General features: G+C 42.4%; 2 protein-coding genes across 2 annotated transcripts; both read left to right on the forward strand.

Annotated features, from left to right (window-relative positions):
- Positions 1 to 32465: 32465 nt before the first annotated feature.
- Positions 32466 to 34181, forward strand: LOC308090108 (uncharacterized protein; the record flags this gene model as incomplete). The annotated part of the gene is made up of 4 exons (XM_080435135.1): positions 32466 to 33516; positions 33687 to 33767; positions 33889 to 33942; positions 34087 to 34181. Exons 1-4 carry the CDS (start codon positions 32808 to 32810, stop codon positions 34179 to 34181), a joined length of 939 nt encoding a protein of 312 aa, XP_080291261.1. The 5' UTR covers positions 32466 to 32807.
- A 329-nt stretch (positions 34182 to 34510) lies between these two features.
- On the forward strand, positions 34511 to 39091 carry LOC308090109 (uncharacterized protein; the record flags this gene model as incomplete). Its single annotated transcript, XM_080435136.1, has 8 exons — positions 34511 to 34625; positions 34720 to 34818; positions 34917 to 34973; positions 35115 to 35980; positions 36277 to 36494; positions 36742 to 38072; positions 38195 to 38771; positions 38956 to 39091. The coding sequence occupies exons 1-8, from the start codon at positions 34571 to 34573 to the stop codon at positions 39089 to 39091; spliced, it is 3339 nt and encodes a 1112-aa protein (XP_080291262.1). The 5' UTR covers positions 34511 to 34570.
- Between the last annotated feature and the right edge of the window lie 21857 nt (positions 39092 to 60948).

Raw genomic sequence — 60948 nt, forward strand, 5'->3', positions numbered from 1 at the left:
GATGATCATTACATTCAAAGCTGTTGAGGCACATAGTAGTGGCATGTTGCATGTTAATCAGTCACTTACATTATATAAACTTCAGTTTAAATATAGGTATTACTATTACATGAAAATACGATTGCTTTCACTAGTAAATGTAGGTATTGTTGGACTACTGATTTATATGTTCTTGTTGTACTTGTTCTGGCCAGTGAATTTTCCGTAGGCAAAGTTCTCCCCCTCCCCCATTCACTCACTCACTCTCATTCAACAACCATACTGGCTGGTTGTACCGTTCATGTTGAGAATGTGAGACTGAGAGTCAGGCTCCCTGCTGGTCTGCTTGCATTGTCTTGTACATGTGATAAACATTTGCTGTGGTCTCCCCCCCCCCCCCCAGTGATGGAGAGAAATATAGTCAAATCAGTCATCATAATGTTTTACCACTACTACTGTTTTACTTCTAACTTTAACATTTTTAAATCTTGTATATCTTATTATTATCCACACTGTTGAGGAAGCTTTAAGTGCCCTGTGTGTCTGAGACAATTAACACAATTAAATCATTGTAGGTTTGTCCAAAATCACACTTGATTTGCCTCCTTCCATGCACCCCCCTCCCCCCTTTACATGACCTATCTCACAGCTGGATGAAACATATTTACACATGCATGCTTTTTTGAACACCTTTCAACCTATAGCATTTTGGGCAAAACAATAACAATTAAAAAATGTTCATACATAAAAATACATTTAAAGTTCCCCTTTATTAAGGATATGTATGGCCTGTGTTAACCATATTTTTACATTGTTTATTTTCATTATTGATTCCGTCATTGTCAATCAGGGTTTCTTTGTATATTTCAGTAATATGCTTTGCATATTTAAGTTATTTGCAGGGATTGTCATCATGATCATCAATTTGTCTGTGGCAAATTTGTGTGTTGTTTGTTTTTTACATAACATAACATTATAATATAGTTCTTGTTTTGATCATAAGACCCAATTACTGAGTGTCAGTCTCTGGGTCTTCTTCAGAATATGTATGACACTGATTTACTATGACGCTATGGCACATTAGTTCTCTAACTTTCTCTAACTTTTTATCTTCAAGGACCCCCATAACTCTGAGAGTGCACAAATGGGTTTGGTTCCATTTGTACACTCTCAGAGTTACAGACCTGTAAAGGTAGCTATCTCTGATAGCCCTGGGCATTTACAGAGCGATGAATCACGAGCCATGGCTTGACTCACACACTATATATTTATAATATAATTAAGAATATCAACTTGTTTCAAAATAAATATGTCTAATGTATGAATCTAATACTTTCTCTTCTTCATTTGTGATAGGCAAACATGCACAGAAGAATGTCCTATTTCCCTGGAAGAGTACATGTTATTTTCCGGTCTCAACTGGTCTCAACAAAACAGAGAGTGGAGGCCAAAGCCCAGAGAAAGAGGAAACTCCCAGACACTCAACCTAGCGGACGACTTTGCCGTTTCTGCCGCCAGGGGCTCAAGCAGGGGCCAAATAGTCCGCATATCCATACTGGGTTTCCAGGAGTGACTGGGAAGTATACATTTACTGTCCACCAAAAGTGCTTTTATTGTACAAAGGCATGGCAAAGGAGATGTCATGGAAGGAATTCCAACAATCCTCCTTCTATGCCATGGAGAAGGATAGGTGGACAGCAGAGAGGAAGAAATGAGAGATATGCCAACGTCCAGCCCCCCCCCCCCCCCATTTCCCCCAGCAGCTTTTAGTGCCCTGATCATGGACAAGGTCTGAAAGAACTGAATCTAAACTGTAAAGAATCCTGAGCAGCTATTTGCAAAATGTACGTACTGTACATAGACAAGTGAAATTCCATTCATATTGTATGTTGGCTTCTGCTTCTTGGACATTTTTATATACTGTGAATGATGGCTGCTTCTAGCACATTTTATGTACATGTATGACTTCCGCTTCTTGCACAAAAATATCATATAGGCCTTAAGACAGTGGTTCTCAAACTTTTTCATTTCAAGGACCCCCAAAATGATATGTATTTGGCCCCGGACCCCATGTCAAAATATGTTGTTCCAGGGACCCCCAGAAGCAAAGATTTGAGTTACAAATGTTCGCTTTAAAAAATATTATATTCAAAGATTTGCACAAAGTTTTACAATTTTTCCAAAATAGCAGATCTACAAGCTCATAGCGCAGCACTCGGTGCCGCGCTATGAGCTTGTATATCTGCTATTTTTGAATAGCCAAAGTATAAACGGTTCAAATTATTATGATGCTATATTAACACATTTTGCTGGGGACCCCCTGGAACACCCCCAAGAACCCCACTTTGAGAACCAATGCCTTAAGAGTTCTGTCATACCTGCCGTTCTACCTGTACAATATTTACCTCTGTCTTACCTATAATGTGTATATATATATATATGTTTTTTTGTATTTCATTATATCCAGAATTATTACGTTTTTATTATCTTTTTGTATTGTGTTGTATTAGCAGTCTCTGCAAAACATATGGCATAAACATTTCAATAATGTCAGTATAAGTGACAAAATAAATCCCTCTTGATTCTCTGAAACTATGATTATATTATCTCACAATTGATAGCTGACAAATGACAATTAGCATGATAAGAAAATTGTAAAGCTCTGAGTAAATATCTGGTTCATGTTTTTTTGAAAATAAATTGTTTCAGTGATTCTCAACCTTTTTACTTTCAAGGACCCTTACTTTGATAGGCATTAGACCCATCAGGACTTATACTTAACTGTATATGTCGTAATGAAGGTCTGAACAGGCCGAAACGTTGACAAACTCAATAAATACAAAGCAGAACTTTTTTCGGCATTACCAGTGTGCAGACTCTATTCCATTTTTATTAGACCACGACCCCCATACATTTTAACTCTCTGGAATCACTTCTATATATTGCAATACCATGGACATGCTAAAGCATACTGAAATCACATTGGCTGGCATTCACTACCATGATCGACAGGGATGCCCCTACCACCGCCACGCCCAGAGGCGGCCGTCTCGTCGCGGGGCAGGAGCTGATAGTAACGGTTTACTAGAAAAGCTTTATTGATCTGTTATTACAGTGCAGTGCTGCCACCGTCTGGTAGCCAAGTATACTGTTTTGATGTGTGTTGGCCTCAAAGTGGCCCTACCGCGATATGCTGCCTCCTGTTGACTGGACATTGATACTACAGGGCCTTTGCGTTTGGAAAACCTGATGCGATTCTATTGGCTGTCAGTGAGTGACGACTATCCACGTCTCGCCTGACAGGCGGGGATACTGACCACTATACTAACGAGGACTGACATGGTAATAAAATGGTAATAACCACACACAAAACCTGTGGTGTCTTTAGCATTGTGATGGAGGTTCAAGCATCGGAACGGAACACACAGCATCTCATTAAACAGGAGGACAATAAAGACTGTCGTCCCCGCACGGGAATTGAGCATCAGTCTCCTAGGTGAGAGGCTCATATCAAAACTTTACTAACAGTGAAGGACATGCATGTTCCAAGGCCTGGAATCATCAACAAAGCCAGTGGTGGCCTGATCCATGATGAAAGGGCAAGCAATCCACACCACCTGAATACAAATTGTCCAATACAAGTTGGCAAACTTTGGCATACATTGGGGTAAGTAAGCTTGGAGAAACAAGTGCATGGCTCGACCAATGGGCTTGACACACGGCACCGGTTCAGGGAGGTACTTTTTGACGTTGGACACATAAAAGACACTAATGCTCGTGTTCTATGGGACCCATTTCAGCAGGAGAGAGATACGTTCTGTGCCCTCTCCAGTTGATATATTTAAATGGGGAATACTAGTAACCTGAAACCATCCACAAAGTCAGTGGTATCCTGATTACCATGATGAATGGCACAAATATTCCATGAACAATAAAGAGCAGACTCCCTGTCGGGGAATTGAACCCCGGTCTCCCGCGTGACAGGCGGGGATACTGACCACTATACTAACAAGGAATGACATAATACTTATGTGGTAATAACATGGTAATAACATGACCCGCAACCATTCACAAAGCCAGTAGTGTCTTTACCACCGTGACGAAGAACGAGCACCCCGCCCTACACACGCAACGCCTTAATAAGGACAATAAACAGTGTCCTCTTCACTTACTTAAGGGAATGCAATGAATTTCAACCAAGGTTCTATCAAATAATTAAGCCTCAGTCTCAACTAAATGTGTTTCCGCCCGGTTTCGAACCGGGGACCTTTCGCGTGTGAGGCGAACGTGATAACCACTACACTACGGAAACTGTTCCAACAGTCTTTTGGAGGCTCACACTCACCAACATGTAAATGTGCACGGAACTAACGGCAAATCTCCATTTACTCAATGGTATTTCAATGGTGTTTTCTTGGCAAAATTGAACATCCAGTAAAGCACAAGCCAAGTCTTGATCTCCAAGTCCAATTATGACCCTATGCAAGTGCAATGATGGTAAATATGCAATCATGCTTACATCTAGGCTCCTCCCAAACACAGATTACGCTGAATAAACGGCACGCAGGACAGTTGCTGACCAGAGCGCTAGTAAAAGATGTTTCCGCCCGGTCTCGAACCGGGGACCTTTCGCGTGTTAGGCGAACGTGATAACCACTACACTACGGAAACAGATGCATAACCACTGTGACTGACTGCAACTCCGTAGGTGTGTAATAAGCGACTACAAGTACATCTTAATCCTGTACAAGCTTCTTCCGGTCTGGTAATCGAACCCAGGCTCGTGGGCTCCCGCGCTACAGGCAGGGAGGCTCACCACCATACTAACAAAGAAAGTCATGGCTGTCAACTAGGGGTTCTACAGGCCACCAGTTTCTTACTCTCTACATGTAAAGGTGACTCTCCATCAAACAGACTACTCCTGAAACCATCCACTAAGTCAGTGGTATCCTGGTATCACCATGATGAAAGGCACAAACATTCCATGAACAGGACAATAAAGAGCAGCCTCCCCGTCGGGGAATTGAACCCCGGTCTCCCGCGTGACAGGCGGGGATACTGACCACTATACTAACGAGGACTGATATGGTAATAAAATGGTAATAACCACACGCAAAACCTGTGGTGTCTTTAGCATTGTGATGGAGGTTCAAGCATCGGAACGGAACACACAGCATCTCATTAAACAGGAGGACAATAAAGACTGTCGTCCCCGCACGGGAATTGAGCATCAGTCTCCTAGGTGAGAGGCTCATATCAAAACTTTACTAACAGTGAAGGACATGCATGTTCCAAGGCCTGGAATCATCAACAAAGCCAGTGGTGGCCTGATCCATGATGAAAGGGCAAGCAATCCACACCACCTGAATACAAATTGTCCAATACAAGTTGGCAAACTTTGGCATACATTGGGGTAAGTAAGCTTGGAGAAACAAGTGCATGGCTCGACCAATGGGCTTGACACACGGCACCGGTTCAGGGAGGTACTTTTTGACGTTGGACACATAAAAGACACTAATGCTCGTGTTCTATGGGACCCATTTCAGCAGGAGAGAGATACGTTCTGTGCCCTCTCCAGTTGATATATTTAAATGGGGAATACTAGTAACCTGAAACCATCCACAAAGTCAGTGGTATCCTGATTACCATGATGAATGGCACAAATATTCCATGAACAATAAAGAGCAGACTCCCTGTCAGGGAATTGAACCCCGGTCTCCCGCGTGACAGGCGGGGATACTGACCACTATACTAACAAGGAATGACATAATACTTATGTGGTAATAACATGGTAATAACATGACCCGCAACCATTCACAAAGCCAGTAGTGTCTTTACCACCTTTTACCGCCCTACACACGCAACGCCTTAATAAGGACAATAAACAGTGTCCTCTTCACTTACTTAAAGGGGAACTTCGCCGATTTTGCTGCCCATAGCGTCAAATGACGTTTTCCGCGGGTTCTCACCTATGTCCGCACTACATGGTGTCTCAGTAAAACAACCCCACACACACCCCAAGGGGTGTCTCCCAAAGAGTGGGATCAGCCTTCTTTCTCCCTGCTCGCGTCGGTAAACACTCCGTGGGAGGAATACTAACACAACAGATATTTATTTGAACCATAAAACACAGAAGAGCAGCTCCACCGCAGAGGAATTCAACAGGCTGTATGCTGAAATCATGCTGGACACAGCTTGGATTAATTACTTTATAGAGTAAGTAATGATTGCTGTAAACGTTATGCCAATTTGACATAATAATCCAAGTGTAATTGTACTTGATTGCTTTAATGTTAGAGATTAATAAAGTTAGGGTAGTAGTATACAATGTGTAGTTGACTTCTGATAGACGCATGCACGCAGAGCAGTGTTGTTTACATTGTCGTTCCATAGCTAGCCAAATGCAAAGCTAAACCACTTGTGTGACAAGCCAAATTTATGCTTTGTCTCTTGTCAGATTTCAAATATAAAGTGCTTATGCCATGGCCACGGATGTTACAATTTGAATCGGCTGGGTGCAAGTACCCGTATCTTCCGTATTGTTTAAATAAAAGCATTTTAATCTGATCGGTGGTCATTTTCTCATAAACCTCCCAACCGATCGCATAAGGGTCGCATAATAAATGGCCACTGATCGGATTAAAATGCTTTTTTATTAAACAATACGGAAGATACTGGTACTTAGACCCACCCGATTCAAATTGTAACATCCGTGGTCATGGGATAAGCACTTTTTATTTGAAATCCGAACGTTTATGTAGATGTACGGATTGTACATGTAGAAAGTGCAAACACCAGGTTGAAGTTCCCCCATGACAGTCATGTTTCAGGGCTACGTCGCCGGGTCCCGAAAATAGCAGATCTACAAGCTCACAACGCGTCAGACTCGACACTTTGTGAGCTTGTAGGTCTGCTATTTGCGGCTTGCATGCAATATTAGTATAGATTAGGCTTCACGTGGGATGATATCTATTTAATCTACAAGTGTAATCTAATGTGTTCTTTTCAACAGGACAGAATGTTGTTTCGCCTGCCTGCGGAAATGGAGTAACGTTCGGCTGATGAAGACCCCTGGGACTCGCTTTTTGAGATACAACCATATTCTTTTTCTAAATAAAACGATTACATTTACACCCTGCTTGCTCTACTCATTGATCACGGTACATTCTACATTGTATAAGCATTCATAATGACAAAATGTGAACCCCAATTCTATAAGGGTTCTTTTGAACTGTTTCATGATAGGAGATGGTCTTTCATTTGGCAGAATGGTACATAATTGCATTACAGATATAATAGTGAAAAACTCTTGTACATTCTGTTAGTATTTACTTCTACATGTAATCATAATTTTTCTGGGGACCCCAGCACATTGGATTCAACTTTACTGGTCTTAGATACAATAGGCTATAGTAAAACCTAATATTATCCATATACACCAATTGAAAGCATGAAACGGTCTCATTTGAAAAAAGAGAAAAAAAACGATTAGGCTGTGTGTATGACAAGAGTATTTGAACATTAGCATGTCATTCTAAAGTAATGCCCATGTTTTCTATAAGTTTAGTCCAAAGAATATAACTGGAAATGACAGTGAAACATTATGCTCTCAGAAATAAGGAGTCACACATGACATGAGTATGAAACGTTTTGTTTTATTATTATATTGTTGACTACTATGCTGCATCTCCATGGATGTCCCGACTCCCAAGTAGAAGATGGACGTCACGTCACCAGCACCGGACTGTACGGTGGGATGGAATGTAGAAAAAAAAATTATGCACGTGCGCGCGCGCACACAGACACACACGTTTAGTGTTACTATGCTCATTTATACATGATATATTTAGTTTACTATAAGATACAATCAAATCAATACAGAACACAATACAACAGCAGCCAAGACTAATAGTTTCACCTTGGCTTGCTGGCACAACAAAGACACAGTGATGATGGGACTGGCATCCTGGTATAGATATAGCAAACTTGCAATGGGTATTTCACGTGATCCAAGAAAGAACATGGCTTCGATGTCGTGTTTTGTGATCCAAAGGTAGACAAAAAAGTCGGAAAAGTTGGAACGTAACATTCAGTGTTGCCAGATCTTGTGAGAGAAATAAGCAACCAGGTATATGAAAACAAGCCCAAAAGAAAATACCTGTGCCAAGAGCACTTGAAACCTAGACATGGGTTATTTGAAAATTGCCGATCTACAAGCTCACAACGCGTAACGATGTGACGCAGTGTGAGCTTGTAGATCTGCTATTTTCCAAAAAATCTTGAGGGGAAAAAAGTGCAAAATGTGGAATATTTTTTAAACATTTTAACAACACATTTTTGGTAGGGTCTCCCTGGCAAATATGTTGGCGCGCAGTGCATAGATGAGGGTCCGTGGAAAAGTACATGAACATGTTTGAGAACCACTGGTTTAAACAACAATCAAAACATTTGGAAACGAGCCCAAATATCAACTACATTTTAGAAACCAGCCGCTTATAATAAGCAGACATGGCAACACTGGCCAATGCAATGTGCTGTATGTGTTTGTTGATGTTGTTGTAGTGAGAACTGGGAGGGGAAAGTTACAACGTAGACCACGCCCCCACGCAGCCTCCTCCCCACAAGGAAGTGCAGTGCCCCAAAGCATTGTGGTCATTGTAGTAATGCAGCCAAACCCCAGTCATCCAGTCAAAGTCAAGACTTCGATATTTTTCTGGCCATAGGGTGCAAATTTGAAATTTTGCTACTGTTATCTACTATATTATAATAGATCATTAATATATATATGATTAACATTGAGTGACTGCAAGTTCTTCCAGGGGTGTAATGCTCCTTTAAGGGAATGCAATGAATTTCAACCAAGGTTCTATCAAATAATTAAGCCTCAGTCTCAACTAAACGTGTTTCCGCCCGGTTTCGAACCGGGGACCTTTCGCGTGTGAGGCGAACGTGATAACCACTACACTACGCAAACTGTTCCAACAGTCTTTTGGAGGCTCACACTCACCAACATGTAAATGTGCACGGAACTAACGGCAAATCTCCATTTACTCAATGGTATTTCAATGGTGTTTTCTTGGCAAAATTGAACATCCAGTAAAGCACAAGCCAAGTCTTGATCTCCAAGTCCAATTATGACCCTATGCAAGTGCAATGATGGTAAATATGCAATCATGCTTACATCTAGGCTCCTCCCACACACAGATTACGCTGAATAAACGGCACGCAGGACAGTTGCTGACCAGAGCGCTAGTAAAAGATGTTTCCGCCCGGTCTCAAACCGGGGACCTTTCGCGTGTGAGGCGAACGTGATAACCACTACACTACAGAAACTGTTCCAACAGTCTTTTGGAGGCTCACACTCACCAACATGTAAATGTGCACGGAACTAACGGCAAATCTCCATTTACTCAATGGTATTTCAATGGTGTTTTCTTGGCAAAATTGAACATCCAGTAAAGCACAAGCCAAGTCTTGATCTCCAAGTCCAATTATGACCCTATGCAAGTGCAATGATGGTAAATATGCAATCATGCTTACATCTAGGCTCCTCCCACACACAGATTACGCTGAATAAACGGCACGCAGGACAGTTGCTGACCAGAGCGCTAGTAAAAGATGTTTCCGCCCGGTCTCGAACCGGGGACCTTTCGCGTGTTAGGCGAACGTGATAACCACTACACTACGGAAACTGATGCATAACCACTGTGACTGACTGCAACTCCGTAGGTGTGTAATAAGCGACTACAAGTACATCTTAATCCTGTACAAGCTTCTTCCGGTCTGGTAATCGAACCCAGGCTCGTGGGCTCCCGCGCTACAGGCAGGGAGGCTCACCACCATACTAACAAAGAAAGTCATGGCTGTCAACTAGGGGTTCTACAGGCCACCAGTTTCTTACTCTCTACATGTAAAGGTGACTCTCCACCAAACAGACTACTCCTGAAACCATCCACTAAGTCAGTGGTATCCTGGTATCACCATGATGAAAGGCACAAACATTCCATGAACAGGACAATAAAGAGCAGCCTCCCCGTCGGGGAATTGAACCCCGGTCTCCCGCGTGACAGGCGGGGATACTGACCACTATACTAACGAGGACTGACATGGTCATGAAATGGTAATAACCACAAGCAAAACCTGTGGTGTCTTTAGCATTGTGATGGAGGTTCAAGCATCGGAACGGAACACACAGCATCTCATTAAACAGGAGGAAGACTGTCGTCCCCGCACGGGAATTGAGCATCAGTCTCCTAGGTGAGAGGCTCATATCAAAACTTTACTAACAGTGAAGGACATGCATGTTCCAAGGCCTGGAATCATCAACAAAGCCAGTGGTGGCCTTATCCATGATGAAAGGGCAAGCAATCCACACCACCTGAATACAAATTGTCCAATACAAGTTGGCAAACTTTGGCATACATTGGGGTAAGTAAGCTTGGAGAAACAAGTGCATGGCTCGACCAATGGGCTTGACACACGGCACCGGTTCAGGGAGGTACTTTTTGACGTTGGACACATAAAAGACACTAATGCTCGTGTTCTATGGGACCCATTTCAGCAGGAGAGAGATACGTTCTGTGCCCTCTCCAGTTGATATATTTAAATGGGGAATACTAGTAACCTGAAACCATCCACAAAGTCAGTGGTATCCTGATTACCATGATGAATGGCACAAATATTCCATGAACAATAAAGAGCAGACTCCCTGTCGGGGAATTGAACCCCGGTCTCCCGCGTGACAGGCGGGGATACTGACCACTATACTAACAAGGAATGACATAATACTTACGTGGTAATAACATGGTAATAACATGACCCGCAACCATTCACAAAGCCAGTAGTGTCTTTACCACCGTGACGAAGAACGAGCACCCCGCCCTACACACGCAACGCCTTAATAAGGACAATAAACAGTGTCCTCTTCACTTACTTAAGGGAATGCAATGAATTTCAACCAAGTTTCTATCAAATAATTAAGCCTCAGTCTCAACTAAATGTGTTTCCGCCCGGTTTCGAACCGGGGACCTTTCGCGTGTGAGGCGAACGTGATAACCACTACACTACGGAAACTGTTCCAACAATCGTTTGGAGGCTCACAGCCACCAACATGTAAATGTGCACGGAACTAACGGTAAATCTCCATTTACTCAATCGTATTTCAATGGTGTTTTCTTGGCAAAATTGAACATCCAGTAAAGCACAAGCCAAGTCTTGATCTCCAAGTCCAATTATGACCCTATGCAAGTGCAATGATGGTAAATATGCAATCATGCTTACATCTAGGCTCCTCCTACACACAGATTACGCTGAATAAACGGCACGCAGGACAGTTGCTGACCAGAGCGCTAGTAAAAGATGTTTCCGCCCGGTCTCGAACCGGGGACCTTTCGCGTGTTAGGCGAACGTGATAACCACTACACTACGGAAACAGATGCATAACCACTGTGACTGACTGCAACTCCGTAGGTGTGTAATAAGCGACTACAAGTACATCTTAATCCTGTACAAGCTTCTTCCGGTCTGGTAATCGAACCCAGGCTTGTGGGCTCCCGCGCTACAGGCAGGGAGGCTCACCACCATACTAACAAAGAAAGTCATGGCTGTCAACTAGGGGTTCTACAGGCCACCAGTTTCTTACTCTCTACATGTAAAGGTGACTCTCCACCAAACAGACTACTCCTGAAACCATCCAGTAAGTCAGTGGTATCCTGGTATCACCATGATGAAAGGCACAAACATTCCATGAACAGGACAATAAAGAGCAGCCTCCCCGTCGGGGAATTGAACCCCGGTCTCCCGCGTGCGAGCACTGGGAAATGTTAAGCTTAACTCGCCCTTAACTTTTTCAATGCAAAGTCTATGGTAGTCTTAACTCACTACGGATGCAATACCTTGTTTGGCCACCGTTTTATCTCTATGGCAGGTCTGTGGCGCTGTTCCTCACTCTGCCAGCCAATCAAACGGCTAGCTCAGTTTTGCAGGAGCAGCCATCTTGCTTTTAGCTCTAGTGCGGACAGGACAGGACCCATAAGCCAGATTCCATTCCCCAAAGTTCGGTCACTCGCTCACTCTCCTCGCTTCCTCCACTCGCGCCTAAGCCCCGCCCCTGCGAGGAGCCGAGGATTATTTGCGAGGACGAGTGGCCGACCAGCTGGCCTCAAAGGATCGGACTGCACTTAGCGCGTCATTTCAAAGCGACGGCAAATTCCGCGATCACTTATGACGTCTCAAACAGCTGGACCAGAGCCGTGGATGAAAATATACATGCATAGAATAATATGCAGGTATAGAATAATACAGAATAGAATAGACAATTCATCAATGTGGATGGCCACATTGTTATCTTTATAGTTAACATTTTGTGCAAAGCCATTTATTCCTGAAATAGTGAACAAAGCGCCAGGATGAGCAAACTTACATTTATGAATTAAATCCTGACCGTCCCTCTTTTTGCTCGTACAGTCCCCAGACCCCCCACCCCCCGCAGCAGTCCCGCACGGCACTGCTGCATATAACAGCCACCGTATATTACAGAGTATGTCTGACTCTGAATTACATCATTCATGCAGGTTGGCCATACGTCCTCTCTTACCCGGACATATACTCTTTTGGGGGGCTGTCTGGGGGGGTTTTATAATATCCTTCAAATGTCCGGGGTTTTGAGAGTTTGGGTGATATCCTCCCCACTTCTGGGACGAAGAAAAAAGAAAAAAACTCAGACGATTTTCTGATTTTGCTTGATATTGTTTGATAGCGAAATAAATCATGACTGATAGACATGAAAGAAGACCCTTCAGAGCAAATTGAGAATTTTAAAATTTAAGAATCGGTTCAGAATTGAATGAGTATGGCTATAGTTAAATAGCGTAAAGTGTCCTCTTTTTGGGGAATTCAGAATATAGTCACCCTATATTCAGTCTATATATAAATACAATACATTATTTTAAACATAATCTTTGTCACAGTAATTTATAGTAGTCCATGCACTGCATTGAGGCATGCAGGAGAGAAATGAACTATCAGCTTTTGAGACAGTATAAGTGTGCACAATATATTACAATGTATATAATTGTAGGCCTATTATACTTTATATCATACAAAGCAATAAAGCCAGTGGCTTGTTGCGTCTTTTCAGTTAATTTACACTGTGTGTGTGTGTGTGTGTGTGTGTGTGTGTGTGTGTGTGTGTGTGTGTGTGTGTGTGTGTGTGTGTGTGTGTGTGTGTGTGTGTGAGATGGGCAACGAGTGATCGGCGGGGGCGAGGGGGGGGCAGCCGGTGTTTTCGGGGCATGGTTTCGGGTTTCAAGCATTGTTTGTGTGGCCACATGTGGAGGAGGACCATGTATACGTCACGGGAGAAGGGAAAAAAGAAAAAAAACGTCTACACGTGATGCGGAAGTCTGCCGCGGAGGAGCTGTGGAGAGTGGTCGAGCCTACACTTGATGTACACTCGCTAAATGCGGAAGTAGAGAGCCTCCTCGGCTCCTCCACTCGACTCCACTCGCCTCCTCCAAGAAGCAACTGAGTAATTGGAATTTAGCACATCCGGTTTGGAGTCGGAGTGACCGAGTGGGAGTGAGCGAGTGGCCGAGATTTTCGGGTTTGGAATCTGGCTATAGAGTTAAGACTGGCAAATATGTTTGTATTTAACGATAGAACGCAAAAGTACACTACTAAACACGTGCATGACATAGTACCTTTAGTCAGAATGCTGTGTTGGCCATGTTTGATTAAGAAAATGGTCACGGAACGTATATTTTAAATGGGTTCCAACATGACCGTCATATCATGACAGTCATGGCGCTACTTGTTCCTGTTTTTTGAAATGTCTTCATTTACAACCCGTACATCTACATAAACGTTAACATTTCAAATATAAAGTGCTGACCCCACGGCCATGGATGTAACAAGTTAAAACGTCTGGGTCTAAGTACCCGTACCTTCCGTATTGTGTAATAAAGAAGCATTTTAATCCGATTGATGGCCATTTTTTATACAGTTATAATGTATCAGAGTGCAGTACACCTTTCAACCGATGGGGTCGCGGTGTTGAAAGCATATGAAAAAATGACCACCGATTGGATTAAAAGGCTTTGTATTGAAAAATACGGAAGATACGGGTACTTAGACCAAGGCGTTTTAACTTGTTACATCCATGGCCGTAGGGTCAGCACTTTATATTTGAACTTTGAACGTTTATGTAGATGTACGGGTTGTAAATGTAAACATTTCAAAAACCAGGAACAAGTAGCGCCATGACGCTTGTGACAGACGAGCGTCATGTGAACCATGGTACAGCTGTTCAGAGTCGCACACTCCCAACCAGCCCCCCCCCCCTCAGTGGGTGAACGGACGGAACGGTCAGTCAGTCGGTGAGAGAACAGAGAAGATGATCCATGATTATTACTGCATTTGATTTCGTTCCTTACACACAACAAAGGTAAGTCGCTTGTTTTGGATGAATGAAAAGTTGACTGCTGAATACATGTGCATGTTGTTGTCTTGTTATTTGGGGTTGGATAAAATGGCAAAATGCCCAACTTGTAACGTTTGACCCATTTAATCTCCGGTTGTTTGCAGTCATTTGTGCCATAATGATGAATCTAAATTAAATTTAAATAAGCTGATTAATTATTGTCGTTGGGTAATTGAACACAGATAATAATAATAATAATAATAATAATAAACTTTATTTGTATAGCACCTTCCATGACATGAAATGCAGCTCAAAGTACTTTACAGAGCAATAATACAATTACAGAAAAAGTACAACTAATTTAACAATAAAGCAAAAAAGAAAAGCAAAAGTATAAAACAACATTAAAATAATAGCCAAAAAAAGGCAGTGAATTAGGCAAAACAGTGAGGACATGATGGACAGATGGACAATGGTTGGTCATTGTGGTGTTTTGATTGATGTGTAAACACAGATCATTACATTCAAAGCTGTTGAGGCACATAGTAGTGGCATGTTGCATGTTAATCAGTCACCTACATTATATATACTTCAGTTTAAATATAGGTATTACTATTACATGAAAATATGATTGCTTTCACTAGTAAATGTAGGTATTGTTGGACTACTGATTTATATGTTCTGTACACCTGTACTTATTCTGGCCAGTGAATATCCGTAGGCAAAGTTCTCCCCCTCCCCCATTCACTCACTCACTCTCATTCAACAACCATACTGGCTGGTTGTACCGTTCATGTTGAGAATGTGAGACAGAGTCAGGCTCCCTGCTGGTTTGCTTGCATTGTCTTGTACATGTGATAAACATTTGCTGTGGTCTCTCTCTCCCCCCCACCCAGTGATGGAGAGAAATAGTCAAATCAATCATCATAATATTTTACCACTACTACTGTTTAACTTCTATCTTTAACATTTTTAAATCTATAAGTATATCTTATTATTATCCACACTGTTGAGGAAGCTTTAAGTGCCCTGTGTGTCTGAGACAATTAACACAATTAAATCATTGTAGGTTTGGCCAAAATCACACTTGATTTGCCCCACCTCTCCTTCCATGCACCCCCCTCCCCCCTTTACATGACCTATCTCACAGCTGGATGAAACATTTTTACAAATGCATGCTTTTTTGAACACCTTTCAACCTTTTTGGGCGAAACAATATCAATCAATTGTTCATACATAAAAAGGCATTTAAAGTTCCCCTTTATTATAATAATAATAATTAATTGCATTTATATGGCGCTTTTCTAAGTACTCAAAGCGCTTTACAATGGTTCATTCATTCATACAGGGGGGGGGCATTGGGAGGTGGAGTGGCGAACAGTCGACGCCAGCGTCCCCACTTTTCCCACATTCACACACCAATGGTGGAAAGCTAGCACCGACCGAATCATTGGAGGCAATGTAGGGTTCAGTGTCTTGCCCAAGGACACTTCGACATGTGGACAGGAGGAGTTGGGATTCGAACCGCCGACCCACGGATCAATGGACGACCTGCTCTACCTCCTGAGCCACAGACGCCCAATTAAGGATATGTATGGCCTGTGTTAACCATATTTTTACATTGTTTATTTTCATTATTGATTCCGTCATTGTCAATCAGGGTTTCTTTGTATATTTCAGTAATATGCTTTGCATAATTATGTAAGTTATTTGCAGGGATTGTCATGATCGTCAATGTGTCTGCAAGACTTGGCCTTGTCTGTGGCAATTTTTTGTTTTGTTTGTTTTTTTACATAACATAACATTATAATGAAGTTCTTGTTTTGATCATAAGACCAATTACTGAGTATCAGTAATTGGTGTTGCGAATGAAGCCTAAATAAACTATAATGTGGGACACAAGACATCTCTGATAGCCCTGGGCATTTACAGAGCTATGAATCACGAGCCATGGCTTGACTAGCACACTATATATTTATAATATAATTAAGAATATCAACTTGTTTCAAAATAAATATGTCTAATGTATGAATCTAATACTTTCTCTTCTTCATTTGTGATAGGCAAACATGCACAGAAGAATGTCCTATTTCCCTGGAAGAGTACATGTTATTTTCCAGTCTCAACTGGTCTCAACAAAACGGAGAGTGGAGGCCAAAGCCCAGAGAAAGAGGAAACTCCCAGACACTCAACCTAGCGGACGACTTTGCCGTTTCTGCCACCAGGGGCTCAAGCAGGGGCCAAATAGTCCGCATATCCATACTGGGTTTCCAGGAGTGACTGGGAAGTATACATTTACTGTCCACCAAAAGTGCTTTTATTGTACAAAGGCATGGCAAAGGAGATGTCATGGAAGGAATTCCAACAATCCTCCTTCTATACCATGGAGAAGGATAGGTGGACAGCAGAGAGGAAGAAATGAGAGATATGCCAACGTCCCCCCCCCCCCCCATTTTTCCCAGCGGCTTTTAGTGCCCTGATCATGGACAAGGTCTGAAAGAACTGAATCTAAACTGTAAAGAATCCTGAGCAGCTATTTGCAAAATGTACGTACTGTACATAGACAAGTGAAATTCCATTCATATTGTATGTATGGCTTCTGCTTCTTGGACATTTTTATATACTGTGAATGATGGCTGCTTCTAGCACATTTTATGTACATGTATGACTTCTGCTTCTTGCACAACAAAAATCATATATGCCTTAAGACAGTGGTTCTCAAACCTTTTCATGTCAAGGACCCCCAAAATGATATGTATTTGGCCGCGGACCCCATGTCAAAATATGTTGGTCCAGGGACCCCCAGAAGCAAAGATTTGAGTTACAAATGTTCGCTTTAAAAAATATTATATTCAAAGATTTGCACAAAGTTTTACACATTTTCAAAAATAGCAGATCTACAAGCTCATAGCGCAGCACTCGGTGCTATTTTTGAATAGCCAAAGTATAAACGGTTAAAATTATTATGATGCTATATTAACACATTTTGCTGGGGACCCCTGGAGGTCCCCGGACCCCACTTTGAGAACCAATGCCTTAAGAGTTCTGTCATACCTGCCGTTCTACCTGAACAATATTTACCTCTGTCTTACCTATAATGTGTATATATTTTGTATTTCATTATATCCAGAATTATTACGTTTTTATTATCTTTTTGTATTGTGTTGTATTAGCAGTCTCTGCAAAACATATGGCATAAACATTTCAATAATGTCAGTATAAGTGACAAAATAAATCCCTCTTGATTCTCTGAAACTATGATCATATTTTCTCACAATTGAAAGCTGACAAATGACAATTAGCATGATACGAAAATCGTAAAGCTCTGTGTAAATATCTGGTTCATGTTTTTTTTTAAATAAATAGTTTCAGTGATTCTCAACCTTTTTACTTTCAAGGACCCTTACTTTGATAGGCAGACCACGGATGAAAAAGGTAGTGCTCACACATCCGTGAACCAGGTGCAAGACAAACAAAAGTATTATAAAAAAGGAATAAAGTCTGCACACTGGTAATGCTGAAAAAAGCGTTTGTCAACGTTTCGGCCTGTCAGGACATATACTGTATGTCGTAATGAAGGTCAGAACAGGCCGAAACGTTGACAACCTCAATAAATACAAAGCAGAGCTTTTTTCGGCATTACCAGTGTGAAGACTCTATTCCATTTTTATTAGACCACGACCCCCATACATTTTAAATCTCTGGAATCACTTCTATATATTGCAATACCATGGACATGCTAAAGCATACTGAAATCACATTGGCTGGCATTCACTACCATGATCGACAGGGATGCCCCTACCGCCGCCACGCCCAGAGGCGGCCGTCTCGTCGCCGTCGCGGGGCAGGAGCTGATAGTAACGGTTTACTAGAAAAGCTTTATTGATCTGTTATTACAGTGCAGTGCTGCCACCAGCTGGTGGCCAAGTATACTGTTTTGATGTGTGCTGGCCTCAAAGTGGCCCTACCGCGGTATGCTGCCTCCTGTTGACTGGACATTGATACTACAGGGCGTTTGCGTTTGGAAAACCTGATGCGATTCTATTGGCTGTCAGCGAGTGACAACTATACACGTCTCGCCCCCGCGTGACAGGCGGGGATACTGACCACTATACTAACGAGGACTGACATGGTAATAAAATGGTAATAAAATGGTAATAACCACCCACAAAACCTGTGGTGTCTTTATCATCGTGATGGAGGTTCAAGCATCGGAACGGAACACACAGCATCTCATTAAACAGGAGGACAATAAAGACTGTCGTCCCCGCACGGGAATTGAGCATCAGTCTCCTAAGTGACAGGCTCATATCAACACTTTACTAACAGTGAAGGACATGAATGGTCCAAGGCCTGGAATCATCAACAAAGCCAGTGGTACCCTGATCCATGATGAAAGGGCAAGCAATCCACACCACCTGAATAAAAATTGTCCAATACAAGTTGGCAAACTTTGGCATACATTGGGGTAAGTAAGCTTGGAGAAACAAGTGCATGGCTCGACCAATGGGCTTGACACACGGCACTGGTTCAGGGAGGTACTTTTGGACGCTCATACCCACCAACATGTAAATGTGCACGGAACTGACGGCAAGTCTCCATTTACTCAATGGTATTTCAATGGTGTTTTCTTGGCAAAATTGAACATCCAGTAAAACACAAGCCAAATCTTGATCTCCAAGTCCAATGATGACCCCATGCAGGCCCATTGAAGGTAAATAAAGCTTACATTTACGCTATTCCCAGACACAGACTACGCTACATGAACAGCACGCAGGACAGTTGCTGACCAGAGCGCTAGTAAAAGATGTTTCCGCCCGGTCTCGAACCGGGGACCTTTCGCGTGTTAGGCGAACGTGATAACCACTACACTACGGAAACAGATGCATAACAACTGCGACTGACTGCAACTGCGTAGGTGTGTAATAAGCGACTACAAGTACATCTTAATCCTGTACAAGCTTCTTCCGGTCTGGTAATCGAACCCAGGCTCGTGGGCTCCCGCGCTACAGGCAGGGAGGCTCACCACCATACTAACAAAGAAAGTCATGGCTGTCAACTAGGGGTTCTACAGGCCACCAGTTTCTTACTCTCTACATGTAAAGGTGACTCTCCACCAAACAGACTACTCCTGAAACCATCCACTAAGTCAGTGGTATCCTGGTATCACCATGATGAAAGGCACAAACATTCCATGAACAGGACAATAAAGAGCAGCCTCCCCGTCGGGGAATTGAACCCCGGTCTCCCGCGTGACAGGCGGGGATACTGACCACTATACTAACGAGGACTGACATGGTAATAAAATGGTAATAACCACCCACAAAACCTGTGGTGTCTTTATCATTGTGATGGAGGTTCAAGCATCGGAACGGAACACACAGCATCTCATTAAACAGGAGGACAATAAAGACTGTTGTCCCCGCACGGGAATTGAGCATCAGTCTCCTAGGTGAGAGGCTCATATCAAAACTTTACTAAAAGTGAAGGACATGAATAGTCCAAGGCCTGGAATCATCAACAAAGCCAGTGGTGCCCTGATCCATGATGAAAGGGCAAGCAATCCACACCACCTGAATAAAAATTGGCAAGTTGGCAAACTTTGGCATACATTGGGGTAAGTAAGCTTGGAGAAACAAGTGCATGGCTCGACCAATGGGCTTGACACACGGCACCGGTTCAGGGAGGTACTTTTTGACGTTGGACACATAAAAGACACTAATGCTCGTGTTCTATGGGACCCATTTCAGCAGGAGAGATACGTTCTGTGCCCTCTCCAGTTGATATATTTAAATGGGGAATACTAGTAACCTGAAACCATCCACAAAGTCAGTGGTATCCTGATTACCATGATGAATGGCACAAATATTCCATGAACGATAAAGAGCAGACTCCCTGTCGGGGAATTGAACCCCGGTCTCCCGCGTGACAGGCGGGGATACTGACCACTATACTAACAAGGAATGACATAATACTTATGTGGTAATAACATGGTAATAACATGACCCGCAACCATTCACAAAGCCAGTAGTGTCTTTACCACCGTGACGAAGAACGAGCACCCCGCCCTACACACGCAACGCCTTAATAAGGACAATAAACAGTGTCCTCTTCACTTACTTAAGGGAATGCAATGAATTTCAACCAAGGATCTATCAAATAATTAAGCCTCAGTCTCAACTAAATGTGTTTCCGCCCGGTTTCGAACCGGGGACCTTTCGCGTGTGAGGCGAACGTGATAACCAGGGGTGCACATAACTGGTGCGCAGGTGCGCATGCGCACCCAAAATAAATAATGCGTGGCACATCAGACGACGCGAGGCGCTTTTGCGTACCAACAGCTGGGACAGGAATTTCCAAGCTTTTATTTTTTAGCAAAACTAAAAAATAAAAGCCTGGAGATCGAGGCTAGGAATTTACTTCCTGAAGCCACTCGCATCTCAGCCACTCGTGTCTCGCATCGCCTCGCATTGCCTCGCTGCGTGCACGCAGGCAGCAGCGACTGTTAGAGGCACTCGTCACCGATGATGAACGCACCGTAATGGTGCAAAAATATGCCGTGAACGTCCCAATCGGACGGAAAAAAACAGCGCAGCACAGGGCACCAACCTTGGGGGCTTCACCAAACGGCGTGAGAGAAAAAGAAACGGCGAAAATCGGCGGAATTTGGAAGCAGAGCGTCCTTTTCTCTCGTGCAGCACCCCCCCCGTTGACAAAACTGTCCGGTGGGCACCGTGCTGAATCCCCCCCCCCGACAAAATGGCACGGGACCATTTATTTTGTGCGCACCAAGTCACATCTCCAGGTGCTCTTCTGAGTACTAGACCTAAAAAGTTATGTGCACCCCTGGTGATAACCACTACACTACGGAAACTGTTCCAACAGTCTTTTGGAGGCTCACACCCACCAACATGTAAATGTGCACGGAACTAACGGCAAATCTCCATTTACTCAATGGTATTTCAATGGTGTTTTCTTGGCAAAATTGAACATCCAGTAAAGCACAAGCCAAGTCTTGATCTCCAAGTCCAATTATGACCCTATGCAAGTGCAATGATGGTAAATATGCAATCATGCTTACATCTAGGCTCCTCCCACACACAGATTACGCTGAATAAACGGCACGCAGGACAGTTGCTGACCAGAGCGCTAGTAAAAGATGTTTCCGCCCGGTCTCGAACCGGGGACCTTTCGCGTGTTAGGCGAACGTGATAACCACTACACTACTGAAACAGATGCATAACCACTGTGACTGACTGCAACTCCGTAGGTGTGTAATAAGCGACTACAAGTACATCTTAATCCTGTACAAGCTTCTTCCGGTCTGGTAATCGAACCCAGGCTCGTGGGCTCCCGCGCTACAGGCAGGGAGGCTCACCACCATACTAACAAAGAAAGTCATGGCTGTCAACTAGGGGTTCTACAGGCCACCAGTTTCTTACTCTCTACATGTAAAGGTGACTCTCCACCAAACAGACTACTCCTGAAACCATCCACTAAGTCAGTGGTATCCTGGTATCACCATGATGAAAGGCACAAACATTCCATGAACAGGACAATAAATAGCAGCCTCCCCGTCGGGGAATTGAACCCCGGTCTCCCGCGTGACAGGCGGGGATACTGATCACTATACTAACGAGGACTGACATGGTAATAAAATGGTAATAACCACCCACAAAACCTGTGGTGTCTTTATCATCGTGATGGAGGTTCAAGCATCGGAACGGAACACACAGCATCTCATTAAACAGGAGGACAATAAAGACTGTCGTCCCCGCACGGGAATTGAGCATCAGTCTCCTAAGTGACAGGCTCATATCAAAACTTTACTAACAGTGAAGGACATGAATGGTCCAAGGCCTGGAATCATTAACAAAGCCAGTGGTACCCTGATCCATGATGAAAGGGCAAGCAATCCACACCACCTGAATAAAAATGGTCCAATACAAGTTGGCAAACTTTGGCATACATTGGGGTAAGTAAGCTTGGAGAAACAAGTGCATGGCTCGACCAATGGGCTTGACACACGGCACCGGTTCAGGGAGGTACTTTTGGACGCTCATACCCACCAACATGTAAATGTGCACGGAACTGACGGCAAGTCTCCATTTACTCAATGGTATTTCAATGGTGTTTTCTTGGCAAAATTGAACATCCAGTAAAACACAAGCCAAAACTTGATCTCCAAGTCCAATGATGACCCCATGCAGGCCCATTGAAGGTAAATAAAGCTTACATTTACGCTCTTCCCAGACACAGACTACGCTACATGAACAGCACGCAGGACAGTTGCTGACCAGAGCGCTAGTAAAAGATGTTTCCACCCGGTCTCGAACCGGGGACCTTTCGCGTGTTAGGCGAACGTGATAACCACTACACTACGGAAACAGATGAATAACAATTGCGACTGACTGCAACTGCTTAGGTGTGTAATAAGCGACTACAAGTACATCTTAATCCTGTACAAGCTTCTTCCGGTCTGGTAATCGAACCCAGGCTCCTGGGCTCCAGCGCGACAGGCAGGGAGGCTCACCACCATACTAACAAAGACAGTCATGGCTGTCAACTAGGGGTTCTACAGGCCAGCAGTTTCTTACTCTCTACATGTAAAGGTGACTCTCCACCAAACAGACTACTCCTGAAAACATCCACTAAGTCAGTGGTATCCTGGTATCACCATGATGAAAGGCACAAACATTCCATGAACAGGACAATAAAGAGCAGCCTCCCCGTCGGGGAATTGAACCCCGGTCTCCCGCGTGACAGGCGGGGATACTGACCACTATACTAACGAGGACTGACATGGTAATTAAATGGTAATAACCACCCACAAAACCTGTGGTGTCTTTATCATCGTGATGGAGGTTTGTAATGGCAGCTTTTACATGTTACTTTATGTAAATTAAACAGATCAGGAAGATGCAGGACTCAGTTGTCAGGAACCAAACTCCATGTTTATTGTAGATCTCATCTTAGCAGAGAGAGACTAGTGTCTCCCTCCAGGGCTTCCCCCATCACTTCCCTAACACCAATCTCTTACACATATTTATACAATCAGGAGAAGTACACAAGAGGTAACAACAGATGGTCACTCCTTACATAGGCTCTATTCTATAACTGACTCACCCAGAGTCAGTATGTTTGAAATAGGTTTGCATGAGTCGACTGTTTGTAAGGGAGAGGAGTTTAACAAGTAAGAACAGGTGATGATTGTTGCATCTACTAATACATTCTTACTAATACAATTAATCAATACCACAATGACTGTTATATGAATTTTATCCACTACATTTCAGCCCTTAGGGCATAAATATAAAGTATTTATGTCCTATAAAAATAGAGAAAATTCATAGAATGACAGGACATTATGCTAATTCAATGGGATGCAATCATGTACAAATATTCAAAACAAAACTGTATTGTTAGATACACGTGTGATGGCAGTGACAAGCAAGCATTGCGCATATGCTACTGGTCACGTATCCTCAAACAGTGTATTCAACAATTCTACAGTAATGGTTACAGAGAAAGTCAACACCAATAACCATTTTTTCCCCACACTTCACTTCTTATGTATTTAAAAATCATAGGACCTTTTGGCATACTGTATCTTTGATAATGCTATGCTCTTTGACATTTGTTAAACAACTGATCTGCAGTTTGTACATTTATACAATTTTTTGAAATGTTATATCTGATTTGCAGCTTGTAGATCTGCCATTTTTGGGAAAGATTGCCATTGCTTCTTTTAAATACTATTATGGTGGTGTAGTTCCACACTACAAACCTCCTAGCTTTATTGTATTACCTATTTAGTAGCTAGTTAAGACCTAAATGTACCCATCAGTTCAGGTAATTGATCCTTTGAAAAATAGAACTATCTCGGCCTGTCACCGGTCTCTGTTTTAGACATAATTATGATAATCAAAACAAAAATTGATTGAATACAATTTTAATAAAAATGTTCCCTTACCCCCCAAAGTTTGTGAGTAACTTTCACGGAATAATGGACTGACCGTTGACCAATGGTCGGAAATAATGGACGGAAATAAATGTTCCCTTACCCCCCATAGTTTGTGAATAACTTTCAGGGAATAATGGACTGACCAATGGTTCTGCAGAAACCATCGGCCGGACCCATGATCCGGAAAGCTGCACACAAACTTTTTGCTATACAGTAAAATGTAATACTCAACCGAGGTACAGTTTATCTTTATTCTTTATACTATCTCCATCAATCACTCAAAAATTGCTGTAACAATTTGCTTGATAACCCCTAAAGTTCTAGCCTACGGATTATTCTTTTAGTTCTTTTATTTTAAATTATATCAACACGTGGAATTTGCAACCGAATGGATTTTTCATCACAGTATGGCACTATCAACACACCATGGAATTTTCATCACTCTGGCATTTCGCTACATGGAATAAAAAATATAGAATTCTGTGTCTACACGTGGTGTGTTTATTTTAATCCGAGTTTTACTTAACATGTATCTTAGCAAGAGCAGAATAAGTTGACTGGAGACAAATAAAATATGTTTTAAATTACCCGTTTCACATTATTGATTGAGCGCCTTGAAACACTACATTTTTTATAATTACTTTGATATATTTTAAAACTCAAATGTATTCCTGTTTCAGTGTTTGGTCTATCTCACTCACACACAGACACACACGGCCCCTATCACCTGCCACCCCCCTTCCCCCCTGTCAGCTATTCTGGGGAGAGGAAAGAAAGTGGGGGAACCAGACTGATGAGTGAACTATATCATGTGTGTGGAAATAGATTACAATACTGACTTACTCAAGTTCTAAGACATTATTGTCTTTTCTTTTAGGCATATTACCTGCACCATTAAACAATATTGTTCTTACATTAATCAGTAGAATATAATTCTCAATTTTGGATCGGACTGTACTGCAATTTTTTAAGGAGGTTATCTCAAACGAATTCATTTTATCACTCTCACCCTATTTTTAGTATGACAATGAATAGAACTTGCAAAGTAAATTAAACCGTTTTAACTCAGGACATGAACCTTTTATGTGTGTGGCCTGCTCCGCATGTAGTAGATTGGTGCCTGTTGTATTAACATTGTCACCTGGTCCATCTTGCCAAGGAGTCCGCGGAGCCCGACGTGGGGCAAGGCAGTGGATGTGGTCCACCCCGTTCTGGATAGTTGGCCACAGCATTTCCACCTGGCCCATAGTTGCATGGAACAGACCCTGCACCATATTGTTCGTGATCCTGGTCTGGGTGCTGCTGGTGCAGCCATGCCCTCCTTTCGACAGGACACTCCCTCTCCATGTGGTCATCTGAGGCACAGTAATGACATAAGACCGCTATGTCATATGGCTCACTGTTTCCTCCTCTTCTTTGCCTCCATTCACGGCTCCTTTTCTTCCTATGTGACTCCTGATTTGGTTGCTGCTGCTGTTGTTGTTCCTGTGGTGGCTGCCGGTGGTTCTCATAGAACATCAACTGTGCTCTTTCCAATTTCTTCTTCCTCCCGTCTTCTTGTGAGAGCATGTGCCTCTCAGCGTACAGTGCATGTCCCCACACCTCAGTGAGGTTCTGACTTTCCCATCCAATACAGGAAGTCATAACCCGGTTATGGATGGACGGGCGCAAGCCATTGATCACGGCAGTTTTTAACAAGTCACTGTAAGCCGGGTTGTCTAGTGTCACACCACAATGCTTCTGAAAGCAGTCCTCCATTCTATTTCTGTAGGTGTCACAGGTTTCATCAGCCCATTGCTTAGTGCTGTGAATTTTCGGCCAATCAGTGTGTGCTGGAAAAGCTGCTTTCACCCTGTCAAAAAGACCATCTCGATTCTGCAGCTGTCCAGTGATGATGTCATCTCTTTCTCCAGTCACATCAAAGTTTCCCCTGAGACGTAGCCACCTTAATCCAAAAACTTTGCGAAATACTGATTCCAGCTCTCTTGTCGATGGCCCATACATCTCGATCAAATCTAACACAGCCGTACACCAACGTACCGCGTCAATTATGGGGTCTGGAAGGTCCTTCACAATGTCATTGAATTCATCAGGTGTCCAGTTTCGCTGAACATGTACTGTTGCAGAGTACGCATCTATCTCTGCTTGCTGTGCCCCAGCCCCCGGACGGGGATGAGGGTTTGGATATGGAATTAATGGGAATAGGTTACTTGGACAGAGCGTCGCTGTGACATCTGGGTGTTCCTTGGGTGTAGTAGCAGTCAGTTGTGTGTCTCTCCTGCAGTTTGGCTCCTTCTGCCTCACATTGTAGTCATCAGGAGAAGTATTGGCTTGTAGATCTGCTAATGTCACCATAGTTCTGTCAAGGTGTTCTCGCAGTAATGTCACTTCTTTCCGTTGGTCGTTGAGTTGTTCTTGCTGTAGCGTTGCGGCCCTCTTAGCTTTGTCACGCTGGTCATTGAGTTGTTGTTGCATTCTCTTCGCTTTGTCACGTTGATCTTCCAAGGACTTCTGTTGGTCGTCAAGTTGTCGCTGCATTTTCTTTCTGCTCGGTTTTGCTCCCATCTTCTTAAGATTCTAAGTGGAGTGTTTGCTATAACAGCAAAGCATCCACCCTGCTCACAGCGCCAATTGTAATGGCAGCTTTTACATGTTACTTTATGTAAATTAAACAGATCAGGAAGATGCAGGACTCAGTTGTCAGGAACCAAACTCCATGTTTATTGTAGATCTCATCTTAGCAGAGAGAGACTAGTGTCTCCCTCCAGGGCTTCCCCCATCACTTCCCTAACACCAATCTCTTACACATATTTATACAATCAGGAGAAGTACACAAGAGGTAACAACAGATGGTCACTCCTTACATAGGCTCTATTCTATAACTGACTCACCCAGAGTCAGTATGTTTGAAATAGGTTTGCATGAGTCGACTGTTTGTAAGGGAGAGGAGTTTAACAAGTAAGAACAGGTGATGATTGTTGCATCTACTAATACATTCTTACTAATACAATTAATCAATACCACAATGACTGTTATATGAATTTTATCCACTACAGGTTCAAGCATCGGAACGGAACACACAGCATCTCATTAAACAGGAGGACAATAAAGACTGTTGTCCCCGCACGGGAATTGAGCATCAGTCTCCTAAGTGACAGGCTCATATCAAAACTTTACTAACAGTGAAGGACATGAATGGTCCAAGGCCTGGAATCATCAACAAAGCCAGTGGTACCCTGATCCATGATGAAAGGGCAAGCAATCCACACCACCTGAATAAAAATTGTCCAATACAAGTTGGCAAACTTTGGCATACATTGGGGTAAGTAAGCTTGGAGAAACAAGTGCATGGCTCGACCAATGGGCTTGACACACGGCACCGGTTCAGGGAGGTACTTTTTGACGTTGGACACATAAAAGACACTAATGCTCGTGTTCTATGGGACCCATTTCAGTTGATATATTTAAATGGGGAATACTAGTAACCTGAAACCATCCACAAAGTCAGTGGTATCCTGATTACCATGATGAATGGCACAAATATTCCATGAACAATAAAGAGCAGACTCCCTGTCGGGGAATTGAACCCCGGTCTCCCGCGTGACAGGCAGGGATACTGACCACTATACTAACAAGGAATGACATAATACTTATGTGGTAATAACATGGTAATAACATGACCCGCAACCATTCACAAAGCCAGTAGTGTCTTTACCACCGTGACGAAGAACGAGCACCCCGCCCTACACACGCAATGCCTTAATAAGGACAATAAACAGTGTCCTCTTCACTTACTTAAGGGAATGCAATGAATTTCAACCAAGGTTCTATCAAATAATTAAGCCTCAGTCTCAACTAAATGTGTTTCCGCCCGGTTTCGAACCGGGGACCTTTCGCGTGTGAGGCGAACGTGATAACCACTACACTACGGAAACTGTTCCAACAGCCATTTGGAGGCTCACACCCACCAACATGTAAATGTGCACGGAACTAACGGCAAATCTCCATTTACTCAATGGTATTTCAATGGTGTTTTCTTGGCAAAATTGAACATCCAGTAAAGCACAAGCCAAGTCTTGATCTCCAAGTCCAATTATGACCCTATGCAAGTGCAATAATGGTAAATATGCAATCATGCTTACATCTAGGCTCCTCCCACACACAGATTACGCTGAATAAACGGCACGCAGGACAGTTGCTGACCAGAGCGCTAGTAAAAGATGTTTCCACCCGGTCTCGAACCGGGGACCTTTCGCGTGTTAGGCGAACATGATAACCACTACACTACGGAAACAGATGCATAACCACTGTGACTGACTGCAACTCCGTAGGTGTGTAATAAGCGACTACAAGTACATCTTCATCCTGTACAAGCTTCTTCCGGTCTGGTAATCGAACCCAGGCTCGTGGGCTCCCGCGCTACAGGCAGGGAGGCTCACCACCATACTAACAAAGAAAGTCATGGCTGTCAACTAGGGGTTCTACAGGCCACCAGTTTCTTACTCTCTACATGTAAAGGTGACTCTCCACCAAACAGACTACTCCTGAAACCATCCACTAAGTCAGTGGTATCCTGGTATCACCATGATGAAAGGCACAAACATTCCATGAACAGGACAATAAAGAGCAGCCTCCCCGTCGGGGAATTGAACCCCGGTCTCCCACGTGACAGGCGGGGATACTGACCACTATACTAACGAGGACTGACATGGTAATAAAATGGTAGTAACCACCCACAAAACCTGTGGTGTCTTTAGCATTGTGATGGAGGTTCAAGCATCGGAACGGAACACACAGCATCTCATTAAACAGGAGGACAATAAAGACTGTCGTCCCCGCACGGGAATTGAGCATCAGTCTCCTAGGTGAGAGGCTCATATCAAAACTTTACTAACAGTGAAGGACATGCATGTTCCAAGGCCTGGAATCATCAACAAAGCCAGTGGTGGCCTGATCCATGATGAAAGGGCAAGCAATCCACACCACCTGAATACAAATTGTCCAATACAAGTTGGCAAACTTTGGCATACATTGGGGTAAGTAAGCTTGGAGAAACAAGTGCATGGCTCGACCAATGGGCTTGACACACGGCACCGGTTCAGGGAGGTACTTTTTGACGTTGGACACATAAAAGACACTAATGCTCGTGTTCTATGGGACCCATTTCAGCAGGAGAGAGATACGTTCTGTGCCCTCTCCAGTTGATATATTTAAATGGGGAATACTAGTAACCTGAAACCATCCACAAAGTCAGTGGTATCCTGATTACCATGATGAATGGCACAAATATTCCATGAACAATAAAGAGCAGACTCCCTGTCGGGGAATTGAACCCCGGTCTCCCGCGTGACAGCGAGTGCTGCGAAATGTTAAGCTTAACTCGCCCTTAACGTTTTCAATGCAAAGTCTATGGTAGTCTTAACTCACTACGGATGCAATACCGTATTTGGCCACCGTTTTATCTCTATGGCAGGTCAGTGGCGCTGTTCCTCACTCTGCCAGCCAATCACAGGCTAGCTCAGTTTTGCAGGAGCAGCCATCTTGCTTTTAGTTCTTGTGCGGACAGGACCCATAGAGTTAAGACTGGCAAATATGTTTGTATTTAACGATAGAACGCAAAAGTACACTACTAAACACGTGCATGACATAGTACGTGTAGTCAGAATGCTGTGTTGGCCATGTTTGATTAAGAAAATGGTCACGGAACGTACATTTTAAATGGGTTCCAATTGGCTTTTCAGTTTGCATATCCGGTCTTGAGCGGACACGGAAACAGCGTTGTGTATTGTGCATGTGCCGTACCGGATACAGTAGGCGGGGGATCTAGACTGGACTGAACTAAATGGACGCGTCCCCGAAAATACTGCGAGACAGTTTTTTTTTTTTTATCATAGAAGGGCATCAGGGCATTACTAAATAGGCTGTGAATAGACTGTTTAGTCAGCATGCCGTTTTTGCGTTTTATTTGGGCCATCTTTATAATTAGTTACTGTTATCCTGTTAGCTCCGTTTCATTGTAGTGATTTTATACATCTGTATAGCCAACATGACCGTCATATCGTGACAGTCATGGCGCTACTTGTTCCTGTTTTTTGAGATTTTTACATTTACAACCCGTACATCTACATAAACGTTAACATTTCAAATATAAAGTGCTGGCCCCACGGCCATAAATGTAACAAGTTAAAACGTCTGGGTCTAGGTACCCGTATCTTCTGTATTGTGCAATAAAAAGTATTTTAATCCGATTGGCGGCCATTTTTTAATAGAGTTATAATGTATCAGAGTGCAGTACACCTCCCAACCGATAGGGTTGCGTTGTTGAAAGCATATGAAAAAATGGCCACCGATTGGATTAAAAGGCTTTGTATTGAAAAATACGGAAGATACGGTTACTTAGACCAGGGCGTTTTAACTTGTTAAATCCATGGCCATGGGGTCAGCACTTTATATTTGAACTACTTTATGTAGATGTACGGGTTGTAAATGTAAACATTTTAAAAAACAGGAACAAGTAGCGCCATGACGCTTTTGACAGACGAGCGTCATGTGAACCATGGCTTACATCTGTACACAGCTGTTCAGAGTCGCAGTCTCCCAACCAACCCCGCCCCCTCAGTGGGTGCGCAAAGTTTACTCACGGACTGAACGGTCAGTGTGAGAGAAGAACAGAGAAGACGATGCATGATTATTACTGTTACTGTTATTACTATTTCGTTCGTTACACACAACAAAGGTAAGTCACTTGTTTTGGATGAATGAAAAGTTGACTGATGAATACATGTGCATGTTGTCTTGTTATTTGGGGATGGATAAAATGGCAAAATGCCCCACTCGACCCATGTAATCTCCGATTGTTTGCAGTCATTTGTGCCATATTGGTGAATGTAAATTACATTTAAATAAGATGGTTAATCATTGTCGTTGGGTATTTGAACACAGATAATAATAATACACTTTATTTGTATAGCACCTTTCATGACATGAAATGCAGCTTAAAGTACTTCACAGAGCAAGAATACAATAACAGAAAAAGTACAACTTATTTAACAATAAAGCAAAAGAGATAAGCAAAAGTATAAAACAACATTAAAATAATTTAAAAAAGGCAGTAAATCAGGCAAAACAGGGAGGACAAGATGGACAGATGGACAATGGTTGGTCATTGTGGTGTTTTGATTGATGTGTAAACACAGATGATCATTATACATTCAAAGCTGTTGAGGCACATTGTAGTTGTTGCATGTTAATCCGTCACCCTCATTATATAAACTTCAGTTTAAATATAGGTATTACATGAAAATACGATTGCTTTTACTAGTACATTTAGGTATTGTTGGACTTCTATGTTCTGTATACAGCTGTACTTGTTGTGGCCAGTGAATTTCTGTAGGCTAAGTTCTCCCCCTCCCCCATTCACTCACTCTCATTCAACTAGCATACTGGCTGGTTGTACAGTTCATGTTGAGAATGTGAGACTGATAGCCAGGCTCCCTGCTGCTGCTGGTCTGCTTGCATTGTCTTGTACATGTGATAAACATCTGCTGTGGTCTCCCCCCAGTGATGGAGCAATCATCATAATGTTTTGCTACTACTACTGTTTTACTTCTAGCTTTATCATTTTTAAATCTTCTATATCTTATTATCCATACTGTTGAGGAAGCTTTAAGTGCCCTGTGTGTCTGTGACAATAAACACAATGAAACATTGTAGGTTTGGCCAAAATCACTCTTGATTTAGATCACACTTGATTTGCCCCACTCTCCTTCCATGCCCCCCCCCCCCTTTTTTTACACGGCCTATCTCACAGCTGGATGAATGCTTTTTTGAACACCTTTCAACCTATAGCATTTTGGGGGAAATAATTCTAAAATGTTCATACATAAAAAAGATAGTGAAAATAGCAGACAAGCTCAGAATGCATCGTCATGCAGCACATTGTGATATTGTGGATCGGTAATTCTTGCTACCTAGAACATTTTTAAAGTTCAAATGTATTAAGGATATGGCCTGTGTTTTTACATTGTTTATTTTCATTGTTGGTTCTGTCATTGTCAATCAGGGTTTCTTGGTTTATTTCAGTAATATGCTTTGCATATTTACGTTATTTGCCACATCTGTCTGGTAATATTTTTACATATCAATCCTTATTATTTGTATATGATAATTAATCATCAACTAAAAAGCCCTACATACAGCAGCAGGGAAGTTTACCATTTGTTGAGGCCCATGATATAAGCTGTGTTGTGAATAAAGCCTAAACTATACTGTGGGACACAAGCCATCTCTCATATCTCTGGGCATTTACCGAGCTATGAATCATGAGCCATGCGACTCACACACAATATAATTATAATATAATTAAAATATCAACTTGTTTCAAAAACTAAAAATGTATAATGTATAAGTCTAATACTTTCTCTTCTTCATTTGTGATAAGCAAACATGCACAGAAGAATGTCCTATTTCCCTGGAAGAGTACATGTTACTTTCCGGAAGGGGGCACGTGGATATCTCCTTGAGGGGCCTTCAGATGAGGCAACACTTATTAAGGACAACGTTGGTGCAGACAAGCCTGACAAGCCTGAAGCATTGCCAGAAGACCTGGTTAGACGAAACGCCTTAACTGTTGTTCGAGAGAGAGGAGGGGATGCCTCAGACAGACAAGAGGTGTTTGGGGAATATGTCCTGCAGTTTGGCAAGTACCAAGGGAAGTCCTTTCGGTGGCTTCTAGAGAACGACGTGGGATATATAATATTCCTTACCAATAGTCTACAAGCAGAGGAGGATGCAGGAGTCCTTGTGACAGAGGGACACGGCAAGGTCAGCTTACAGTCATTTATCAACTATGCCCACAGCTTTGATGAGATCCAGTCTCTTATAAGATACAAGTCGCAAAAGACATCTGGAGACAGATACAAGTCACAAAAGCCATCTGGAGACGACGACAATCTGGTTAGATTTGGTGTTCATAAGGAGGAAACTTACCGGGAGATTTGGGACAACAGGGCCAATGGCTACGCAGGCTTCGTACTGCAGAAAAAGTGGTCCAAAGGTACATGGCCGGACAAGCTGAAAACATACCTGATGGAGAAGAAGGAATCTGCCTCCCTTTCCTCTGGGTCTGTGCCTGCTTCAAGTGCTTCTACGGAAGGTTGTTTTTTAATGCCAGCCGTAGAATTTTAGTAAGATGTGTCTGTAAATGTATTACATTTCATATTCATTACAGCTCAATCATTTTAACAGATGCTGTTATTTTAAAGCAACATATGTACTGTGTAGAAATTACATTTTTACTACATTCTACATATTTTCTGTCTGCAGGCATCACAGACTTTGGAGACGATGGTTTGGACAGCTTCATGGTGATAATGGGGTCCCCCTCTAAGTTAGCGGTGCATTGCTGTAAGTACACATTTGTGTGTGTTTGTTGCTTTCTTCACTGATTGGACATTAAAAATCAATTATGGCTCAATCTGTTTGCTATTAATGTATGTCTGCTATTTCAATCTTTTTGTGTTACCAGCTGTTGAAACATCTTCCTCAGTTTCCGTACCAGGACAGGCTACAAGAGAAAAGGGTTAGCTTCAAATTAAATATACAATTTGTGTGACAGGTTATTGAGACACCATGAATTTATCTCATAACCTAAACTTTTTTTTGCCTGTTGTGTTTTCTGTGTTCTGGTCATGTTCTGGCCATGTCCGTGTTCTGTGCATGTCAGTGTGGTGTGCTGTCCTGTCCACGTTCTGGACATGTTCCACTAACCATTGTTTGCATGCGAAAGTTCTGCTAACTGAGATAGGGAACATGAATTGATCCAGCCATGATGATGGTGAGTACCCATTTTATTCTGTATCTAGCCTAGTTATAAGTATAAAACATACAGTATTTTTTGTGCCATTTTGGTTCCCCTGCTTAGACTATTATGTAATGCATTTGACAATTGAGTATCGTTGTATATTCAATGTGCTGAAAAGACCAATTTCATTCATACACACCAGTACATTTTTAAATACACATTGAATATACAACATGTTATTAGTATAATGTAATATACATGTAATGTCACGAACAATATAGTAGATGCAAACATTATTTTTTTGTGTGGGAATAAGATGGTGTGTGCCTTTAGCTAACCATTTGTATATTGCCAATCCTACAATGAGTGACAAGATTTTGTCTGTTGTATAGTACCATCTACTACGATGTCCAGACCACCTGCTGGTACTGAAAGTAAACTGCAGAAGTCGCCAAGAGATGGTAAATACGCTATGATTCTATTCATCTGTCCAAATAAGTGTTATGCAGTGTTATGCAGGCGGTATCTGTTATGCATAAATATGTACTTTTGTAGACTCAGATGTGCCTGCTTTGAAGACGCCTATTCCGCCAGAGCTGATGTGTCTGATGCCAGCAGGTCCCCCACAAGTGGAGAGGACAGTTTCTGCTGGAGGTATGTATTATTTTAAGTGATTTTCATGCTCATTTTAAGTGATTTTCATGTTCATTTTATCTTCAATCTACACTAACACAACATATCCCTCTTTTCAGGAACTACAAGGCCTGTTGTTTCACACACTGTCCCACATCCACTAGTGGCTCCACGTGGTAAGATATTTTCTCTGTTTTCTCTGAAAAGGTTACTGTGCTGCAAATGCTTCCTCCATAATTATAATTATATTGTAATAAACAATGTGATCATATTATCATTACATTTCAATAATGTCCTTTTCATCCTTGTTCCCTCAGTTGGCCCATCTGTCCCTGTTCCTCCACACATCACATGTGACACCAGTGAAAGCACTTGGAAGTGCAGTAATCATCAGCAATGGTTCATTAAAGAAGAGCTCAAATCTCTTGGGCTGTGGCCTAACTTTGAGCATAACCGTAAAGCAGGACATGCCATTTCGTTATGGCGTCACCCTTTTCAGCCAGAGCTCCTCGACACAGTGTCGACACTCCCACCCCGAAACTTCTACCAAATGCATCCGTTCTTCATATGGAAGCCAGAGAACGAGATAATGGTCCGGCTGAGGAACACTTATGTACTGCCATGCCTTCATGGCTGTCCAAAACCAAATGTAGCACAGTCTGGTGTAGGTAGGCCTCGGGTGGTTGTTGGCATCAGTGGACAGTATTATATATTTTCCTCTCGCCTCCACTGCAAGGTGTGCAAGAAGCACTGGTTTGCTGACACACCTAAATGGCTGGAGAAACTACCCAAGAGGTTCACAAACATTTTGCCATCAGTCCTTACGTACAAGAAGGCCCTCTGCAAGTCTGTGATTGATGAGCTGAGGCGCACTGGCAAGTCACCCACAGATATGGCAAACCAGTTAAACGAAATGATGCACCTTAAATATGAGCGAGCTCATCTGGCATATCTCCACAGCATACAAAATGTCTGGGATGCTGAGGCTGGGGTGTACGGGCAGAGGACAATTACACAGATGGTGAGGAAGGATGACACACCCCAGCCTTTTGGAGAATATGACGACGAAGAGGCCTGGTGTGGAACATCAGTCTCTGGACACTACGTGACCGACTGCCTCATTGACGAGTACCGACGGCAAGAGCCGGCCATCACCAAGATGCTTCAGGGCACCTTCGGACAGGTCTGTATATATAGTTATTCATACTGTATATTCACAGGTGATATAATGATACTGTATATTCACAGGTGATATAATGATACTGTATATTCACAGGTGATATAATGATACATGTATATTTATTAACGTACATTTATATTTATTGACAGACTGAACATGTTAACTAATTCAGAGATTGAGTGCAGATATTTAGGCCCAAAAGCTCAGTATATTGCTTTAATCTTGATTTTGTTCTTTCTTACTGCTGTTGTTGCAATGAATGTCCCTCTGGGAATCACAAATGGCTTATCTTATCTTAGGTCTGGCGGTCTGACCACACCAGGAAGGTGGCACGGAAGGTTACACTGTCATCTGGTGCCATGTCGAGCTATGCAGTGATGAATGAGAACTGGATGATTGTCTCCTGGGTGATGGTGCAGGCTGAGACAGAAAGGTCGCTGCGGCCCATGTACGACGGGTTGGCTAAGAGGTACAGTGATGCAGAGGTGGAGAAGGCGAGTTACCAATGGGTGGACAGGTGAGAATAGTCATCTTTTCTTTCTTTATTGTTGTATTGCCTATCACCCCCACCCCTCCAAATCACACAAGGTTTCACCTTAATTTGTGTGATAATACATGTTGTTTTTATGCTTATTACAACGCACCAACCTTAGTAAGTCAAATGTACTTGTATGAGCAAGTACAAAGGGATAAAGAATTATAATATGTGTGATTCTCAAAATGACCTTTGAAAAGCCTTTTATATGCCTCCTTTTTTCATCCAGGGACTGCTGTGCACCATTTAAGATCCCTGACACTCTCCCTGATGAGCACCTCAATTGGGATGCCTGGAAGACAACAGATTTCATCATCACTAACGCCACCGCTGGGCCTATGGAGAACACCTGTGCATCCCGGATACACTTCAACTCCAACATTGATGTCAAGTTGGACCTGTTCCACTGCATGCGCCGTTTCTCACGGGAGTGCACATCTGAGCATCATCCTTTGTTCAGCACCTTCTGTCAGTTACTCTCCGCTGCCTTTTCCTTAGTGGATCAGGAAGACCTGCAGAGGCTGAAGGATGCCTATAAATTCTGTTCAATACATCATCATAATCCAACAAAACAACACGTAAGACAGCACTGCCGGATCAGAATTCCATGCCCGGCATTACTGGTACAAAGAGTTGAGAGTGTACTAAAAAACTTTCACCAGATGACCGACCCAAACAATGTGCCCTTGTTCAAACCATCTATGCTGAAGTTGTGGCGTATCCAGAGGGTGCACATTCTCCGTGGGTGCCTCAGTGACCCTGAGCTCACAGAGGGGATCCTGTACCGTTATGGGGGAACTCTGCAGCTTAACCATGTCCGTGGTGAAGGAGCAAAAGTCCCCATCTGGATCCCAGTCAGAGGGACATCACAGCAAGAGGGGTTCCACTTCCACCAGGCTCAGTGGATTACTGGAACTCATGCCTCCTGTGAATTGTTCCAGGCCCAGGGCATGACAGGGGTGGCACGTTGGAACTACCAAAGACTTGTGGATCTTAAGCAGCCAGGTGTGATCCTCCCACGTGTGTTTGATCCATCGTTGTTTATAGATCTGAACTCTGCTTCAAAGAGAGTGACTGGCCAGGATAAGTACCCTGCAATTCACCTCTCTGACAGGGACACAGGTGAAAGGTTTGGCCTGGAATACAGAGAGCCAGAGTGCCGCCCAGTACCACTTGACTGGGACAAACACAAGGCAAAAGAAAGTGATTCTTCTGTTCCTCTGCCCCCTGAACTAGCACCACCCACAACTGGTCTGGCATTGGCAGCACCATCCTCTGGCCTGGCAGCATCCACTGTGTCCCCAACATCCTATGGCCTGGCAGCATCTACTGTGTCCCCAACAACATCTGGCCTGGCAGCATCCACTGTGTCCCCAACATCATCTGGCCTGGCAGCATCTACTGTGTCCCCAACATCATCTGGCCTGGCAGCATCTACTGTGTCCCCAACATCCTCTGGCCTGGCCGCATCCACTGTGTCACCAACGTCCTTTGGCCTGGCAGCATCTTCTGAGGTGTTTTTAGTGCCCAAGCAAGAGGTGTTGGAGCCTACAGCTGAGAGTGAGTTGACACTTAAATATTACAAATATTAATATGTGAATATATACATTAATGGATTTAATGAATAAATATTCGTACAATACTATAGTACCAAATAATTGAAACTGTTTTCTTTGTTCTAGTGCGCTCCATACCCCTGCCAGTGCAGTCCTCACCAAGGAGTGCCCGCACTGGACCCATCAAGACAGGTCGGAAAGTGTTTGTTTTGGACTACAAACGTTGGCCACAACCAATGAAAGCAGCTATTGACAGTCTACTAGTCAAGTACCATGGGAAAAAAGACATAATGCAACTGGTAGATACAGATTATGCTGCCATGGTCCTTCAGTCTGCCACAGATCCAAATAGTTTGCTACACAGCACAACCAAATATCACATAACACAGTACTCAAAACATCTGGCCAAACTGATGAACACCTCCTCATCACTGAACACCAGTACTGAAAAACTTGTGGAGACACAAAACCTTTGGTACAGTCTAACTGAGGGGAGTGAGACTGTCCATGTCCCAGTTGTTGCAATTCCACCAGCCATCGTGAATCCAGCAGAACCTGTGTCACAACGAGCACCTCAAATGCCAGTGACAAAGGAAGAGATCCAGAAAATGGTTCTGGACATAGTGCAGCAGCAACAGCAGCTGCAGCAGCAACCAGAGACACAAACTAGGAAATGTCTCTCCTGTGGGCAGCCTAAATCCAGGTACTCAGCAGGAGATGGATCCTCAATTCATTTCTTCTATCAAAAATTGCCAGTGCGATATTTTTACTGCTCCACTAAGGTGTTCAAAGCTTACTCTGCAGAGGGTTTGACAAATCCCAAAATGACATTTGAGGAGTTTGCACAGACTGAGTTCTTTCAACGTGAACTGGACTCAACAAAACAGAGAGTGGAGGCCAAAGCCCAGAGAAAGAGGAAACTCCCAGACACTCAACCTAGCGGACGACTTTGCCGTTTCTGCCGCCAGGGGCTCAAGCAGGGCCCAAACAGTCCGCATATTCATACTGGGTTTCCAGGAGTGACTGGGAAGTACATTTACTGTCCGTCAAAAGTACTTTCATTGTACAAAGACAAAGGCATGGCAAAGGAGATGTCATGGAAGGAATTCCAACAATCCTCCTTCTATGCCATGGAGAAGGATAGGTGGACAGCAGAGAGGAAGAAATGAGAGATATGGCCTTATATACATGTATGACTTCTGCTACTTGCACATAACCCACGGCTGCAAACAATATCATACATGCCTTAAGAGTTCTGTCATACCTGCCGTTCTACCTGTACAACATTTACCTCTGTCTTACCTATAATGTATATATATATATATATATTTTGGTATTTAATTATATCCAGAATTAGTTAGAATCAGTTTTTATTATCTTTTGTATTGTGTTGTATTAGCAGTCTTTGCAAAACATATGGCATAAACATTTGTATAATGTCAGTATAAGTGACAAAATAAATTCCTCTTGATTCTCTGAAACTATGATCATATTTTCTCACAATTGAAAGCTGATAAATGACATTTAGCATGAAAAGAAAATTGTAAAGCTTTGAGTAAATATCTGGTTCATGTTTTTTGGAAAATAAATAGTTTCAGTGATTCTCAACCTTTTTACTTTCAAGGACCCTTACTTTGATAGACATTAGACCACGGGTTAAAAAGGTAGCGCACACACATCCGTGGCCCAGGTGCAAGACAAACCAAAGTATTATAAAAAAGGAATAAAGTCTGCACACTGGTAATGCTGAAAAAAGCGTTTGTCAGCGTTTCGGCCTGTTCAGACCTTCATCAGGACATATACCGTTTATGTCCTGATGAAGGACTGAACAGGCCGAAACGTTGACAAACGCAATAAATACAAAGCAGAGTTTTTTCAGCATTACCAGTGTGCACACTCTATTCCTTTTTTATTAGACCACAACCCCCATACAGTACATTTTAAATCTCTGGAATCACTTACATATATTGCAATACCATGGACATGCTAAAGCATACTGAAATCACATTGGCTGGCATTTACTCCCATGATCAACAGGGATGCCCCTGCCGCCGCCGCCACGCCCAGGCGCGGCTGTCTCGTCGCGGGGCAGGAGCTGATAGTAACGGTTTACTAGCAAAGCTTTATTGATCTGTTATTACAGTGCAGTGCTGCCACCGTCTGGTGGCCAAGTATACTGTTTTGATGTGTGCTGGCCTCAAAGTGGCCCTACCGCGATATGCTGCCTCCTGTTGACTGGACATTGATACTACAGGGCCTTTGCGTTTGGAAAACCTGATGCGATTCTATTGGCTGTCAGTGAGTGACGACTATCCACGTCTCGCCTGACAGGCGGGGATACTGACCACTATACTAACAAGGAATGACATAATACTTATGTGGTAATAACATGGTAATAACATGACCCGCAACCATTCACAAAGCCAGTAGTGTCTTTACCACCGTGACGAAGAACGAGCACCCCGCCCTACACACGCAACGCCTTAATAAGGACAATAAACAGTGTCCTCTTCACTTACTTAAGGGAATGCAATGAATTTCAACCAAGGTTCTATCAAATAATTAAGCCTCAGTCTCAACTAAATGTGTTTCCGCCCGGTTTCGAACCGGGGACCTTTCGCGTGTGAGGCGAACGTGATAACCACTACACTACGGAAACTGTTCCAACAGTCTTTTGGAGGCTCACACCCACCAACATGTAAATGTGCACGGAACTAACGGCAAATCTCCATTTACTCAATGGTATTTCAATGGTGTTTTCTTGGCAAAATTGAACATCCAGTAAAGCACAAGCCAAGTCTTGATCTCCAAGTCCAATTATGACCCTATGCAAGTGCAATGATGGTAAATATGCAATCATGCTTACATCTAGGCTCCTCCCACACACAGATTACGCTGAATAAACGGCACGCAGGACAGTTGCTGACCAGAGCGCTAGTAAAATATGTTTCCGCCCGGTCTCGAACCGGGGACCTTTCGCGTGTTAGGCGAACGTGATAACCACTACACTACGGAAACAGATGCATAACCACTGTGACTGACTGCAACTCCGTAGGTGTGTAATAAGCGACTACAAGTACATCTTAATCCTGTACAAGCTTCTTCCGGTCTGGTAATCGAACCCAGGCTCGTGGGCTCCCGCGCTACAGGCAGGGAGGCTCACCACCATACTAACAAAGAAAGTCATGGCTGTCAACTAGGGGTTCTACAGGCCACCAGTTTCTTACTCTCTACATGTACAGGTGACTCTCCACCAAACAGACTACTCCTGAAACCATCCACTAAGTCAGTGGTATCCTGGTATCACCATGATGAAAGGCACAAACATTCCATGAACAGGACAATAAATAGCAGCCTCCCCGTCGGGGAATTGAACCCCGGTCTCCCGCGTGACAGGCGGGGATACTGACCACTATACTAATGAGGACTGACATGGTAATAAAATGGTAATAACCACCCACAAAACCTGTGGTGTCTTTATCATCGTGATGGAGGTTCAAGCATCGGAACGGAACACACAGCATCTCATTAAACAGGAGGACAATAAAGACTGTCGTCCCCGCACGGGAATTGAGCATCAGTCTCCTAAGTGACAGGCTCATATCAAAACTTTACTAACAGTGAAGGACATGAATGGTCCAAGGCCTGGAATCATCAACAAAGCCAGTGGTACCCTGATCCATGATGAAAGGGCAAGCAATCCACACCACCTGAATAAAAATTGTCCAATACAAGTTGGCAAACTTTGGCATACATTGGGGTAAGTAAGCTTGGAGAAACAAGTGCATAGCTCGACCAATGGGCTTGACACACGGCACTGGTTCAGAGAGGTACTTTTTGACGTTGGACACATAAAAGACACTAATGCTCGTGTTCTATGGGCCCCATTCCAGCAGGAGAGAGATACGTTCTGTGCCCTCTCCAGTTGATATATTTAAATGGGGAATACTAGTAACCTGAAACCATCCACAAAGTCAGTGGTATCCTGATTACCATGATGAATGGCACAAATATTCCATGAAAAATAAAGAGCAGACTCCCTATCGGGGAATTGAACCCCGGTCTCCCGCGTGACAGGCGGGGATACTGACCAATATACTAACAAGGAATGACATAATACTTACGTGGTAATAACATGGTAATAACATGACCCGCAACCATTCACAAAGCCAGTAGTGTCTTTACCACCGTGACGAAGAACGAGCACCCCGCCCTACACACACAACGCCTTAATAAGGACAATAAACAGTGTCCTCTTCACTTACTTAAGGGAATGCAATGAATTTCAACCAAGGTTCTATCAAATAATTAAGCCTCAGTCTCAACTAAATGTGTTTCCGCCAGTTTCGAACCGGGGACCTTTCGCGTGTGAGGCGAACGTGATAACCACTACACTACGGAAACTGTTCCAACAGTCTTTTGGGAGGCTCACACCCACCAACATGTAAATGTGCACAGAACTAACGGCAAATCTCCATTTACTCAATGGTATTTCAATGGTGTTTTCTTGGCAAAATTGAACATCCAGTAAAGCACAAGCCAAGTCTTGATCTCCAAGTCCAATTATGACCCTATGCAAGTGCAATGATGGTAAATATGCAATCATGCTTACATCTAGGCTCCTCCCACACACAGATTACGCTGAATAAACGGCACGCAGGACAGTTGCTGACCAGATCGCTAATAAAAGGTGTTTCCCTCCGGTCTCGAACCGGGGACCTTTCGCGTGTTAGGCGAACGTGATAACCACTACATTTCGGAAACAGATGCATAAGCACTGCAACTGACTGCAACTCCCTAGGTGTGTAATAAGCGACTACAAGTACATCTTAATCCTGTACAATTTTCTTCTGGTCTGGTAATCGAACCCAGGCTCCTAGGCTCCCGCGCGACATGCAGGGAGGCTCACCACCATACTACCAAAGACAGGCATGGCTGTCAAATAGGGGTTCTCCAGGTGACCAGTTTCTTACTCTCTACATGTAATAGTGACTCTCCACCAAACAGACTACTTCAGACTATAACAGACTGGTAATCTGTTGGCAAAAGTTGGCATTTAGTTCAGCACAAACTGTCGGCCAATGTGCCCATTGTTGTGCTAAAGCATTATAGATGGCAGGCTGGCCTGAAAGTGCAAGCATCCCGCCCTACACACAGAAACTCATTAACCCATTAACCAGGAGGACAATAAAGACTGTCCTCCCTGTCTGGGAATCGAAACAGACTGTTTGACGCTGGAAACATAAAGGACACTAATGCTCATGTTCTATGGGCCGGATTCCAACAGGAGAGAGATACGTTCTGTGCCCTCTCCAGTTGATAGAGCTAAATGGGTAATACTAGTAACCTGAAACCATCCACAAAGTCAGTGGTATCCTGATCACCATGATGAAAGGCAAAAACATTCCATGAACAATAAAGAGCAGACTCTTTATCCACTAAAGGCCCGTTCATAGTCCCTAGATGGGTCTAAAACGTGCGTCAGGGGGTGAGGGATTCCGTCCGTTCTTTACGGACGCATGCATAGTCGCTCACGTTATTTAGGGGTTATTTTATTTATTTTAAAGTGTACAGGCGTAATACACCTATCCATCCACTAGATGGCCACTAGTATGTACCGCCGTACCCATAATGTTGCCATGTCTACTTATTATAAGCGACTTTGGGCTTATTTTTCTGTAAAGTTGCTTGTAAACAAACAAGCAATTTTGTATTGGTGGTTGCGGTTTTATTTGGGCTTGTTTCTAAAGTGTAGTTGCTTATTTGGGCCAATTATTATTTAAACCAGTGATTCTCAAACATATATTGTAGATCTGCTATATCCTAGGACCTAGTCGATTCTTTTGGGCTTGTTTTCATAGACCTGGTTGCTTATTTCTCTCACAAAACCTGGCAACACAGCCAGCTGCTGGCATCAGCGTAGCTAACAACATGAAGCTACCATTGTAGCATCTAGCCAAAACAACGCAATAAAAGACACAAACTAGTCCACAAACTAGACAAAAACAATGGTTGTCTACATTCGTGAGTTTCGACCCCTACTGCACTGTGCTATATATGCTATATATTGTCACAGACCGTGGATCGACGGGTCTATAAGTACTTAAGTACATTTACTCAAGTACTTCCACCAACCAACGTGGGTCTTTTTTTTGAGAAAGAGGGCCTGAGGAAAACTTTTTTTCCTTATACTGCCAACGGGTTCCACTGGTACTACAGGCAATTTACAAACGAACGTACGTCGGCCTGACGGTGAATGTCGACTGCACGGACGGAAATCCTGGAGCCGTAAGTGACGGAGGGGGAGACAAAAACGACAACGCAAGGAGCGCTGGCGCTAGTTACGTATCCTTACGTCCGACTATGAATGATACTTAACTCAGTAGCCTGCCCCAGCGCGTCTGATATCTGGTCTAGAGGGCGGATTCAAAATCTCAGGAGAAAATAGCCGGTGTCTCCTATTGGTTCACCAATCTGTGCGCCTGCCCACGCCCTGCTCCGCGTCCCTCCTCCTCCCCCAATGAACAGCATTGAGAGCCCTGACGTCACAACATTTGGAGCGACGCCCACTGCACTCTGGTTGGTTGGGGAAATGAATGGTTGACTCCCACTTCCTATGCCAGAAATGTCAACAGCTTCGTCCAGGCTTTCTTTTTGAGCAAAACAAAAGCCTGGAGATAGAGACTACTAAGTCAGTGGTATCCTGGTAAATCACCATGATGAAAGGCACAAACATTCCATGAACAGGACAATAAAGGGCAGTCTCCCCGTCGGGGAATTGAACCCCGGTCTCCCGCGTGACAGGCGGGGATACTGACCACTATACTAACGAGGACTGACATGGTAATAACATGGTAATAACCGCACACAGAACCTGTGGTGTCTTTTTATATAATTCCTTTTAACAGGTCGTTCATGAAAGTCCTTGCGGTCTTGTTTCCAATGAGAACCTGTGAGCAATTGGGGTTAAGAGTCTTGCTCAGGGACAAATTTCATATCATCTGCACATATGCTGGGATAGCCTGGAATCGAACCTGGGGCAACCATGGCCAGCTGGTTCCCTAGGCGGGCTCACTAACCACTCAGCTGATGGAAGTAAAAGCATCGGAACGGAACACACAGCATCTCATTAAACAGGAGGACAATAAAGACTGTCGTCCCCGCACGGGAATTGAGCATCAGTCTCCTAAGTGACAGGCTCATATCAAAACTTTACTAACAGTGAAGGACATGCATGTTCCAAGGCCTGGAATCATCAACAAAGCCAGTGGTGGCCTGATCCATGATGAAAGGGCAAGCAATCCACACCACCTGAATACAAATTGTCCAATACAAGTTGGCAAACTTTGGCATACATTGGGGTAAGTAAGCTTGGAGAAACAAGTGCATGGCTCGACCAATGGGCTTGACACACGGCACCGGTTCAGGGAGGTACTTTTTGACGTTGGACACATAAAAGACACTAATGCTCGTGTTCTATGGGCCCAATTCCAGCAGGAGAGAGATACGTTCTGTGCCCTCTCCAGTTGATATATTTAAATGGGGAATACTAGTAACCTGAAACCATCCACAAAGTCAGTGGTATCCTGATTACCATGATGAATGGCACAAATATTCCATGAAAAATAAAGAGCAGACTCCCTGTCGGGGAATTGAACCCCGGTCTCCCGCGTGACAGGCGGGGATACTGACCACTATACTAACAAGGAATGACATAATACTTACGTGGTAATAACATGCCAATAACATGACCCGCAACCATTCACAAAGCCAGTAGTGTCTTTACCACCGTGACGAAGAACGAGCACCCCGCCCTACACACGCAACGCCTTAATAAGGACAATAAACAGTGTCCTCTTCACTTACTTAAGAGAATGCAATGAATTTCAACCAAGGTTCTATCAAATAATTAAGCCTCAGTCTCAACTAAATGTGTTTCCGCCCGGTTACGAACCGGGGACCTTTCGCGTGTGAGGCGAACGTGATAACCACTACACTACGGAATCTGTTACAACAGTCTTTTGGAGGCTCACACCCACCAACATGTAAATGTGCACGGAACTAACGGCAAATCTCCATTTACTCAATGGTATTTCAATGGTGTTTTCTTGGCAAAATTGAACATCCAGTAAAGCACAAGCCAAGTCTTGATCTCCAAGTCCAATTATGACCCTATGCAAGTGCAATGATGGTAAATATATAATCATGCTTACATCTAGGCTCCTCCCACACACAGATTACGCTGAATAAACGGCACGCAGGACAGTTGCTGACCAGATCGCTAGTAAAAGATGTTTCCGCCCGGTCTCGAACCGGGGACCTTTCGCGTGTTAGGCGAACGTGATAACCACTACACTACGGAAACAGATGCATAAGCACTGCGACTGACTGCAAATCCGTAGGTGTGTAATAAGCGACTACAAGTACATCTTAATCCTGTACAAGCTTCTTCTGGTCTGGTAATCGAACCCAGGCTCCTGGGCTCCCGCACGACATGCAGGAAGGCTCACCACCATACTACCAAAGACAAGCATGGCTGTCAACTAGGGGTTCTCCAGGTGACCAGTTTCTTACTCTCTACATGTAAAGGTGACTCTCCACCAAACAGACTACTTCACACTATAACAGACTGGTAATCTGTTGGCAAAAGTTGGCATTTAGTTCAGCACAAACTGTCGGCCAATGTGCCCATTGTTGTGCTAAAGCATTATAGATGGCAGGCTGGCCTGAAAGTGCAAGCATCCCGCCCTACACACAGAAACTCATTAACCCATTAACCAGGAGGACAATAAAGACTGTCCTCCCTGTCTGGGAATCGAAACAGACTGTTTGACACTGGACACATAAAGGACACTAATGCTTATTTTCTATGGGCCGGATTCCAGCAGGAGAGAGATACGTTCTGTTCCCTCTCCAGTTGATAGAGCTAAATGGGGAATACTAGTAACCTGAAACCATCCACAAAGTCATTGGTATCCTGATCACCATGATGAAAGGCAAAAACATTCCATGAACAATAAAGAGCATACTCTTTATCCACTAACTCAGTAGCCTGCCCCAGCGCGTCTGATATCTGGTCTAGAGGGCGGATTCAAAATCTCAGGAGAAAACAGCCGGTGTCTCCTATTGGTTCACCAATCTGTGTGCCTGCCCACGCCCTGCTCCGCGCCCCTCCTCCTCCCCCAATGAACAGCATTGAGAGCCCTGACGTCACAACATTTGGAGCGACGCCCACTGCACTCTGGTTGGTTGGGGAAATGAAAGGTTGACACTTCCTATGCCAGAAATGTCAACAGGAAAATAAAAGCCTGGAGATAGAGGCTACTAAGTCAGTGGTATCCTGGTAAATCACCATGATAAAAGGCAAAAACATTCCATGAACAGGACAATAAAGAGCAGCCTCCCCGTCGGGGAATTGAACCCCGGTCTCCCACGTGACCACTATACTAACGAGGACTGACATGGTAATAACCACCGAAAAAACCTGTGTTGTCTATATCACTGTGATGGAAGTAAAAGCATCGGAACGGAACACACAGCATCTCATTAAACAGGAGGACAATAAAGAGAATTGAACATCAGTCTCCTAAGTGACAGGCTCATATCAACACTTTACTAACAGTGAAGGACATGAATGTTCCAAGGCCTGGAATCATCAACAAAACCAGTGGTGCCCTGATCCATGATGAAAGGGCAAGCAATCCACACCACCTCAATAGAAATGGTCCAATAAAAGTTGGCAAACTTAGGCATACCTTGGGGTAAGTAAGCTTGGAGAAACAAGTACATGGCTCGACCAATGGGCTTGACACGCGGCACCGGTTCAGGGAGGTACTTTTTGACGTTAGACACAAAGGACACTAATGCTCATGTTCTATGTAGAGCCCGACCGATGCCAGATTTTTGGGTCCGATGCCGATACCGATTTTGAGAGTCCTGGACCACCGATTGCCGATGTTTTTGACCGATATTTTGTAATTAAATAAAATAATAAAAAATAATTTTCAAAAACGTATAAACTTCATTATTTCATTAAAGTTAAGAATACAAGATTGAGAACATTTAAATAAAATGCAATCATATTATTACAAATAAACATGAATACAATTATTTGAAAACTTTAGTTACTAGTCACTTTGTAGATTTTAATTATTAATATTATTACTAAACATGCATTAACCACAAGTCTTCAGCCCTTTTTAAACTTCGGCTATTTGCAGTGGTGGAAAGTAACTAAGTACATTTACTAAATTACTGTACTTAGTACAATTTTGAGGTATTTGTACTTCACTTGAGTATTTCCAATTTCCAATACTTTTACTTCTACTCCACTACATCTCAGAGGCAAATATTATACTTTTACTCCACTACAAGTATTTGAAAACTTTAGTTATTAGTTACTTTGAATATTTTGATTATTATTACAAAACATACATTAACCACTTCAGCCCTATATAGGGCCATTTGAAATTAGCTGATCTGCAAGCTTGTAGATCTGCTATTTTCAAAAGATTTTTATACATTTGAGAACTTGAAATTGATTGAAAGTTGATGCCAATACTTTTACTCAAGTACATTTTGAATTTCAGACTTTTACTCGTAACAGAGTATTTCTATATTGCAGTATTGATACTTTTACTTAAGTAAAACATTTTAGTACTTTTTCCACCACTGGCTATTTGAAAATAGCAGATCTACAAGCTCACAAGTCACAACATGTTGCTATGCAGTGCTTTGTGAGCTTGTAGATCTACTATTTTGAAAACATTTTCATACATAATGATATAAAAGGAGTGTAGTGCACTTCTAAATTTAGGATTTGGTTTTGGTCAATTGATTTAGTTTTCATATTACATTGACATGACGCTGTCACCGCATCCTGCAACAGACGTGCTCATGCAGAGCCCGTCCATCGATTGGTTGTGAAATCGCCCTGACAACCAACAACAACCAATAAAACCCACAACTGTCCCTTCGGACTATAGGATCCATTCTAAACTATGGGATTGTACAACTTGCGTCGAGTCACACAGGCTTGAGGCTTAGAGCACAACAAAACTGTGTCCTTGTATTTTAGTTATGAACAAAGTCTTGCTGAGAGCAAAATGAACGGCCCAAGGTAAGGGTAATGCTTTACAAAGTTGTAAGAGGAATCTCTAGGCTTCATCTGACTGACCATCTTGTCCGCGTCTGATGAAAAGTGAAAGTAAATGAAACTCGCCCCAAATCACGCTCACCCCCATTCTTTTTCGCGGACCGACGGTTCTTGCATTTGTTTGATGATAAGGTTAGAACATAGTTTTACTGTGGTTACGTTTAGAAATAAGGTTAGGTATAGGTTTAGGCATAGTTTACTGAAGTTACGTTTGTGAATACCGCGGGATTTTCCCCGGGGCGATTGTGTTTTAGGGCGACTGTGTTTTGGGGCGAGAGTTTTGGTATTCACCGTGCGTCTGCCAAGCCGCACTCCTCCGCTCAGAAACAGCATGGAGATGTTAAATTAACGTCTCACTCAGACAGACGTTAATATATATTTCTTTAGCGATATACAAGTAGCTTAGAAGATTGTAGTAGCCTATGCCCAATTTATTCCATAAAAATATATACCTAACAGTTGCATCATGATCCATAAATTAACGAGCCTCGCGTCGAGTCATTCATATCATTTATTAATTAATTGAGCTTGGTCTCTCTAGAAGGCAGTGTAGTGGTAGATAAGTCGTAAAGCGCTTTGAGTTTGAGTACTTGAGTAGTAGTATGCAATTCATTATTATTATCATTATTATTATCTCTCTCAGTATTATTGAGAGATTGTTGAGAAAAACGAGCAATCTTTGTGGATTTCACATAAATAAATATAAACACCTTTACCGCAGCTGCGCAGCAATTGCACAATCAATCAGTGAAAATATTATTGACAAAAACATCGGAATGATTGTTGTAAGAATTGAACGAGCTAAAACCTTTTAAACAAAGAAATTACAGTTTTCATATACTATCATTTATTAACATTGAACAGCACCTGTGCCCCTCCTTCTATTCTATTTTATTGTATTATTATATAAGATGATGTTTGGCAACATATGTGATGTCTATTGTTTGTTTTTTTGTTTTATGTGTTTTGTTTTTGAAAACTTAATAAAATGTAAGTGAAAAAAAAAAAAAAAAAAAAAACATCGGAACATCGGGGGAAATAATGACCGATGTCCGATGTCAACATCGGGGTCCAAAATGACCGATGTATCGGTTCCACCGATGTATCGGTCGGGCTCTAGTTCTATGGGCCCCATTCCAGTAGGAGAGAGATACGTTTGGTGCCCTCTCCAGTTGATATAGCTAAATGGGGAATACTAGTAACCTGAAACCATCCACAAAGTCAGTGGTATCCTGATAACACATTCCATGAACGAGACAATAAAGAGCAGCCTCCCTGTCAGGGAATTGAAGGCCGGTCTCCCGCGTGACAGGTGGGGATACCGACCACTACACTAACGAGGAATGACATGGTAATAATATGGTAATAACATGACCCGCAACTACTCACAAAGCCAGTCTTTACCACCGTGACGAAGTACGAGCACCCTGCCCTACACACACAACGCCTTAAAAAGGACAATGTCCTCTTCACTTCCTTAAAGGGACACTTCACCCCAAAAAAACTTTGTTTCAATGGATTAGTCACCCCATGGAGACTTGAATTCATGGATATTTTTTGGTTTTTGTCTCATTCCTAAGACAATAATTTGATGACCAGCGGACCGGTAGGCAGCGGTTCCGGTAGGAGACACTGCCGGTCATCAAATTATTGTCTTAGGAATGAGACAAAAAACTAAAGAAATATCCATGAATTCAAGTCTCCATGGGGTGACTAATCCATTGAAACAAAGTTTTTTTTGGGTGAAGTGTCCCTTTAAGGGATTGCAATGAATTTCAACCAAGGTTCTATCAAATAATTAAGCCTTAGTCTCAACCATGGTTGCATATTTACCCTAGGTAAATATGCAACCATGCTTACATTCAGGATCCTCCCACACAGACTACGTTACTACAGTTACTGAGTGCAACTCCGTAGGTGTGTAATTAGCTACTACAAGTACAGCTAAATCCTGTACAAGCTTCTTCCTATCTGGTAATCGAACCCGGGCTCCTGGGCTCCCACGTGACAGGCCAGCGGCTTCGAATGCTATCAATGCATTGAATGGGAGATTATCACGTTTTATCAGACCATTCATGGGGCGTAATCAGGAGCTACTGACCTACTTGGAGGCGGAGCAGTCCCCACAACAATATTTACGATTCTGTGCCTATCGGTACATAACTCGAACGGCGCTGAGTAGGCACAGGCGAACGTCACACCGTTCAGGACGGCAACTCGGTCGCCTTAGTTCCCTCGGTGGTCCTTCACGGGGTGACAGTTTGCCTGTGACTGCGCGCCTCCGTCATGGTCCGAAACCAAAACCAAAACCGAAACTGAACTATTTAAGTCATCTCCGTTGGTAGGTCAGTATGTCTTGATAACACCCAATGAATGGTCTGATAAATCACGGGTAGGTCAGTATGTCGCCTATTTCGCCCATTCAAAGGTCTAATAAGAGGTCATAATGTCCCATTCAATGCATTGATAGCATCCGAATCGGGTGGACAGGCAGGGAGGCTGACCACCACCATACTAACAAAGACAGGCATGGCTGTCGACTAGGGTTTCCCCAGGCGACCAGTTTCTTACTCTCTACATGTAAGATACCAGCTGGAACACTTTCAGCATTCAAGTTTAGATTTACTTCCTTTTTTCATGGGAATGCAAGCAATTTCGCACACATCCAAAAGACAGCGCTGCATTGGCCGGGAATCGAACCCGGGCCTCCCGCGTGGCAGGCGAGAATTCTACCACTGAACCACCAATGCATGGGTTCATTAGTTCAGGGGTATCTTCGCGAGTGAAACAAATCACCCCTTTCAAGAGGATTACAGGCCACCTTCCCAAAAAAAAGACAATATATGTAGGGTTTAGTCATCACTCAGGGCTAAAATGGTCATTACTCCCCGTCTGGGAATGAAACCTGAGGAAAGACATGGTTATAACATAGTAATAACATGATGCTAGCATGACCAAGAACGATGCACAAAGCCAGTCGCGTCTTTATCACCGTGATGAAAGTTCAAGCATCATACCCAACACACAGAACCTCAGTGATGATTTTAGCTGTGTGTCAATAACGCATTTGATTCCAAGAAGACGCATTAAACTAACTAACGTTGCGTCCAGGGGACACATGCCATTGTACTCGACAAAACGAAAATCTATAGAAGAATTAACTTTTTATGACAGTCTGCTGCGCATCTGTGAGGTCCGGGTCTGAACAGATTAAATAGTCGTTATTCACAACTAATGTAGGCTACGCATGTAGGCTACACCATTAACTAGAGATGCACCGATTAATCGGCCGCCGATTAAAAAAGCCGGTTTTAGGTCAAACCGGCTGGATCGGTGCTTGGCCGGTCACTATCATAAATTCCGATTTTATGCCGGTCAAATTGATACTGCATGGGCACTGCGCAGCAACAAGCATGATGATTAAATAGTGCGAGTCGACTCGGTAAAACATTAGCGAGAAGTGACAGCCTACAGATGGTGCTGATTACCTTTGAAATATAAGGATACATATATCGAATATATATATTATGGAATATATTATATATTCCATAATGCTGCGCGCAGTTACAGCCTCAATGCCGTGGCTGTCGGTCGGTCCATCACTGAGAGTTTAAAGGCAGTAAGTGCGTCACCAGGCTGCTCAGACGGTCCATGCTGTTGAAGTTAGTTTCACTTTCAGTGACAGACAATAGCATTGTAAAAGCTGATGCAGGCTACAGAAAGAAAACTGCCTATAAACATCCCTTTTATTTTAGCCAGTTCCAAAGAAAAATCACCCCGTCTCTCTTTGCATAAGTTGTTGAAAAGACGGTACGTTTGTGTGTGTGTGTGTGTGTGTGTGTTTCCTACTGTATATATCTACTACACTCATGACGTAACCAAGCCCCATTACACGAGCGAGCGAGCGAGCGAGCGAGCGAGAGAGAGAGGTGTTTCCTACTGTATATATCTACTACACTCATGACGTAACCAAGCCCCATTACACGAGCGAGCGAGCGAGCGAGCGAGCGAGAGAGAGAGGTGTTTCCTACTGTATATATCTACTACACTCATGACGTAACCTAGCCCCATTACGAACCTCTCACTCCTAAATAAGCGATTTAAACAGGTTGTTTCGTTCCGGACCAAAAAGTTAGGGTTCCGGACCATACCTCAAACATCTGTACAGTTTGGAAACTACCATTCGTTTTTGGATACGATGAGGCGAAAAGGGTAATCCACGGACCCGTTCCACCGATTCCGGTAGAGCTCGCAGTGGAACCTCATCTCGGAGCTGTATAGCGGAATGAGAGGTTCGTAATGGGGCTAGATGTAACCACCGTGTCCTCGGCACAGGACACCCTTTTACTACTTACGACTTTATTTTATCATGTGGTGCTACTGTAACGCTTTAGCTATTAAAGAGTATAGGGTATAGGACCAGTTACTAAGTTCGGAGGAGCAGTAAGCTATCGAGGGGCAGAATTTCCCCTCGATAGGGTTTTATAATAGCCTGACGACTTGTATTAACAACAAAGTAATATAGAATAGCAGATACACAAAACAATAACAGTAATCACATACAACAAAACAAAATCAACTGTGTTTAGACAGTGAGTATCACCAGATAAGTACTTCCTTTTAAAAACCCATATGATCACACAGGTGAACCAGGTAAGTACCTCCCTATTCATTCTTTTTTAGTTTCTATTTTAGTCCTTTTCAGGTTCTAATTAAGGTAAGCATTTATGGTAAGTAATTGTTCTTTTAGGTTTATGGTTAGTATTAGTTTTTGACAAATTGAATGGCTATTTATCTTTAAATTTCACCTTAAAAAATTTGCAGTAAATGTTTATTCACTTAACACAATTATCTCCAGTATTCACCTCAGTAAACAATCACAAATCCACATTCAAGTCACATGAATAGAATAATAAGCATAAATGTCCTTTTACAGGTATAAGAAGTCCAATGAGCATCCCAGTGTGTGTGGCAGTAAGTAAGTATGAGTATGAATGAATGTGTGGCTCAAAGTTTCACTGAGTCCATCCAGGTGTAGGTACTGTAGGTATGTATGTGGTGGAGGTGCAGTACGAGTGGCTAGCACTGAGAGTCTCAGTGATGTGAGAGGTAAATAGGGAAATGTCCAATCCTACCATTGTTCAAACCAAATGTTGTATCTGATTTAAGACGGGGAACGCATCTGTGTGTCATTTTTAGATTTATTTGAAGATATACAAGCACATAGCGTGGCACCGAGGTTCGCGTTACGAGCTTGTAGATCTGCCATTTTAGAAAAATCGTGAAAATCTGTGAACATTTTTGAATATATAAATTTTTAAAGTGAGCATTTTTAACTATGTTACAACTTCTGGGGGTCCCTGAAACAAAAAAAAATTGATATGGGGGTCCACGGCCAAATACATATCATTTTTGATTACCAACTATATTATAGCAACATATTCAAAGATTTACAAAACAAATCCACGGATTTTCCAAAAAATAGCAGATCCACAAGCTCATGAACTTGTAGATCTGCTATTTTTGAATAGCCAAATAAATCTAAAAAATGTCAAACAGATGCGTTCCCGGTCTTAATTAAGGGTTCTGCTTTGAGGATCGTGATACATTGTATCGTGGGAGGCTCGCCAGCAAACCAAACGTCATCCAATGAGTGACATCCCAATAATATCACTCGAATCATTCCATCAAAAAAAGAAGACCTGACCCGTTTATAAAACAGGGTCACATACAGGGACTACACATAAAAATGAGGTTTTGGCTAACTCTGGCTCATTCACGTGGATGTGAAAACCGACATGTTGATTAATGTGCACTGTCCCTGATAAATAAATACATATACGCACAAATTAGGATCACACCCTTAAGTGTTTAGAAATTAAAAAAATAAAACATGTCTTAATTTTTGTTCAATTACTAAAGGTATGTTTACAATTAGCTGGATGCACAATTAAATCAACATGGTTACCAGTGGTGTAAAGTAACTAAGTACATTTACTCAAGTACTGTACTTAAGTGCAATTTTGTGGTACTTTTACTTCTACTCCACTACATCTCGGAGGCAAATATTGTACTTTTACTCCACATAATTATTTGAAAACTTTAGTTACTAGTTACTTTGCAGATATACATTTTTACATTATAAAACATACATTAACCACTTTAGCCCTATTTTATACCTACGCTATTTGAGAATAGCAGATCTACAAGCTCACAACGCGTCGCATCGCGACGCGTTGTGAGTCTTAGATCTGCTATTTTCAAATATTTTAGTACTTTTACTTTTGGTACTTTAAGTACACTTTACTTTTACTCAAGTACATTTTTTATTCAGGACTTTTACTTGTAACAGAGTACTTCTACATTGCAGTATTGATACTTTTACTTAAGTAAAACATTTGAGTACTTTTTCCGCCACTGATTGTTACCATGAAAGATAGACAAAGTGTTACATTGCTGCAGTCACAAGCACAGTAGCCTACAGTACAGTTCAACTCACCAAGTCAGTGTTCACAAAGTTCCAGGGATTCAGGATCAAACACGTTGTTTCACAAGGCTGAAATAAGGATAAAAATACTGCACTCTTCACTCAAAAAGAGACTGGATCAACCAAAAATCTCAAACTTCTTTTCGTCCTGTCTGTTCAACAGGCTTCTGTCTCCTGTTGTGTCCAGAACATTCCGTTCTCTACAGAATGTGATTGGTTGAATCAGATCACCTGGGCCAGTGTTGTCTTCAAAGAGCAGTCAATGAATTGAGAAACCTCATTGGCCAATTGGTTCATCATCATCATCATACTATAATTTGAGTAACCTCTGTCTGTCTTGGTGTCTTGGTCTGTGGTCTGTGGTCTGGCAGTTAGGTTTCGCTTTCAGTTTGCATGCTGCAGTTAGGTTTCGCTTTCGTTTTGCGCGTTGCCAAATCATATGCGAGAAACAAGCACCGGTGTTGCAAGGAACGTCTACACGCTCTTCTGTCTCCGTCTCCTTTGGACAAATCCTATTTAGTTTTCATCTTTAAAACTCTTTTGTAGAGGTTTGGATATTTTATTTGGTTTATATCCTACATATATTTATATTTAAATCCTTGTTTTGACCTGGGTTACACTACATTCAGGATTTTGTTTAATTTCTGATACATTATCAACATATATTAAAGGTAGGGTAAGTGATATTTTTGGGTTAAAACAAAAAGTATTTTGTTAAAAGGTTAAAGCACTATATTCTGATAGTAATCATTGCTAGAGTGTTTGTTCGGTAACAGGAGTCTCCCCGTCTCTCCAGCTCTTTAATAAACAGAAAATAAATTTTCCGGTAGGTGTCAAAATCTCAGCCGAGAAAGCTTCATTTCTATAGTGTTCCAGTTCCTATTTTGCCTGCTCATTTCTTAGTGTCATCACTTCCAATTTCACTTGTTTAATCTATATCCTGATTGTTAAGGAGACTCCTTTTACTGAACAAACACTCTAAAGCAATGAGTACAAAGAAAATCACTTACCCTACCTTTAATATAATAATCATTGTAGCCATATAATATCAAAGACTATAAAAAAAATATTATGACCCATAAATTGGGCCTGATATCAGCACTAGAGATGGTCCGATTGATCGGCCATGGTATCCGATCGGCCAATATGGAATGTAAGGAATGTGATCGATCACAACATTACCTTAATAAACATTGTCATAAATATTATATGCTTCCAGTCGCTAGTTTAAAGTCTTCTTTCAATCACCATGATATGCGTTTTGGTAAATTATGGTCCCATTTATTTTAAAATGGATGATAAAGTAGGGTATGCTGTAGGTGGCTACCTTGTGATGATTTTGATTTACAAGCTACACAACCAATAGCATTAATTCCCAATCCCCGCTCTGGTGCCAACCAATAGCATTAATTTCCCAGTCCATTTTTTGGACCGGATATAGAAAGATGGCGGATTTGAAATTGCTGATAAATAGGCTTCATTTATGGTCTGTAGAAACCAGGGGCGTGACGATGTCCATATTTTTTTACGGTCTATGGTCTCAGTCAATGGTGTAAAGTAACTAAGTACATTTACTCAAGTACTGTACTTAAGTACACTTTTGAGGATTTTTTACTATACTGGAGTAAAAAAGTAAAACAAAATGTAGTACTTTTTCCACCACTGATCATCATACATCTCAAATATATAGGCCTACTACCAGTTGTGTGTTCTACCGTGTTACGCTATCTACGTAGTATGACGTACGTGCATTTTTTAAGCGTAGCCTTCTACCAACAATCAGTAGTGTAAAGTAACAAAGTACATTTACTCAAGTGGTTAAGTAGTATAATTTTGAGGTGTTTTTACTTTACTGTAAAAACAGTATTTCCAATTTTCAGCACTTTTACTTCTACTCCACTACATCTCAGAGGCTATATATATATATATATATATATATATATATATATATATATATATATATATATATATATATATATATATATATATTTCGGCCATTTGAAAATAGCAGATCTACAAACTCAATGCGAATCCATAGTGAGCTTGTAGATATGCTATTTTCAAAATATTTCTTATATACATTTTGAAATGGGACATTCTGCACAAGGACTTCGATTACTTTTACTTTTGGTGCGTTTTAAAGTACATTTTGCTTTTTTATTTTTTTGCTGCTGGTCACCAGAGCATTGCTAACAGACTACTGCCTATATTACTACAGACTGGCAGTCGAATGAAGTCGGTAGATCAGTCGGTTGATCTCTTTGGCTTTGTGCATTCTTCTTGGTCATGCTATCACCATGTTATTACCATTTTTAACCATGTCGTTCCTGGGGTTCAATTCCATGACGGGGAGTAACTTTTTTCACTCTTGAGAGATGACCATACCCTAAACATATTGTAGGCCTACATGTTTTTTAACCTGATTCTGCCAGATGGAAGAAGCTTGAGTCACATTTGAAGTCAATACCGCCCCCATCTGGCAGAATCAGGTTACATGTTTTTAAAGAATCCTCTTGAAGGGGGTGATTGGTGTTTACTTTCAATACCAAGTTAGCAATTGTGCAATATGTGCATTGGTGGTTCAGTGGTAGAATTCTCGCCTGCCACGCGGGAGGCCCGGGTTCGATTCCCGGCCAATGCAAAATTCTCTTTTGAACGTGTACGAAATAGACTGCATTCACATGAAAATGTTAGTACATTTAAACCTGAATTCTGAAGATTTTCTGAAATCGGTTCTGCCACTGTTTCTAGTAGGAGCAATTGCTGCTGGGAACCAATTCTTGGTGCGAGCACCATAGATATATATAAAGGCTAGATGGCTCAAGGGGACGGCGCAAGCGTAGCTCAACCGCGGCCATCTTGAAACAGTCATTCATAACATTATGTCTATGGTGCATATACTTTGAAATAACCATAGCGTGCTCAATTTTCATCCGATTTTCAAACGGTTTGGTGTTGTTGTAAACACCAAAGATGTAGTTATGATACTGCATACTTAAAATTATAATCATGTTTTTTTTTATTTTTATAATTTTATAATTTTATAATTTTATTACATCTTTGGTGTTTACAAAACACCAAACCGTTTGAAAATCGGATGAAAATTGAGCACGCTATGGTTATTTTAAAGTATATGCCCCATAGACATAATGTTATGAATGACTGTTTCAAGATGGCCGCCATGTGGCAACGTAGTACTCCATTGGCCAGCAGCGCGGGTGAGTCATCTAGCCTTTATATATATCTATGGCGAGCACTGGGAAATGTTAAGCTTAACTCGCCCTTAACTTTTTCAATGCAAAGTCTATGGTAGTCTTAACTCACTACGGATGCAATACCGTGTTTGGCCACCGTTTATCTCTATGGCAGGTCTGTGGCGCTGTTCCTCACTCTGCCAGCCAATCAAACGGCTAGCTCAGTTTTGCAGGAGCAGCCATCTTCCTTTAGCTCTTGTGCGGACTGGACCCAAAGCACAGGACCCATAGAGTTAAGACTGGCAAATATGTTTGTATTTAACGATAGAACGCAAAAGTACACTACTAAACACGTGCATGACATAGTACGTTTAGTCTAAATGCTGTGTTGGCCATGTTTGATTAAGAAAATGGTCACGGAACGTACATTTTTCATTGTAATGATTTTATACATCTGTATAGCCAACATGACCGTCATATCATGACAGTCATGGCGCTACTTGTTCCTGTTTTTTGAAATTTCTTCATTTACAACCCATACATCTACATAAATGTTAACATTTCAAATATGAAGTGCTGACCCCACGGCCATGGATGTAACAAGTTAAAACGTCTGGGTCTAAGTACCCGTACCTTCCGTATTGTGTAATAAAGAAGCATTTTAATCCGATCGATGGCCATTTTTTATACAGTTATAATGTATCAGAGTGCAGTACACCTTTCAACCAATAGGGTCGCGGTGTTGAAAACATATTAAAAAATGGCCACCGATTGGATTAAAAAGCTTTGTATTGAAAAATACGGAAGATACGGGTACTAAGACCAAGGCGTTTTAACTTGTTACATCCATGGCCGTAGGGTCATCACTTTATATTTGAAATTTGAACGTTTATGTAGATGTAGGGGTTGTAAATGTAAACATTTCAAAAACCAGGAACAAGTAGCGCCATGACGCTTGTGACAGACGAGCGTCATGTGAACCATGGTACAGCTGTTCAGAGTCGCACACTCCGCCAGCCCCCTCCCCCCCCCTCAGTGGGTGAACGGACGGAACGGTCAGTCGGTCAGTGTGAGAGAACAGAGAAGATGATCCATGATTATTACTGCATTTGATTTCGTTCCTTACACACAACAAAGGTAAGTCGCTTGTTTTGGATGAATGAAAAGTTGACTGATGAATACATGTGCATGTTGTTGTCTTGTTATTTGGGGATGGATAAAATGGCAAAATGCCCAACTTGTAACGTTTGACCCATTTAATCTCCGGTTGTTTGCAGTCATTTGTGCCATATTGTTGAATCTAAATTAAATTTAAATAAGCTGGTTAATTATGAACACAGATAATAATAATAATAATAATAATAATAAACTTTATTTTTGTAGCACCTTCCATGACATGAAATGCAGCTCAAAGTACTTTACAGAGCAATAATACAATTACAGAAAAAGTACAACTAATTTAACAATAAAGCAAAAAAGAAAAGCAAAAGTATAAAACAACATTAAAATAGCCAAAAAAGGCAGTGAATCAGATGGACCATGGCTGGTCATTGTGGTGTTTTGATTGATCTGTAAACACAGATGATCATTACATTCAAAGCTGTTGAGGCACATAGTAGTGGCATGTTGCATGTTAATCAGTCACCTACATTATATAAACTTCAGTTTAAATATAGGTATTACTATTACATGAAAATACGATTGCTTTCACTAGTAAATGTAGGTATTGTTGGACTACTGATTTATATGTTCTGTACACCTGTACTTGTTCTGGCCAGTGAATTTTCCGTAGGCAAAGTTCTCCCCCTCCCCCATTCACTCACTCACTCTCATTCAACAACCATACTGGCTGGTTGTACCGTTCATGTTGAGAATGTGAGACTGAGAGTCAGGCTCCCTGCTGGTCTGCTTGCATTGTATTGTACATGTGATAAACATTTGCTGTGGTCTTCCCCCCCCCAGTGATGGAGAGAAATAGTCAAATCAATCATCATAATGTTTTACCACTACTACTGTTTTACTTCTATCTTTGTAGAGAGAATAA

The sequence above is a fragment of the Gymnoscopelus braueri genome, assembly GCF_963280865.1.
Source record: "Gymnoscopelus braueri genome assembly, chromosome: 8".
NCBI classification, from domain to species: Eukaryota; Metazoa; Chordata; class Actinopteri; order Myctophiformes; family Myctophidae; genus Gymnoscopelus; species Gymnoscopelus braueri.